Source organism: Halichoeres trimaculatus, unplaced genomic scaffold (assembly GCF_033239565.1).
Source record: "Halichoeres trimaculatus isolate MK-OKI-2021-1 unplaced genomic scaffold, fHalTri1.1 fHalTri1_scaffold_5, whole genome shotgun sequence".
Lineage (NCBI taxonomy): Eukaryota > Metazoa > Chordata > Actinopteri > Labriformes > Labridae > Halichoeres > Halichoeres trimaculatus.
The window spans coordinates 24,642,984-24,703,931 of NW_027437183.1; the positions used below are offsets into that span (position 1 = coordinate 24,642,984).

A 60,948-nucleotide genomic window follows, 5' to 3' on the forward strand; every position below is an offset into this window, starting at 1 on the left:
ACTAATCAAAATAGTCTGTTCTAAAAATAGCACAAGATCTTAATCAGATCTCTATGAGACCTGTTGAAATGATGAGGTCATCCAAGACGATCTCATTGGATGAGTGCGCCTGAAACACTAAGGTCTGTCTATAGTGCTGACCCCTGACCTGCCTCCAGGGGGCTGGCCAATCAGAGTAGAGAGGATGGCAGCTAAATTAACCTTTTTCAGACTGAGGTTTGTTTGAGCCCGAAATGTAACAACAGCTCAAAATGTAATTAAAAAAAAATGTCATAAAGCCCAAAATGTGTCAAGTTGTTACATTACGGGCTGTAACAAGGCTGAAATAGGGGTTTCCAGTGTGAGGGGAAAAAAGTTGTTTTAAGCTGTAAATCATGTAAAGCCTCTATGTTTCCCTCTGTAAGACAACAGACTCATTTTAAGAGCAAACACAATACCAGCCTATTGTATTCTAAAATATCATTGTTATTATTATGAAATAATAAATCATATCATTCATTTTAAGAAAAATGCCTCCTGAGATCTGAGACAAAACGTTTTTGATGAGTTTTTATTTTGGCACAGCACCTGGTTTACAAAAGTCAGCACGCTCAAAAAGTTCAAGCCAGGATGTGTTTTCTGGAAAATATACGAAGAACAGAAATAAGAGAAGAAGAAATTTTATTTTGAGGAATCTAGCTTAACCAAGCTGTCCGCAAAGAGTTCAAAGTTGAGCTCTCTGTTTGGTTCAGAGGTATCACTTAAGAAGAAATGTTCCGGAAAGTGATGATGTTTCTTCATTCTAGCAAAGGACTTAAGCTCTTACCTACTTATCCCTTTCACATCTGGATAACTTGTAACATGTCACTGAGCAGAGGCACACTGTAGTCTGTAGTGTGCGTGTGTGTGTGTGTGTGTGTGTGTGTGTGTGTGTGTGTGTGTGTGTGTGTGTGTGTGTGTGTGTGTGTGTGTGTGTGTGTGTGTGTGTGTGTGTGTGTCTAAGATATGCAGCCTGATGTATTGTGATACTTCCTGTCTCACGTCTCCCCGGGAGCCCAGCTCTCTGGTTTTCCAGGAAGGTGGTGATGCGGTGTCGGATTGTCGCTTCCTCTGATCTGCAGTCACACAATGGATTCCCAGGGAGCGTGTCACCGAGGGCGGGGGGAGAGGGGGCTCAAATGCTCTGCTCGTTACTCTAAACGCTGCCTAATTAATAATGTATCAGAGAGGACGCGCTGAGACACAGCAGGGCTCCTCTGCTTGTCACACACACACACACACACACACCGACAGGCACTCAGACACGCACACACACACACATTTGGGAAGAGACTGATCAAGCCTCCCTCTTATACTAAAGCCCCACCCTGCTCCTCTATATGTTCAGATAAAGCAGCAGGAGGATGAGGAACATACCAGTCTCTGAAAACATGTGTATACGCATCGTTGATGAATCCACCATCCTACTGTATGTACATGCATGTACATACTTTACACACACACACACACACACACACACACACACACACACACACACACACACACACACACACACACACACACACACACACACACACACACACACACACACACACACAAACACAATGTGATTCTTTGGGGCTTTGTTTCTGCCGCATGAATTTTCATAAGTGATATTTTATGGTAAACTGAGCTTGTTTATGGAGCAGTATGAGAGCAGGGGTTTACACTCACAAACACACACAAACACTCACAAACACACATGCACACGCACACACACACACACACACACACACACACACACACACACACACACACACACACACACACACACACACACACACACACACACACACATCCAAGCACATACTCACACATATATGTATATTTGTAACCTGGATGTAGCTTGGTCTCAGGAAAGGTAGGTCAGAAGAGCTGGTTCAAGGTGGAGTCTCCACTTGCTCTGTTGAAAAATGAGACCCAGAAATTTGACAAAACAAATTTATTTTGGATAAAATGAGTAAAAGAAAGAAAAAAAAAACTTGTAAAGTTTTGGTGAATTACCAGGAGCTTAAAAATATTATTCTGTGTCTGTGAATTTAATGACACTTAAAACCCTGAGGTGTCAGCAACATTAAAGTTAGGAGAAAAAGTATTTTTAGAAAGTGTTGGTTATATCTTTAACATTTTTTGTTCAGCTCTACTTGTATGAAGTTTTACTCTGAGATTTATTTGTATTTGTTTAAGCATGCATTTCACAAGTTTTTTTTTTTTTTTCATATTTATGTTACCTTGTTGTTGTTTTTTTCTGTTTCTGGTATTTGCAAGTTTTACACCCTCCAGAGTGATCATTTTAATTTTTGTTGATTGACAAATATTCAAACTTATATAACTTGTTTTTTGTCAAATTACATTTAGGTGTCATTTTTTTATTTATTCATTTTTTCCCCAAAAGCTGTTACCTGGTCATTGCGTGTCTTCAGGTATTTAAACGGACACAAATTATAAGTTGGTTATTTATTATATTATTATTATTAGTTATTTTAGAGGCCCTTTTAATCATTACAGGATTCCTCCAGTCATGTAAGTTATCAATATTGCAATGCTATAATGTACATATATACATTCTGGGACGGATAAATATCCGCTCACTGCCTCTTCCTCCTCCTTTTTCTTCTCTCTGCCTCACATTTGATTTATTTGCTTCTTTGTTTGTGTTTGTCATATGGAGAGATGTAAATTTAGCCACCCCAAGGGAGAGCATCCTCACTAGTGACACAAAAAAGACTGGAAAAAAAATCAGAATAACATAAGCCACAAAAAGTGAAAGGGGGGTGGGAGGAAAAAGTAAAGGAGGGATTGTGGTTTGAGAGGAGATGGTGGGGAGGGGAGGAGGGAGGGGAAGGGGGGGATGCAGAGAACAAGAGACGGAGGTTTGAGATGCGCAGGACTCTGTAAACAGTCGACGCGTGGGCTGGAAAATTAACGCTGCATAAATTGTGCGAAACATGTCCTATTTTCTCTCCCTTTTTTCCTCTGCACCCTCTTTTAAAAGGGTTCAGGATGCAGGGCTGTCAGATGAACGCCAGACAGGCATTTTCCGACTTCGTTTGATCCCAGCTCCTTTTAAAAAACACTTCCCAATGACAGAGGGGAGGCAAAAAGCAGGTCGCAGATTGGTGTGTGTGTTAGTGTTTGTGTGTTTATGTGTGTGTGAGGTGCTGGTGGTGAGCAAGGAGGGAGCAGTGATGTGCAGACAGGAGACACATGTAGACAGACTTTAACAGTTATCACACCCTCATTGACACTGCCTCTAAAGTCCCTACAACCAGTATCTCTCTGTGGGAGAGCAGAGGGGATTTTCTGTCTGATAACTGTGTCAGCACCTCAGCACATCTGATCTGAGGTGTTACGGACAGTGACACAGTGTACAGTACAGGTCATGTTTCTTTTTCTTTCATTTTTTTTTTATTCTTAAGGGCCAGCGCAGAGAAACAGGACAATCACAGCAGCAAAACTACACAGACTGGAGAAGTGTGCCAGGCCTGGTTTGTAGGTTAAATGTGCTTGAGGGAGAAAAATGTTATATTTGAAGCAAGGCATGCTGTGAATGAAGTTTAAAACCACACATCTTTTATTTTTGCCCCTTGTTAAATTTATGTATTTTTGGGGCCAAACTGTTTAAAACATGTAGTCACGCATGCAGGGCCATTTTCCTCTGGATGAAAGCAGAGGGAGACTGAAAGGCTGCTCCTGCGATGTTTCAGGTTATTGGGTTTGGGTTTCTGAGAATCATTTACTTTTAAGACTGTTTAGCAACTTGAAAAAAATTACAACCTATGAATCTGAAGGTCATACCTCTAAAGGCAGAGTCTTCAGGATTTCACCAAAAAAAGGAATAAAATTTCAACTTTTACGTGATGATCCTGCTCAGTCAACACTTCTGGGCCTCATGTGTGTCAGTGTCTGTGTCTGCCTCAGCCCCCTTCTCAGCCTGTCACAGAGCGCCCAGTGCGCAAGTGACATTGTGTGTTGATGATCATGAGTGGAAGAAGCTATCCAGAGCAGCTATGATAGTGGATGTAGTACAGAAGTAGAAAGACACAACCAGAGTGAAAACGAAACACCAAACATAAAGTTTTTTCCTAAATGAGGATGAAGCTGGACTTGGCTTTCACTCGCTTTCAGGAACTTGGAGAGCAGCACGTGACGAAGAGTGACGCAAGTTAGCTCTCTGCTAACCAGGTATGTGTCATACTAGTGATTAGCTTGTGCTAACATGCTAAGTCAGGTGCACAGCTCTCAAGTCTCTCCAGCGTAGAAACGCGATGCTACAGGTGGTTGCTGGGCTAGTGAAATGAATGATAGATTAAATTTAGTTGTCTAAATTCAGTGTATTTCTAGACGTTGAAATGAAGTAGAGATTTAGACGTCTAAATCTTGTCTATATTTATACTATAATGTATAACGCTCAATGGCTATCATAATTAATGTAGATTAGATTTTGGAGTTCAGTTCTGCAACATGCAGTTGTTGTTTTCAATAAACAGCTTTTGAATGATGGACTAAATTTAGTTGTCTAGATTCAGTCTGTATCTAGACGTTGAAATGCAGTAGAGAATTAGAGGTCTAATTCTCGTCTATATTTATACTATACTGTATATCGCTCAACGGCTATCATAATTAATTTAGTTCAGTATTTGTAGATCAGTTATGCCCCTTAAAGTTTTTTTTTTTTAAAGGGTTGTAAAATAATTGATTTAAGTGCAAGGTGTAAATTCTGTCTAAAAACAGACAAAATCTAGATGGTTGAAATTAGGTCTAAAATATAACTAGACGTCTAATAGATGTCTATTGCTCAGTGGGTACCCTCCACTAGAATTGTCCACATTTGAGTGTTTTTCCTCATGTCAAAGTAAAGTTTTTCCTGTCTTATGTGCTCTTAAGTGACAGGCCATGACATAGAAAGGACCCAGCGGTAGTCACGGTTTCATTTTTACTAGGTATCTGAGACAAAATCTTTTGATCCTGCTTATTGAACACTTCCATTTGTTTTAGCTTTTTTTCCTTATTGTCTTGATTTTTTTTTTTCTTTCTCAACCCCTGGCTTATGTGCATGTTTGTAAATTCACAGCTGTGTTATTGTCACAGTTCACGGATGAAGCAATGGCACACATCACACCTGTAAAACAACACATGAGTTTCATCTCTAATCTCAATCTGCAATGACCTCATCATTTCAACATTCACATTCATTTCACATCTTAGTAGTTTGGCTATTAAGCATTAATACTTTTATTAAGAAAAGGGGAAGCTTAACGAACCCTCTTTAAACCACTGGTTGGTATTGGAACAGCAAATTCTGAAGATTTTAATCCCAATTTACAGAAAGTCTCCTTGGAATAAGCTCTAATCTTTGGCATTATTTGTGCTAAAACTTTTTTAAAGAACAAACTTGAACACTAGCAGAGGCTGCTTTTATAATGTGGTTAATGGGTCATCAAATATATTGTTTCACTTTAAATAATGGCCACATTCCTCTCAATAATTACTCTCACAAACAAATGTCACTTCATTTATTTAAAGTGAAGTGATGAAATGATAATTATCATCAGGTAGGTTACCCATCATTTATGCAACCTGGAATGCAGCAGACCAATTACAGCATTATCATTTAACCTTCCTAGCCTGATTAAGAGTAAAATGGCTGTTGTGTGAATACATTTAATACTTTGCAACTTCTCAGTACTGTTTCTGCTATTGACTTCACCCTTTGTGTCAAACTACATCTGCCTCTGCCTGCTTCACCGGCTAATGAATTCCAAATAGCGAGAAGAAAATGAAGAAAAAAAAAAAAAGCAGGGCATCTCTGTCTTATTCTCCCTCCATCACAACAACACCATTTCCATTTATAATTTCGATTGTTAATTTGCATGAGAAAAAATTAGTTGGGTGACATGCATGATGTTTTTCCCCCTCCTTTTCTTTTCTGCTTAATTTTCCCGCTAATTATAAGCAGCAATGGCACATTATTTACATAAATAATTGTTGTTCCTTCTGTTCCCTCATATTTTCCTCCTTTCTTTCTTTGTCAGAGTTGTTTTGGCATTTGTCGTCCGCAGGGGCAATTCTCCTCTGAGAACATTTTCACATCTCTCCCGACTGAAATATCTTGGATCTTGGAGTGTATGTTTTTTTCGCCTGATGTTTGTTGTGGTGTTTTGCTGTCCTTTGTTCAATAAATAGATTCATCCTACATTTTTACTTCCCCTCAAAACTTTTGAACTCTCATAAATAAATATGTCAGTTGTGAACACTTTTTCTACTATTTTTACTTCAAGACGGATCACTGCTCTGCTCCTCTATGACTTTACAACGATAGTGGTATGGTGGATCAAACGCAGATCTCAGATTCAAGCAGCAGTGAGGATGTTTTTTGTTTATTGCTACCATTATGTTTTTCTTCCTGTGAGCGTATCAAGGGTGTGTTATATAGGGAGTAGGATAATAATGCATGTGCATGTGTATCACACTTGGATCTGTACACTTACCCCATTGCTGCTCAGACAGCTTTCACAATTCATTAAGAACATAACCGACTAATCAGGCTTCTTATGCATTATATGTTTCACTCATAATGCACCCTGTCATAACATTAAGCCTATACTACGAAGCGGGATTGACACATCCTGGATTTCTCTTTGTTACTTGGGTTGACTTAGCCAAACATTCACAATCCTGATAAGCCGTACTACAAAGCTGGGTATCAACTCAGTAAGTGAACCCAGGGTTTCCCAGTCTTGATCATAGACTGTAAAAAAAAATTGACGTCCACTTGCTTGGCTTGAAATGAGGTCTCCACAAAAACTGCTCCCCCTGGTGGCTGACTGCAGTATAGGTTAAAAAATCCAGCTCCCCAGCCATTCCAGATGGGCTGTGGTCAAACTTTAAAAAATTAATACTCCTTGTAGAAATGTTTCTCACGTCCGATTGTTGTGGTGATTTGAATATTATTTTGTTGCCTTGTATTAAAGTCCTCTTTTTTCAGAAAATTTTCGTTTTCCTAAGTTATACAAGGTTAAAAACGAGGCTTTACGTAAGGTTTAACGATGATTGACAGCTGCCGTTCTCGTGTATTTTTTTCGGAGATTGTAAAATACGTCGGGAGGTGGAGTCAAATAGTGATTAGACTCTCGAAAGAAAAAAATATGTATTATTTTTGTCACCCGGCTCCACTCAGATTCCCCCAGAATCCCTCATCGTCTCTACTGCGCAGACTTTGCCTGCAATTGCTGCCAGTGACTGCGCCTGTGACGGGGGTATTTTGGCTCAAAACCGTTTGACAAATGGCGGAGCCACGCTGTTCACTCTATATACAGTCTATGGTCTTGATTAGTGTGCCCTCACATAAAAGGGGTGGAGTCTGCAGTGTCTGACCAATCAAAGAATTCAAACATCTTCCAGGACAAAAGCAACTGTTGCTGAAGCAAAATCCAGGAAGGAATGCTGGCAAAAAAAATTATCAACTCCATTAATAAGAAAATAAATGAGATTATACGATATTAATTCATGGGACAGTTTAAAAGGACAGTGCTCTGATCCCTCAATTTCACTTTATCATCACAGACTTTTTGGGCAGGGCGCTTCCTCATTGCCCATCCTTTGGTTTATATTTTCCATTGGAGTGAGTGTGTTGAGGAACATTGTTATTAATTCTTTGCCGTGACGGTATGAGTACTTGCAAATAAAGTACACAAATTCATGTTTCTGTAGCTCTATCATATTTGACCGTTATTATTAACCTCATTATTTCAGATGCGCCCGATTACGACGCGTAGCATATATAACTTATGACTCCATCAGTTTACAAATGTATATCTGTATCTTTCATACAGAATTTCATCTGGGACATCAAAAAGTATAACATCTATCCCTCAAAGCACTTTATCTCCTAAGTGCTCTGCTCACAATCTGCGCACCAACCTGGGCAGGTCATTTCCCTTGAGAGCTGATTGGTCAGGAGGTGGTGCCCCGTAGGATGGAAAATCCAAGGTTAACCCTGAATTTACCTTGCTAAGAGAAAATCCAGCTTCATAGTACAGGGGTCTGTTTCTCAAAGCAGTTTTAACAAACTCTGAGTCTAATTCTGAACTGTGAGTTGATCTACTTTGAGATAGAAAACTGACTTTTCGGTTTCAGAACAGCCGGTTTGAGGTAGTTAAATAAACTCAGAGCAGTTTCACTTGGGAGTTAAGCGTGTGCAGACCAACCATAAAAAGTCATCATCAATGGAGCCCTGATTCAATGATATACCATAACAGATAGGAGAAGTGATGCATTTTTCAACCCAATTCAACTACAAATTTTGATATGCCCATGTGAAGAGTCCGAGCATGTTATTAGAAAAAAAGAGCAACACAGCTGCAGCTGCAAGAGAGAGAGAGAGACAGCATGGGGAACGTTGCTGCTTGGGTTGATGCGTTAGTATAAATGTAGTCCTTTGCGATCACAATAACATTACAGCTATTTGAATTGTTGCATATTAGTTTAATTTATTTAACGTAGGTGCAATCCTACAGGGGTGAAGTACACAGGGCAGAGACAGAGAAAAACTCGAAGGTCATTGAGAAAAACCTGCTCCCGACCAGGTTAGATCCAGAGACTCAGTTGCCAGAGTAACAGACACAGAGTTTTAGTTACACCTCTTTGTGAAACAGGCTTGAGTTAACCCTCTTTGTCAGGTTTGATTAACCTCCCTTTCTGAAAAAGAAAACCCAGAGTTTCCCATGTTTCAGAGTTAGCAGACTCAGAGTTTTCATCAAACCTGCTTTGTGAAACAGACCCCAGGTCTCTGGTCTCTGATATGAATGAAAACAGTTACTCACAAAAGTGGCTGGTCAGCTTTTTTGCCCCCAAAAAGTACATTTATTAATTTGGATTTAAGGACACAATGGCTTAGTCAGTCTAACAGTATCATCACAAGACCCTCTATTGTGGTCGACCTGTTGCAGTATGAAACTCTTGGTTTTCTGGTCATAAAATTTAGTTTCAGTGCAGAGGGAAGTGGGAACTACAGAGACCATCATCCTTTTTTGCTCCTCTTGCTGCTTTAGTTCTTGTATTGAGCATCCTGAGCATCTTGGCAGGGCTGTGAACATGAACAGGTCCTCTCCAGCTACGAGTCTAGTTTCTAGCCTAGCTCTGTAATGTGAAAGGAAACCCCCACCGACAGCTACTGTTACTGTAAACACATCATCCTAATAGAGTCTCTCAATAACAGGGATCATTTGTCTTTATTAGCTTTGGGACAGCAGTGAAGCTCTGATCACAGAGAGATCAGACAGCTGATATCAGTCCATCAAAAGGATGTTATCAGTTGACAGCAGGTGTCTCACTGTACCTCCTTGTTATCTAAAACCGTTGATTAGGTCGTTATCATCTACTTTTAGTTGCATCAACCCTCATCTAGATAAAGATCGTGGTACCTAATGTCTGGTGTGATTATGGGAACAACTGGTTTCAGCTTTATCTGGGTGGCGTTTCATTTTGGTTGTGTTTTTGTTTTTCCGTGCTACGTCCGCTACCATAGCTGCTCTAATTAACTTCCACTTGTACTGGGTGCTCTGTGATTGGTTGAGGTAATCACACTTACTCTCTGCCCAAAAACACCTTGAAATGACCAAAATATCAACACACAGGCTGAGGAGAGGGTTGAGGCAGACACAGACACTGACACACATGTAAAGAGACCTGTAGGAGATGACTGAGCAGGTTTATTCCTGCATAAGTTGATGTTTCATTATTTGACGAAAGTCCTGCAGACTGTACCTTTAACTTCACCGAATGACATGAACATTGAACAAAACAGTTTTTCTTAGGTTCAATATCTGACACATTGAGATGACTGGAAAAGCTGATAAAAGGTATTTAACAAGGCAGGGTGTTTGAAGGTGCTTTTATTGTTCATGGACTGCAATGCAGCACTGTTTTAAAGAGGGAAAAATTGTATCTTGGGTGGCAAAGCCAGAAAAATCAATTCACCATTGGCTTTGGTCTTTTCATTGGATTTCTTTGCAACAAGAAAATGTTAAATGAAGGCAGCCTCCTTTAAGTGCAATTAATGACAATCACTGCACACTCGGACTGATGGATTGTATAATTCGTCTTGCCTTAATTGTTCGTTTACCCCACAGCCCTGCAGAGCTCTGATGTGTGGGCCCAGTTTGTTCTCAGTAACAAGGGGAGGGAGAAGCCATTGGGGGAGAGGGCTGCGTGTGGGGTACACACTTTTAATTGAGGGGAGGAAAATGTGCATCAGTAGTGTTGTGAGGGGTGGAGGGCGATCTTCAGAGGCCAATTAATTTGGAATACAAAGCAGCGGTGCAATCTGCTCAGGTTTCTGTCCGGGTGCATGGCTTGCTCACATCGGCCATGTCTCTGAGGCATCCCTGATCAAATTAATTTAAACACTTCTCTGACGCCCCCACACACTCCCCCAGTGCTACTACCACTTCTCCACAGTCTTCACGCTGTCTCTGCTGCTTTTATTGCAACTTTGAACTCTCCGGAGGAGAAAACGCTCACAATATTAACTCCCACAAACCCACAGACATTTTTTAAAACCCCCATTCCTACTTTTGACAGAGAAACCCACAAAAAGAAGTCTCTCTGCTCAGTCAAAAATAGTCTCCTCAGACTGCAGTGTGTGTTTCCTGCTAAAAGGTGCGTTCAAATTGGTCCAAGCTCAGCTATCCAGCCCTGTCATCTAACTCTGCAGAGACACATAAAAAAGAGACACAGGCCCATTTATCGTTTCACCTGCTAACACTAAAACTACAGATGCCCCTAAACCGCTTTTCCTTTCCTCTACCAATCTCTGTCTCCAAGTGTCAGTATCAGCTGATACCAAGTACCAACAGTGAGACACTGAAAGAAACAGAAACTTAACCACTGACCTCTGGTAGTGATATCATTGTCTTCTGTTTTGTGCTGCTTGGCTGAAACAGTGAATGGTAGATGCCTTTCTGTCATCATGTAGCTTCACAGTCAGCAATAACCAAGAAATACCATAATAAACAAGTACATCTGAGAATTAAAAACAAAGATTTATAGGAAAGGTTTGTTTGGTGCATTTCTCTAACTTGAGTCTACCCAGGAGTTTGACAAGTTAAAGAAACACATATGGATCTCACTGAACCAGTCTCAATAACCAGATCCTGATGTCCTACACAGCTAAGATTTTATTTTTTATTTCGTTTTTGAAACTGTATTAGTGTGTAGTTTTAAAAATCTGATCATAGGAAAGTATGAAATATTTCCCAACGGCCAAATGCAAGAGACTGTGTGCACATCTTTGTCTTTGAAAGTTATTTTTTGCTTAGTTTCTGGCTGTATTGTTGGTTGTGTTACTTGGCATGGATTTTGTCAAAAGTTTTTTTTGGCATGAAAAATCTCAAAAGTCAAATTCAACATTTTTTTCAAAGGTCAACAATATACTAGTGGTAAATTTACAACCATATGAGGTAAACAGAGGACAAAAATGTCCTTTACCAAAACGTCTAAAGGGTTACACATTAGTGTTTTTGTTTTTGTTGTTTTTCTACTTTTTATGTTCAAATCTTTCAGTCAACTTCATTCCCAACCGAATATACCAAATATTTAATTTTTTATGTGTTTAATTGTTTTTACTGTTTATTATTTTAACCATTTAAATTCCCATTTGCTTACCTGATGTCACTGTTTAATGAAAAAAAAAAACATGAAATGAGATATTTTTCATAAAATAAATATTGGAGGGCTATTTTTGTTTGTTTGTTTTTTTGATCAAGCTTAAACATATTGATCGTAATACACTGCATTTTTTTGCAGTGTCAGATTCTTAATTGACAACCTTTTCAGGACATTAGAGGCCAAAAATGTCCCATCAATTCCCGTTAATACCACAATTTGTTCACACAGTCGTACATTCTCTAATTTCAGGGTTACATTTAAGAGAAAAATTGATTTTTTTTTTCTTTTTTACTGTTAACCATGAGATGGGACAATTTTCCCCATTGTGTCCCCGATTTCCCCATCACACTCAACTGAAGAAAATACAAATGGACATTTAAAGGGTTAAAACAATAAATATATATATATATATATATATATATATATATATATATATATATATATACATATATATTTGCTATTATTTGATTAGGAATGAAGGTAATTGAAAAAACTAAGGAAATTAAAGTAGAAAAAAAAACAATCTGTTATGTTATGATAGCACTTTTTGGTCGTGGACATTTTTGTCCTCTAATGTCCTCAAAGGGGTAAAAAGCAGCCCATCAGGGTTAAGGAAGTTAAAATGAACGTTAAAACCTGGTGAAAGTCTGAGGCTTTCACTCTCCTTTTTGTTGTCTCCCTGGGACCCAACGGCAGGACAGACGATGTCCTTGTTTAATCCAGGATCTCCTGAGTACTTGTGGATCAAATCAGGCTCTGTTACGGCCCACAAACAGAAACGAGGACAGGCTTTCGTCGGACAGTCTGTTGCTTGGTTAGGCTTGGCTGTTCCTGTGTCTGTAGAGTTTACTCTGGAGCCGCCATGCATCAGAATCAGAAACTTTCTAACTTCCATGACTGACGTCCAGCCAAACTTTGCACTCTTTCCAATCATCCCCCTGCTTCACTGCCCAACCAGCTGGCACGTTGCTCATGGGAGCAGCTGCCGAATTTAGAGAAAAAAACAACAAAATAATTCCATTATTAGCCAATATTTTATCAGACGGGATCATTTTTGCATCCTTTTTAGAAAAAAAAAAGGTAGCCAAGGAATCCTCACCTAAGGTGAATTTCCTCTAAACAAGCTGAGCTAACATTAGCAGAAACTAAGCAGCAGCTCTTGATCATGTATTTTGTCTGTTAAAGCGTCTTTATCTGAGCCTTTATCCTCTACACTGTTATCATTATACAAACACCTCTTAGTCAAACATTTTTATTCTTTTATGGTCTGACTCCAGGGTCGACATGACAGGTCAAGATGAACTGAAGTAAAGTCTACATTTTCCTTACCCACAACTCAAAGATGCAGTTTTGAGATTTTTTTTTTTTTTCTCCAAATTTATGTTTCTGGAGGTTTTCCCATCAAACAAGTGTAGCCAAAGTCCGTACCAGAATCTTAACAATCCTTCTCAAACTCATGATGAATGCTGTGCACTCCTGAAGACGAGGGTCTGAATAAGAATGGGGAGAAAATCGTGATATATGTCTACGCTGATGAAGGCTGGAGTAAAAGCAAAGAGATAAGGAAGGCTTACAAAGCAGAGAAACCTAATTGTGGAGCAGAGAGAGGGGTTGCAGGATTGAGCTGCTCTGTGAGATGGTTAATTTATAAGAGCGGTGGCGGAGGTAACGTGACAGGCCGAGTAATGGTTAGGAATAGTTTGAAAGATTCCTTTGTCTCTCAGGTCAGGCATCCATTCACATCACTCAATTCCCTCTTCTGTCTTCCTTTTTCCTCTTTCTTGTGTATTTGTGAGTCTCTCTTCCTTAGTGGACACTCTTGTGCTCACATCACCAGCAGAAGTAATCAATCTTAATCACAGTAATGATATTTGCCTTGGCTTGGCCCTGAAAAAGCATCTCTGGCCTGAGTCGAGTTGTGTTTGGACTCTTTCACCTTAAAAACCAGGGTGGGATGATTTTTAGAAAATGAAACTCTTTATGGTTTTGTAATATTTTAGACCTTTATTTTGTTTTTACCCTGCATTTTTATCCCTGGTAAATCAAACAACAAATCGTCTGTCTCCTCATGAGCTCAGTCACCCTGCTCCTCTCTCTCTCTCTGCCATGCTGTTCCTCTCCCACCCTCCGTCTTCCTCCATCTCTATCTATCTGTACCTCATTGCCAATGCAGGGAGCATAGCCGCAGCCATAGACCTCTGCGTGGAAACACCCAGCAGACAAGAAAAATGACGGCCGGCGCAATCTCATTTTCTGAGGGGCTGCAAGTCAGGCAGGAAATGGCTATTATTCCATCGACACTGTCGGTATTAAGTTATTTCCTTCTCTAAATACGAGAATGTTCATGAATATCTATTGAGTTCCAGGTGCGAGCGCTGGAGGTTTTGTCGCCACACACTCTGATGATTGCGGCCCTATATTCTGCCCGCTGCACCCTCACTTTGGAGATTGAAGTGAAAGACAATGGTAGTGGAAATTGGCTAATAAATCCAGAGGAGGCAAAGGGCTGTTTGAGCAATACTGCCAGCTCATGCATGCTTTTTAAGAAGAATAAACCCCCCCGCGCTCCTCAACCCCATGCTTTTGTGAAAGGAGGTGGCCAGACCAAATGGGAAAATTTCCCTCACAAGGCCAAAGCAGTTTTTCTGAAATGCTGTGTTTATGTTGTTACGAACACAATTTTGCAGGGTGGTCGAAGGGATGTCCCGTCATAACTACACACACAGAGCATAGAGGGGCCCGACAGTGGCACTGACTTATGAAGGGGTGACATCAAATCAGTTAAACATCTGATATTTCTGAACAGCATTTACCAAGACCTTTAATCACTCTAACCAAGGTCCCATTAAATTATTAAATTCTTTTTTAAAATTTGAACACAATAGATCAGAAACAGAAAGAGAAGGTACCAAAACAGAAAACTATTCAATCACAGCCATGAAATGGGAATTCAAGGCCCCGTTAACGTGACATTTCACCCAGAATGCCGGGCCTGTAGTCAGTGATATAACCGTAGAGACACATCCTGCCACTGACCAGAAGAAGTCCAGCTGGTGACTAATAAACTGAACAGGAGAAGTGCAGAAGTGGTGCAACAGATGCACATTTTGTTGAAGGACGATCAGCAGATTCTGCTGATTCAGGAGCACAAACACAACACTGTAGTCTGCCATTGTTACTGCTGTTGCAGTGTTGCCAACTTCTCAGCATCGGAAGTAGCTATAGGCCCGCCCAAAAGTTGCTAAAGGTCACTGGGGTGTTACTCTGTCCCTACACAGTACAGCTGGGGGGGAACTGAGCCTGCGGCTGCCTACCTGTCAACTGAGCCGTAGTGTACAGCTGGCCATGCATGAACGGGGAAAGACAGAAAACAGCCCTTTTTTTTTTACTTTTCTCCCGATCTTGGAGCCACCGACCACCAAAAAAGTCGCTAGATTTGTCACTAGTCACTGTTCTCTAGTTTTGTCGCTGGGGGGTCCAGAAAGTCAATAAAAATAGTGTCAAACAAAGATAAGTTGGCAACACTGTACTGTTGTTGTCGTCCGATTTGTGCATGGCAATTTATGCTGCCACAATGAAAGTGTAATGGGCAAATGGGTGTGATGTCAGCATTTCTACTAAAAACTTCAGCTTCCTGTTTACACAGTTCAGGGGGCGTCACAGAAAAATTCTACTCTGGAGGCCATTTTTAAAAAAAAATTTACTCTGTAGGTTGGCAAAGGGCGCGGTCACAGTCCCCCGCTGGAGAGTATGGCCAGCAGTCACAGTACTCCATTGTGAACCAGACTTTTTAATGATTGTCAAGAGGTGCGCTCAAGGTAATCATATGCCATGGATTACACATGCTGTTAGCGTATTTTTGCTCGTGCATGAAGTAAACCTTTCCAAAGCGTGCCAAAGCAGAGAAGTGGATTGTGCTCAAGCACCTTTGCGGTCACACTGGTCATTTGAAAGGTGCTTTAGGACTGAAGCATGGCACGGTTTGCCAGTGTGACTGCGTCCTAAGTTTTAGGCGTAGAAAAGCTGTTTCTGCATCAGCAAGAGGCTGCAACGCAACAATCCTTTCATTTCATCCCAAAACTGTTGTTGTGTAAACAGCCTCTCAAACTTAAGTCCCACTTCAGAATGGACTGAAGTCCCAGTCATAGCTAATGTGAGAACAGCTGGGGTGTGAATTTAGTTGAGGAGGTATCATGTTAGCCCCTAAAATACTAAGCATCTGTATGTCACAACAACTTGAGACTGTGTGGAGAATGAGATGACTGGACAGCTCCAAAAAGTTGATCCAAGAATAAGCTCTCTGTTCTGACTAGCTTAAGAAAGGGTGTGAAGTTCACTGAACAGATGGAAAATAGGTCAAATTATGCAGTGAAGATATACATTTAGTTATCTTTTCATTTTTCTCATGCTCATTTGAGTTTTATTGCTAAGTTGTTAGTTTACTTCATTTGTATTCAACATTATACAATTAAGTGTTATTTTAACGAGTTACAGGGCTGAGGCTCATGCACAACAGTGTGTGCTAAATTAGCTCAGCACAGGAGGAACAATAAAAGATATATGTATTATATGTAATAAGGCTCATTCGAATAGAAAAGGGTCTGTTTTGCCTAAAATGAATGCGTAATGACTCATTCTAATGTTTGTGTAAAAAAAGTTAAAAAAAACACTGATGCACAAGGACAATATTTGCTCTTTAATTCAGATTGAGAGTATTTAACCCATTTCCCATGCTTTATGTATTCAGTGGTGTCTTTTTGTCTTATTTGCTCAGGCTTTGCAAAAAACTATGCAGTAAATTCAGATGTGATGGAAATTCTGTCTGAAAAACAACATCACCACTACGCTGTCATGGGGGTATTTTGGCTTCACTTTTGTACAATAAGAGAAGCTGGTGATGTCCCATCTATGTTAACAGTAGGGTCTACAAGATTTTACTAAAAAATAAAATGTCAACCTTTACAGGAATAATCCTGCTCAATCATCTCCTACAGGCCTCGATGCATGTGTGTCAGTGTGTGTGTCTGCCTCAACCCCCTCCTCTGTCCGTATGTTGAAGTTTTGGTTGTGCTGTGATGTTTCTGGGCGGAGAGTAAGCGTGGTTACCTCAACTTATCACAGCGTGCCCAGTGAGCAAGTGACTCTGCGTGTTGATTAGCTAGTGGAAGACATAGCACGGAGGAAGAAAAACACAACCAAAGTGAAACAAAACGCCAAACAGATAAAGCTTTTATTTATCATTTATCTTTGGAAGCTTTTCATTTTCACTTGCTTTCAGAACCTGAAGAGCAGCACAGGACGAAGAGCAATGTGAGTTGGTGTGTCGAATACCCATGATGAACACCCAAATTTAGGTGCATGGCTCTTAGCTTCGGTTGGAGGTTGTGGGTGTGGGCTGCAGCTGGCCCTGAGCCAAGGGAGAGGATTCCAGTGTGAATGTTGTGTTTACTAACAACTAATGAAAACTCCTGCAGACCCTACCTTTGATGTACAATGATCAGAACTAGAAAATACCTTTTTTAAAGATAAGTATTCAAGAAAGTTCAGAGAGAAGAAGAAGCTCATGACAGAGCTTGGGACCATATGCATTAGTTTTGAATGTGCATCTCCTTCTCTGCTTTTGGCTGTGTTCTTTGTTTTTTATGAATCACAGCCATGTAGCCGCCAGTCATAAGCTGAGCGAGGAGGTGAAAGCCAGAGGAGGATGCCAAGAAAGACGGGCAGGAGAGCAGAAAGGTGAAGAAAGCTGTAGGATGATGACCCGCAGCCAATCCAGCATTTGAGTGACCAGTTACCTCCCACTGCACAGCGACACAGAAGGCGTGTGCATGTCTGTGTGTGTGTGTGTGTGTGTGTGTGTGTGTGTGTGTGTGTGTGTGTGTGTGTGTGTGTGTGTGTGTGTGTGTGTGTGTGTGTGTGTGTGTGTGTGTGTGTGAGGGGAGAGAGAGAGACATATGGAGCTCTGCTTACATGTGTCCGGTCTGAGGCAGTCCATCGTGCAGAGGAGACGGGGGCAGAATTGATTGAAGGTGCTGGACCATAAATGAAGGTATTGATTTCAGGGTCAGAGTCGCAGGATGAGGTCCTGAAATAAATTGAAATAAACATATCAATACATCAAGTATATTACACCCCAAGCACACACATACACTTTCACAGATATATTATGATCCTTGTTTAGCCTAATAGATGCTTGATTAATGCACAAGCAATGACTTTTATGGATGAAATAAGCAAACGAAGCCATCATTTTGTTTAAAGCAATAAGGAATATTACATGCTACTGATTCAGGTGGATTAGAGATGATTGCTGGTAAGACAGAGATGATTTCTTTAATGTTTTGTCAATGTGTGCAGTAACCCAGAGTGTACTTTTATTAAGTCCTATTGTTTTTTACTTAACAGAGATATATCTTTATTTAAGGAGGTGATAGAAATTGATTTACAGCTTTTCTTTTAATGTCCTTTGTGCTAAATGTGGCTTCAAACACAAATTTTAGGACAAAAGAATCTGATAGAAAGCAAACAGTGATACAGCTCACTTTTTCAAATTTGAAAAATCAACCTCATCTGCATAATAAAAGAATAAAGAGAAAGAGCTTTAAAGTGAGCACTCAGGAAAGGTTAAAGCACTTCCAATTTATGGGTCAGAGGGAGACGCTTTAGCTGGAAGAGGAGGAGAAATTACTTGGCTGGGAGACCAACAGAATCTCAGTGTAAAGACATGGCAGCCAATTAAAAGAAAGGTCAGACCATAAAAGAGGAAGCAGCACAGGAAAAGCTCTGCACACACAGCATCTCCTCCTTTTTCAACAGTGTCCCACTCCACAGCCCTCTGCTGCTCGCAGAAAGCCCTTATGTGGTTTATAACGACAATTTGTTTTATGAACCACGATTCATAGATGATTATTCAGATGAATAAAAGTTTATGTCCAGCTGTTGGAGAATTGGCAGCATGGTCCTGTTCGAACATTGCTGTATATTGAATTAAGATGAAACTTTGTGAGATGGAATTAAATCAACATGTTGAGCACAAAAGGCCCGTTAATCCCGGTGATGATCTAAGCGGAATAACCAAACCAACATGGCTGCAGATCCTCTGAATAATCAATAATCAGCAACAACGATGGAAGAAATGGGTAAAACATGTTTGCTCATCTAAAATCAATGTAATGCTTTTAGGTCTGCCAAGTAAAACTCAGACAATCTCTCTTTGTTTGAGTGAAAAAAATGTAATGGAAAAAAAGATCTCTTGGTTCTAAAGCTCCTCATCAGAGCCAGTTTCTGCTTTATAACCTCAGTGTGATTTTTTTCAGCCTTTTATTTAATACTGTCCACCTCTTAAGAAAATATCTAACTCACTTAAACACGGAGAGGCCTTTGTTAGCTTAGCATGTTACCACAGCGTGTGAGGAAGCCAGTAAAACTCAAATAGTGCAAAACACAGAGAATACAAAGGTCATATCTTAAAGCAAAAGATACACACTGATTAATTCTTTACATAAATAATTCATTTTCATTGAGAAAGGTAGTTTGTCACCTGTCCTCTGTACTTTCAAACAGATCAGCAGCCTACTATAGTGTGCTAAGTGGAAGACATCATGTGTGAATTGGGCCACGTTTCCACCAAGTAGACCGGTTCGGTTCGTCTCGGTACAGTGTGCATCATGTGGCGTTTTCACCGGCTTATCCCAGGACAGATCCTCAAATAGCCAAGACAAGTTGTCCCACTTTTTGAGACCCTTTTGTATGGATGCCAGACTGAACCGATCTGATCTCGGAAGGTGGAGCTACAACACTGCAGACAGTTCATTGGTTGAAAGAATTGTCACTTACCCCGACAGCTGCTGCATTTCTCCTGGCGGCACTCAGACTTCTCTGAACAAAGCTTGATTGCACTTTGTATCAAAGTGCCACATGCCAATCACAGACAGGACGAAATGCTGCATGTCTTCCATCGTTACTTACTTGTTTGTTTACTGTGTCGCGTTTTTCTTCTTCATTGGATTTATTAGCAGGGCACACTGTGTCGCACTGCTATTGCATCACGCTATTATTTAACAGCTGCGGCTTATGGCAACTGACTTACACGTCGCCTACTACAAGAGGGCACAGTTTTGCTGTGGTAATGCATCAGGATCAGGCTTAACTGTACCAAACCGTACTGAACAGAACCAGACTACTGGTGGGAACGCAGCTTTAGAGTGAGGGACAATTTCACAAATTAGATTTGAACATAAACTTTATGTAAACATATCTTGATAAAGATTTTCGAACCACAATACATTTCTTTAGTGCATTTGCTGACCAGATAAGAGTTAAGCTTGGTTTAAGCCTGAAGCGTCTGCGAGGCTTCATGCAGGCGAATGATGTCATTTTAGTAGCTTTACTCCTCCCGTGGTCCTATTCAGTTGGAGAATCTAAATGTCACACACTTATCAAATCTTCTATTTTCTGTGGGGATGAACTGGAGCTCCCTGTGTCTGAACCACAAATAATATTGTCATTTATATGATTCATCACTCAGAGATCACCATGATAACCATGTGATGAACAATTGTGGCCAAACTTGGCAGAGAAGAGTAACTGGCAATACAAAAGGGTAGTAAACAGTATGAACTTGAACTTCATCTCTAGTTTAGTTCTGTTGTAGACGTGCATTTGAGATACACCACCCCCTGCAGGCTGGGAACGCACGCTGCGTGGAGTGTTAAAAAGTACCAGAGCCACATGTTTTCTGTTGTACTAATGCCACGCGTCTCATTTCCTTGCGCAATGCTAGTGAAGAAAGCATAATAGTCTTTATAGGTAAGTTAACAAACTATGAATCCCTCACTCATGGTAGGAGCCAGCAGCTATGTAAAAGGAGGCTGGACGTTTTTGGTGTTGGTGATAGGAAGTTAAACTCAAAACAGTTTTTGGGGTTTGTTGTAATCCGAGCGTAATGAGCTGCAAGGTTCAACACGTCTGTTTGGCGTTTTGATCATTTTTTAATCATTTTGCCTTTTTTTCCTTCAAGTATTTTTCAAAACTATTTTCCGCTTGACTCCCAGGCCTGCTTAAAGCTGTACATGAGGTTTTCCTTAATAAGGAAAAAACACTCGATCTGCACTTGAGATTTTTGCCTCCTTTTTGTGCCACCTTTACAAGGTCAGTCCTACAATGTCTGTCGATCATTTTGTACAAGGAAAAATATCAACAGCAAGTTTTACAGCTTATTTTGTGTAAATAAGAGCAGTAAGCATAAAAAAGAGCATGTTGCTTGTTCAAAGAAATTTTTAAAAGAAAAAACAAAACAAAAGAAAACTAGTTAATCAAGTAAAAGGCAGACAATTCCTTGTTCATCGGCTCGTATCACAGACTCTGTTTGCATACAAATAGACTTTACACACTTTATTATGATTTTGAGATAAACTTAATTTGTGTAACTGTTTAACTGGAAACTGGAGGTAAATTTTACTGAAAGCCAGAATGAAACACTACATGACAAATGAGCAGTTTGCTCCAGCCCATTGTGCTCTGCAGCCACAGAAAGCCAGTACATCCTAATGATGACAGAGGAATGATGTTTTTCATTCAGCGCTAATGAACAGGTCGGGAATTAAACGCTCGTTGTAATAATTGCAACTGCAGCAGTTAATCTGTCTCGCTGGTCTCCAAGCCACCGGAAAACTGTTATCTAACCTGTGTGTGCTGCACACACACACACACACACACACACACACACACACACACACACACACACACACACACACACACACACACACACACACACACACACACACACACACACTAAAATGTCTTTGGGGACTATACACTGCCAGTGCACACTTAGAGAGCTGGAAGGTTGGTGAGGTTATATATAGTTTGATATTACTGATATGTAATGTGAACATTTCTATGACTGTATCTGTTTTTTGTTTTATCAGAGCACTGACCTTTTCTTCTGGGAGGAAGCGTCTTCTCAGCTTCAACAGCAAAATTACAGGTCTCTTTAAAGACCTCTCCATCAGGGAGTGAGATCTTTGTTGCAGTGAAGAAGTGTCTTTCTGAGGAGCTCCTGGTTCCTCCTCCAGCTCCCTTGGATGCAGCCTTTGCCTTCAGCTTAGGAGCAGCCAACCATGGCTACCTTTTCTTGCCTCATTTGCCAAATACAGTTTCTGTTTTGTCCAAGTGGTGGCAGGTAGGGGTGGAGGAGTTGTCAGGCAGTGGCGTCTACGGACTTTTTGGAGGTCAGGGGTGAAGGCACTTTGGCGGCTCCCAAGCAGACACCTGTAGCATGTGTTTTTTAACAATTGGTCCACGAAGGGGGGCGGGCAGAGACTTCCTCCTCCCTCCTGTGGTTCACACCTCTGTTGTCAGGTCCAGATATTCTCAGACACAGAAGTGTAAAGGAGGAACACTATCACACAGAGCATATGGGCACAAAAGGATGGGAGTCCTAGATTACATTTGCCAAGGTAATGAGATAGAACAAAAGCCGTCTAATATCAAGCTGTTCAAATTTATTCCTCATGTACTTAACACTGCTTTTTCTCCCAGAGGCAGAGAGTGACACTGATTATATCTCTGCACAGCTAGAAACCTGGAGAAAATGAGATTCTTTGGAAGTTCTTCTCAGAACTAGAACTCCAACACCAAAAGAAAAAAATCAAAAGAATCTTTAAAAACATTGTAAAGTTTTTGAAGAGATGTTTGGCAGGATAAAGGAAATTTAACAAGCTGTACAGACTGAGTATTCACATTGATCATTAATGGACAGCTAAATTTCTGACTGTGGCATTAATGTTTGTAAAACACACTTTTCTTTACTGATCCAATTAGGTTGCACATTCTTCGGTACAATACCTGTCCACATACAATGACGCAGTATCCAACAGTATAAACATCAACAGATTTGAATTAGACACCTTTAAGAAATACCAAATGAGACGAGGGAAGCTGTATTTTACTGCACACACTGGTTCCTGGACAGTGAGGGCTCTGTCAGCATGGCCAAGGACAGTAAACAAATATGGACCACTACACCACACAACATTGCTGCATGTATTCTTTGGACCACAATATGCCCAAAATTGCATCTACAAATAGATGGTTTAAAAAAGATGGACGACATAATTGCTCTCCAAGAGTGAAGCCAAAACATCCCATTGCGACTTGCTACAACTATAGACTATATGATCAATGGAAGTAGTCCTCTCGTTGTCACCTGTCTGTTTCTGAAACAGATTTTTGGAGCAAATTAGCTATGGCCACCATATTTAAGGTGAGGCTGGCTATATAAGGATTTTTTTATCTTTAGGTGTGTATGTGACTTCTGGTACTTCGCAACACACGGTAACACATGTATGACTTTAAATGTTGGCTGAAAATTTCACTGAAGATTAATCTTTTACATCCAGCTTTACAGGGAAAATCTGCTTCAATGAAAAAAACAAAAGAAAAGAAAAAATCTGGGTTTTCACATCCTCTTAATCAAAGGGAAAAGGACAAAGAGAAACTGGACAAACACAATTCTGAGTTGATTTCTTAAATCTTTCATACTAGCCAGCTTCACGAGTGCCACAAACTACATCTGATTGTTAGCCACATTAGCCATACTGAATGCCTGCAATGTGCCGTAAATTCTACTTTGGTGTCATAAAACACAGTGCTCTCAGAAGCTCTTGGTCAGTCTGTCACCCTCCTATAATTTGAGTGTTTAATTGCTGTCTTTGAAATGAACAAAACTCTAGTCCTCGCTAATGAATCACAAGCTCAATCAGTTCAACTTTCACCGTAGTATGAGCGTGGTTGTTTTTCACGCTTCCCACTGAATTCCAGGTGTTGTTACGATATGTTTGTGAACCATCATTTAATTTTATACGTAAAGCTCTGAATGGGTTTTTGTTCATCAAACACCAAAGTTCATGTGACATCCGTAACTAGCGTCAGTGACACCTTGCCCCACTCCTGCTTTCCAGCTCCTTGTGAGCAGCTGGTCAGGCACACGGGCACGGGAGCGTGGCATGAGGAACGACGTGTGTAATGGGAAGTGGCGTAACAATTTGGGTGCTTATGTGCTACTGACGGTGGGCTGGGTGGTGAAGGGCAGCCAGGATCTCTGCTGGACCCAAAACTGGGATGAAAGGTGCCAAAATACAACAAAATGTGGAACATACCCCCTTTGGTTTAGCAGGACTCTGGGAAAGGCTGGCATGTTACGAGAGCTTAGAGTGACAAGAGGAGAAAGTAGCCCACTCAAAGCTATAAAAAAATATATCAATAAAAGTACATTTCATCAAGATAAAAAGTTCAGTACAGTTATTTTAAACCTGAAATAGGTTCCATTTAATTAGTTTCCAGGAAAGAATCTTGACATCGGGGTCCAAACACGATCCATATCATCTTCACACTGAGGCCTCTTGCCAATTACACTGACAGACTTTTTGCCAAAAAGAACAAGAGAATGATGAATCATGAGAACAATAACGGGAAAGGATGGTATCATCAGTGAGAAAAAGCTCACAATAGCTGAGACTAAAACTCTGAGCATATATTTTCTTTCCTCGGAGCTATGACAGCTAGCAGTGGCTCTTTGACCTCAGCAAACCACTTTCCTTTCTCCCCTGCAAAGAACCGTGATCCTGGGTAGTGACAGCACCCTGACACCCTGTCACCTCTCTGCTCGCTCTCAGAGGAGCTCCTTCGATGTGTGTTCCTCTTTGACTCCACAGCTGATGGGAGGACGACCGGCACTGTCCTGTATGCTGCTTATTTTATTATCAGCAGTAGTTTTTTTTTCTCTCCCTCTTACAGTTAACTCTTTTTTCACCTATGCCTCACATACGCAATCCTTCACAACACAAAATAAATAGGACATAAACTCCTGTGGGAATCAAAATAATTAATATCCTGCCTGTTTGTGAGGGTACAGAGTCTCTATAAGATGAAAGATGAAATGCTATTTAACATTTATATAAGCACGAACACAAAGAAACAGGAAAAGCAATGCCTGAGTGTGCACACATGGAAGAATAATGACAGATGATAACCAAAGGCTGTTCTGCATTTGTGTACGCGCACCACAATCAACTACATCCATATCTCTCATTTATACTCATAACACAACAACATGCACATTCACATTGACATTAAACTGTTGACAACGTGGATTCTAAAATTTCAGAATTTAGAAAGTGGATAAATGGGGTAAATGTTTTACACGCATTTCATTTTAGGTTATTTCTTAGAACACGTATTTTGATTGCTGGAGCTTCCATTGCTTCATCATATTTTGAAGCCCTTTTAAGTGATATACCTTTTACCAAAAATGCAACTGTTTCGAGAGTTGTTTTACATTTGAGGTTATTTAATGGGGGTTTCATGTACATTGATTGGTCAATGTTGTTTTCTGTAACAGCAGTGCGAGTGCAGCGCTGCAATTTGTACTGCATGCGTCTCTGTGGAACAGGAGAACCACATGTTTCATAAGTCCCACCCATGACAACATACTTGCATGGTAATTGATTGGCATGTTAAAGTCACCTGGCCATCCCAAAACTTCACCGATTTCAGTCCATGCCTTCTCCTTGCTGTTGGTGTCCTTATAGAAAGAGTGTGTTGTGTCATAGAATCATAAAGTTTTCCACCTCCTAGATGAACTTGTCCTCATCCATAATGTCGGCTTTCCTCAGGATCTGATCTGCTGATGACTTCTGGCAATGTGCTAGTGATGTAGTTTTGATAAACAAGGATGACATTTTTGATCAGGAGTCAGGACATGGAGCTGAATTTTGAAATGACCAGGTACTCTGATCGTTTTTGTGTCTGTTTTCCTTTAAAGTAAAATTTGCACGCAATGATTGACTAGAGTAGTTTATTAGTACAGCTAGTGTGTGGCGCTCACACTTTATGTAAGTTATGTGGTAAGGGGGTAAAGTGCTAGTAACTGAGTATAAAGGTCTTTATGAGGTCTAACCATTAATATGGTTACCTGTTGATGATGTAACATTTTTTTTTATCTTCATGTTTAACACTTTGCAGACTTGGCATAACAGGTGCAGCATACCCTTTTTGCAAAGGCTGCATGTCAGCACCTAAAGTTTTTTACATTGGATATTTTGTGCACCAGACCTCTTTTGGCTCTTATCTAATTACCTGTTTGCTTGTAGCTACTGACCACAATATCACTAGCTGCCATAAGGATTGCACGACAGAACCATAGATCAAACTGTCAGTGAATCAGATGGACTATGGACTGTTTTGTGTTCAAAACATGATGATACATGTAAGCTAGCATTTTTTTATCTTCCTTAAGACTGTGCCATTATTTGTTTTACATTTTTCTATCAGTTGAAGTACTTTGTTTGGCATTATTTGATGACTTTTTGTCATATGTATGCTGCACTTGGTTGGTTAACTGTCCTTTAATGGTAATTCACTGAACAGAAGTTTAACCTTTGACAGGACTGTACAGTATGGGATCCATGCTGCTCTTTACACAGCAGAGCAGAATGGGAGGCTGCGGTACAGAGGCCTCACTCTGGGGGTCTCAGGTTTTGGCAGCAGAATGTGTTTACATTGTAATTAGGGCTTAATTGTTCTAATTAGAATCCCCAAACCCTGATTACTCAAAGCCTGGGAACCCGCTGAGCCAAACAACCTGACTGTGCTGCAGTCATCAACCCAGACATCCCGTGTAATGATTGGTCCAAAACCATGGCGTAATACACACATTACTCTCTAAAAAGCACTGATGACTATAGAGGGAATGCTTACAGTGCCCAGGGAGCTCGGAGAAAAATGGATTTCCTGGAAGTACTTTCCTGGCCTAAGGGGAGTATATGGAAGTGTGGAATTATATGCAAGAGCCTGAACACAGCCCACGTGAGAAACTGAACCCTGCTCAAACCCTCTATTGATTTCTATTGAGCTGATTTCTTGAGATCAATTTTCATTCCATCACATCACACTTTCCTTTCCCTCCCTCCATCATTTGTCCCCTTTGTTTTCCTTTGTCTGGTTTTCTTTCTCTGTCTCCTCCAAAATCAATGTCACAGGCATCTGGGGGGAGCTGAGGGGGGCAACAAGTGGAACATAAACACACCTGTCCCTCTCTCCCTCTCTACCTGCCCTCATGGGGCTGCTGGGCAGAAGGCTCCATCAGCAGGTCCATCTGAGTCTCGTAACCAGCTCTGCCAAGCCGCGCTCCCAGTAGAGCTCACTGGGCTGACACTCCAAACGGTGTGTGTGGGGATGTCGGACAGACTGGCTGGTTGGTCGGGCGGCTGGCTGCTGCTGCTGCTGCTGTGCTGGAGGGAAGCACGGAGCATGTCAAACCACAGCCAGGCTCTCCTGGGGTCCCACACGGCTGGAGGGGCCTGACGCTCTCAGGCTCGGGGGGCTGAATCGATCCACAGCCAAAGTCATGAGAGGCCACCACACATCAATGATAGCAGGGAGGAGCGTGGCTCTGTGTGCTCAGTGACTTTAAACTGGGATTTGACATCTTGTACTTCCATGTCAGACATCCACTTTGTACTTTTCTTTGTCTCGGCTTTTGTTAAACAATTCTCTATATATCACAGATTGTAAATGCCTCCTGAAGCTGCAAACACCTGCAAATACGTCAGACTTCTACATACAACTGTACTTTTAGGCAGCTGAAAATAAATGAACAGTTCTTTTTCTCCAGATAAGATGTAAATGGAGGAGATTTTTTAAAAAGAGCTGGGGTTATGAGATCTGTTGCTGTGGTCACTTTCTCCCAGATATGTAGCGTTTTGAGAACCTGCACAGGTTTAGCATAAACAATCAGCTTTTTTTACTTTTTATCCATGTTCAAAATATAGGAGCATAATACCACCTCTTTAAAAAAGCTCAAGGCTCAATCGACTCCTGAGGACCACTAAACTTGTGTGTCAGTGTCTGTGTGTGCTACAACCAGAGGGGAAAAGTAACAAATTACATTTACTCGCGTTACTGTAATTGAGTAGCTTTTTTGTTCACTTGATATGTTTTAAGTAGTTTTTAAAATCTGTACTTTTATATTTGCTTAAGTGGCTTTTTCGTTTAGCAATATAATTTGCTACATTTTAAAAAATATATCAGTTACTGAGTAAAAGAACATAGGCTAAATTGAAAAAAAAAAAAAAAAACATTGCGCAAGAGATAGCAGCTGTGTCCACCACAAATAAACACCACAGAAGAAGAATAATAAAAAATGGGAATGAAAGATGAGCAGAACAACAATCTGGTGCTAAATCACAAGAAAGATGGTGACGAAGAAGACAGACAACACTGGTGCAGACCTAACTGGAGGCAAAACGTTCATTCTGTGACAGAAAATGAAGCAAACTTCTGGCCACATTTGAGGGAACACTTCGACTTCAGGTGCAAGAAAGGCAACAGTTTGATTATGCACTGTAAGCTGTGTTTGCCCAGAGTGATCGAAGTGGCGGCTTGTTAAAACTCTACATCAAACTTGCACAAACACGCAGCGGTACGATAAATCTTAATATTTCTGCCATTGCAATGGAAATTAATTATGTTTCATAGTTTAGTATGACGAGGTAAGGCAAAGGTGTGCTCCAGCAGGTAACAGGGGAATACTCTGTCGTGTTGACATGCTTCATGTTGTTTATACAGTTTGTTTGTAAAGATTTCCCTTAACTTAACAACTCTGAAATTAAAATCATTGTTTCCTTATTGCACTTCCAAGGAGAGATCTGCTGTTAGAATAAAAGTAACTAAGTAACCTTTACTTAAATTACATTTTAAACCAGCTACTTTTTACTTTTACTTTGAGTACATTTTTTAATGTGTACTTTTACTTTTCCTTAAGTCAAATTTCATCAAAGTAACTGTAATTGTACTTGAGTAAATTATTTCAGTACTCTTTACACCTCTGGCTACAACCCTCTCCTCAGCCTGTATGTTGATGTTTTGTCATTTCTGGGTGGAGAGTAAGTGTGGTTGGAGTGAAAGAAGCTGTCCTGAGTGGCTACAATAGTGGACGTAGCATGGAGACAGACAAACAGCCAAGGAGAAGTGAAACACCAAACAGATAAAGCTTTTTCCTAAAAGAGGGTGAAGCTTGGTTCACTTGTTTTCAGGAACTTGGAGAGCAGCTCAGGATGAAGAGCAACGCAAGTTGGCTTTCTGCTAACCAGGTACGTGTCAAATACCTGTGATTAGCTTGTGCTAACATGCTAAGTCTGGTGCACTGGCTCTTGAGTCTCTCCCACGAAGAAATGTGATGCTACAGTCACCGTCGGAGGCTGTGAGCGTGCGCTGAAGGAGGATCCCAGTTTGATGTTGTGTTCACAACAAGTTTCAAAAATCCTGCAGACCCTACCTTTAAGGTATAAAATGGAGAGGAAATGTGTCTTTTTTTCATTTGATAGTTTTGATCATCGTTACTAAGTTTGATTCTTTAAGTCTCCAAAACCTTGAGGAAATAAAAGCTGGATCAACCAAGTAGCTTAAGGATAAATCTACATTTGAAAAAAAAAACGTTTTTTCATGGATCCATTGGTCAGGTTTACATGTACCTTGATTTCTGGTACAAGCTTAATTTGCCAACATTCCTTTTTTTTTTTTTTTTTTTGGAGGGGGGATGTAAAACTCTAAATCACCAGAAGAAAAACCCAGCGACAGCCTCTCAGTGTGTGATCTGAGCCCACACCGCTCGCTCTCATCATTTAATGAACCAAGTCCTCTCACTAATGAGGCTAGCAAAGGACTCAAGGGTCAAGTTCTCTCTCTGTCTCACACACGCCCCAACACACACACACACGCACACACGCACACACGCACACACACACACACACACACACACACACACACACACACACACACACACACACACACACACACACACTTTGCCTCCTCTCCACAGTATCATTTTTGAACCTCTGCGTTAAAAAGACACAGCAGTGAAATTTAGAGGCTCTTGGTTAATGAGTGGGACAGGTCAGAGCCTCTTCATTAAACTTAAGTTCATTAACCTTCAGCTGAGCACCTCTTTCATAGCTCATCATCACACCTTTATGACATCAGCAGGTGCCACCTGCCAGTTAAGCATTACGATGATAAATAACAAAATTAGCTGAGTCATGTTTCAGGCCTAACATTTCAAATAATGCTTCAACCAGAGATTATCGCTCACAACTTCAGTTTCTTACAACAAAATACAAGCACTTAGTGAGCACTCTTAGCTGTCGATATAAATATAAGATGGTGAGAGTATCTACACGGATTCAGACAACCAATCAGTGTTGGAGGGATTCTGTCCTGGCAGGAGAATCACTTTGTAATTTTCAAGGAGATTATAAGGCAAATAAATTCTGCTGTTATCCCTCGGTGTGAGGCAGACTGTGTGGTGATGCATCTCGTATCTGTGCATCTGAAGGCATCCTTCTCTGTGAGGCACAAACAATCACAAGAAAATAATGCTGACATGCCGCACACACTAACACACACACACACACACACACACACACACACACACACACACACACACACACACAATCAGATTCTCCATCTCTGCAGGTGCTGTCATGGGCCCACTCTTCAGCCTCCCATCTTTTCCCAGCTCTCCTCTCCTTCCTTTGTTCCCAGACTGCACACCGACATGTCCAGGTCTCGCCTCTGGGGAGCTTCTCCTGGCAGGAGGCTTGTTTTCAAAAGCTTTGCTCTTTTTTTCCCCCCTCTTCCTCCTCTTCTCCTTTCTCCTTCCTGGGCTTTTTTCGTCTGCACCGGCACTGGCTAATTACCGGCACATTCTCCTCCTGCCAACAGCGTGCTGCTGCTGCTGCTGCTGCTGTCGAGCGCCTACCCACCTCCCAACCCTCCCCTCCTCTGTTTCTCTCTTCCTCATCACTAGGAGAGGCCGAGGGGAGGAGGGGAGGGGGGTACAGATGTGTATTAATGAAGCAGTGAAGGGCAGGGGGTGACTCATAGAGAAGAAAAGAGAGGAAGGGGGAGAGGAGCAAGAGGCTATTTGCATGCAGAGACAACGAGATTCACCACTTCTCCTCTACCTCTCTCCCCCATCATCCTGCATTCTCTCACTTCCTGACTGTCTCCCCCACCCTCTCTTGCTCTCCCCCCTCTACCTCCTTGCCTCTCTCCTTTGCTCTCCGGCTTGCTGCCACTGCTGATTTGAATAATTCAGCACAAGCCGGTATTCTCCAGGGCCCCATTGTCTGTGCGTGGCAGGAGAATGAGAAGGAGAGAGATACGGAAAGAGGAGAAAGAGGGAGACAGGGAGAGAGATAGGAGGTGCAGGATGGTGTGTGTGTGAGTGTGTGTGTATGTGCATGCGTGTGTGGGGGGAGGTGGGAGGTCCATCCTGCCTGCTTTCACCTAGCTGTGGCGTAAATCAGCGCTAATGAGGTAGAGGAGGGATACCTAGACCTCGCAATGGACTAGCAAAGCATGCTAGAAGTGCTAATTCACACACACACACACACAGAGGTACAGACACAATTAGCAGTCCGCGTGCATACAACACCTCCATAACCTTCTCTGCTCGGCTGTGTTTCGGTTATTGACTTGTTGCTAACCCACACTCCCCTGTGTGCTCAGCCCAGCGCACGTTCAATGTCATCCTGCAGTAGGAGGAATATTGGCAAAGAGAGAAATGGTCCCAACAAACTCAAGAAAAACAATCAGCGTAACAGATCAATAGCAGTGTCGTTGAGGTCAAATGTTTGGAAGTGATCGGACAGTGTTTTGATGTGTTTGCATCATATGCAGGAAATAAATCATACAAACAAACATTAAGGAAATTTGAGATGGCATGCATGTAGGGCTGACTTATTGCTCACACTTGCAGCTCTTATTGTCCTTGTCCCTGAACTTTTGTAGAATTCAAGTGGAAAAAGTGCAACCTGCACACAAAGATTGGCCCTGTAATCTGAAAAGCTGTCAGAGAGCTTGAGAAATCTGTGTCCCGTCTCCTGAGACTTTCTGATGTAATGTTTTCTTGGTGAAGTTCTGACCAATAAGTTGGAAGTGCATGTTGAAGAAACCACAAAAGCCTCTTCAGAAATAGATCATCAGTTTAGACTGAACCCTGAGAGACTGGAGGCCAAACCCAGAACTGCTGACACCACACAACACAACAGATGCTCCCTCTTTTCTTTCCCTCCCTGTTTAACCTCCTGAAACTTAACAAAAAATCTAATCTTTTCCCAACCTTTAATCCTATCTCAGCCGATCTCTTTAACCATACCATCATCCATATCCAAAGATTGATGACAAGGCGCTGGCTGGGCTACAGCCCTCATCTCACTGGGCACAAGGTTGACTCCTGAATCTGATGCTAAAAGTTGCATCTGTTAACGATTGTAATTCCTTGTTACATTAATAAAATATAGACAACATGACACAGGAGTTGTGTTGTTTAAAGCAGTGGGTTTTTGCTGCAAATCAATGCAAGAATCTGTGTTGTCTGGGTGCTGGTGTGTCCTAGCTTTGAGGTCATGTGAGGTTAGCCCTCAAGTTGGTTTGAATCCAATCTGCCACCACTTTCCTGCACGCTACTCCCCACTTACTGTCTTCCTCTATTCATTGTCCCGTCCTCTCTTAAAAAGTATGAAAAGCCTGAAAATTAATTGAGACAAAATAGTTTGTTTTGTTGTAGATTTTAACTTATCTTTAGTTTTCGTTCTGTTTTCTTGGTTAGTTAACCCTGTATTTCTCAATGTATTATATTTGATACATGAAAGTAAAAAAAAATGTATCTCATCAACATGATAAATGGTTTCCTTAAAAACCTGTTTAAAAAAAGTTTTCTACCCCCAAGAAGATAGTCATTGCACTAACAGCAGCTGAATTTGTATTTTGGCCCATTTCAAAATGGCTACTCTCAAGAAATTATCCACACTTTTTTTTCCTCCATGAAAATCAATGTTAATTTTCAAAAAGTTCCATTAAGAATAACATCTTAATTGTTCATTTTTTAAAACAAGTTTTTTTTTTTTGTTTGTTTGTTTTTTTTTTTTTTTTTGCATTGAAAAAAAAAGAACATTTACCAAAATGTTCCTAAATAAAACAGATGGAAAACCAATGCACTGTGTCGAATGTAACACAGAAAAAGAAAATCATAAACAAAATGATATGGCATTGTATTTTTGTGGTCTTAATTGATAGGGTTAATAAAGATCTCAGCTCCCAAAAAAAGAGAATTTCATGGTTATTTTTGAGCGGCTCTGGCTTTATGAGGTTAAACATGTTGAGACAGGGACGTCAAGGGTGTGATCCCGAAGAGTCACCTCTGCCTCCAAGATGTAATTGTGCTCACTGACTTCATTTTGGCTTCACTTTTGTTTAGGCGAAACCGAGATAGAGCTGTGTCGTCCACCTATATATATAAAAAAGTCACTGAACCATACACTGACTCACATCAGGGAGGAGGACTAAAAACTGTCCCGCCCATGGGAACTTCCTGGAGACGACAGGCCCAGAGACTGGACTCAGATCAGCTGGATGTGACAAAGCTCCAGAGACTCTACTGCAGCTCCTCCACACCCTGCTGGTGATTTGTTCCCATAAGAAAATATGTCAGTAATAGCTGCACCTTCATGAATATGGACCAATGTGGAAGCTTTGTACTGTCTGCACAGTGACTTCAGTCAAGTACCTCTCTCTTAGGAGATGACATACTAGCCCGTCAGATGTAAGGTTTTTGTTTCTGGAAAAAAAAGAGAAGCATATAATGTCTAGACATCAAAGGAATGACGCAAATGTTGTGAAAGGGCTTTCTTTTGTAAGTCTTGTGAACTGGCTGTCAGGCGTGCGTAAAATGTGCATTTTAAAGCGTTTGGGTAGAATCAAGAGTAGATTCAAAACTAAGTATTGCATATTATTTCTATCAGCCAGTCTTTGGTTCTATATTTGGCTTCTGTGGGTGAGGAACTCAATAAAAAAACAATGTGGGAGACATGAGCTCCAGTTTTTATATAGAGGATCTGATTCCCTGGGTGCATTTTACAACTGTAATAATGTAATCTGGGGAACATTTATTGGGTTATTTATCTGAAATAACAAGCTAACAACGTGTTAGATAGGCTCAATTAAGCAGCAAAATGTCGCTGTCTTCCTCTCATTTTCCTTCTTTTCTCAATTCCTGCTTCTTTGCTGCTCTCCACCCACATCTAGTTAGAAAATCTAAACCATGAGGTGTTTTTAACATCCCAAAAAAAAGGAAAAGACTTAACCTCACATCATCAAGCTTCACATGATAAATGAACCCACATGAGTTTAATGGTCAAATAATCAGCTTCAGGAATTCGCTCAATGAATCAAACTCTATCCTCGGGATAATTTTACTCCTCAGTGAGAGGAAAGAGCCGAGGAACTTTTCACTGTTTGCACTCTCTCTTAACTCTGTCTGCGGCCCCCCATCACTCGCCCTGCCAACTGTACTGACCGGAGGAGGGTGGAAGTCCTCCAGGCGAAAACTGCATTTGAGAGAGAGATGGAGTGAAATAAAGAGTGGAGGAAAGGCCAGCACAGGGGGAGAAAAAGGCTGGTTAAATACATTAAATAAAAAAAATGTTACAACATGTGTTTTAATCGCAGTTTAGCTGTTGTCTCTGTGTTTTAGTCCTGTGGTCAGATTTAAGAACTCAGTCATCGTTTGTCCAAAATGGATTGTTTAAGAAAAAAATGAAAGGGAAGAAAGGGGAAAAAGAGAAAGACAGAAAGATATTTGACATCTGTTATGCAGCTGGGAGGATTTCTTAGGGACGCCAGGAGAAAAAAGGAATTAAACACACGGGGGAGGAGCTCAGAGGAGGCTGGGAGAGAGGGAAACATGGGATCCAAAATGGCTGCACTGGATTAAAATGGCAGGATTAAAAGAACACCTTTTCATTTTACATATTCATGGTCGCATATCCACATTGGACAAGTCACTCTCATTAACCTCTGAGGTCAGCAAGTTTCATTACTGCATTACAGACCCACAAATGTCTCTGTTTTCAACATGGTAACGAGTGAAACCTCTCAAACGGTGCATGCTGGTTACTTCAAGCCTAAAGAGTTTATCCTGCAGGAGGGTTTGAGAAAATTTTGCCTAAAGTTTCAGTATCTGTTTCTTGAATCTGACTCTCCTCAATCCGCTTTTATTAAACAGTTTGGTGCTTTAATCATGCATGCAGAAAGTTCAGATTTGGCTACAGGTGTTGATGTAAACAGTCATGATTTTTAGGGATGCACGATATTATCGGCACAATATCGGTATCAGCTGATAAAAGCTTAAAACCAGTTTATCGGTATCGGCAGATATGAAATTTCTGCCGATATGCACAGCCGATAAGGTGCTATTCAGTTAGGATTATTATTATTTTCCATCTGAAAAATAAGCTCCTTAAATAAAATGTAGCACTTCATTTATTTGCACTGCAGAGCTCTGTGTCTGTCACCAGGTTGTTACAGTAGCTCTAAAATAATCAAATGCAACTTGGTTATGTTTAAAAATGCATTGTACATTTAAAGTTCATGTGATCTAAAGAAATTATTTTTCTGTATTTCAACACTGAATGTCTTGAGTTTGAAAAAATAATACATTTCTTATTTATGGTAAAATCAAATGTTTTTTGTCTTGTTTTATGTGCGTTTCTTAAACAAATAAGACCGTCACAATTAGAGTAACGTATAAATTCCAGTACAGGATAGACTTAGCTTTCTCTACAGTGAAAAAAACAAACAAACTTGTGATTATCGGTATCGGCCAAAAGGGGTTTGGATATATCGGTATATCGGATATCGCAAAAATCCAATATAGTGCATCCCTAATGATTTTCACCCCAGCTTTATCCAGAAGTTTTCCTACAAGTCCCTTTGTGATGTTTCCAGTCTGAATGTGTCAATGCCAGAGGAAATGTAAACAGGATTTTTATGTCATACCCTGACTCCCAAGATGCATTTCTTCCCTAGCCAACCACTTGATCCACCAGAGTAGACTCCAGAGGTCTAGAGAAAATCAGGAGTGTTTATAAAAAGAGAATGGAGTCAAACTTTTTCACACGTCTCAACAACAGACAAAACTAATCAATTGGCTCCACGAGATCCTGTATATTGATGCTTCAATAATCCATCACTGCATTTACAAATTAATATACATAAGCTCTAAATGGATCCTTTAATACTGGATTAAAAAGAAAATGTCTCCTCACTCAAAAGATTTTTTTTTTCTGTCTGTCTTATTGTGAAGTGAAGGACTAGACCGAGGGTGTTAAAGAGCCTGATTCAGCCCCAGAGCTGTGTGTTGAAATGGTCTGTATAATTTACAGCATATGAGGGTTCATGTGACACCAATCTGTAGTCGCAGAAAACAAATTCAAAGTCCTCTGCTGCTTCCTGATTACTGCTTCCAAACAGCTGTAAAGTGGCAGCGAAAATGGGCACACACACACGAACACACACGAACACACAGACACAGAGAGTGTGTGGTGAAGCTGAGGCGGGCCGGGCTGCGTCACTCCTGCAGGCCCTGACAGTAATCAGCAGGAGAAGTGAATGCTGAGGAAGTGTCAACAGAAACAAACCCTGTGCTTGGTTTAGGCCAGATTGAACTGATAGCTCATTGCCAGTGACATAATTTAGATGAATGGTGGGTGCAATCCATCAGAGGAGTATCGCCACTCTGAGTGTGAGAGTGAGGAAGAGGAGGGGTGCGACCCTCTCTGTGCCTGGCTGCCAGTAAGGATCCCATTACCCTACACCTGTTAACAACACCAATCCCCTTGTATAAACAGTAAAGTGATCCTTTTATCGAAGGCAGGGGGACACCGAGAGACAGACGGGGAGAGAATGTGGAGAATGTGTGAGGAAGGAGACGAGAGGAGAGATGAAGAGGACGAATAAAGAAATGTTTGCTTGTTTGGTTTTAGAGAGACTCAAACCCCCGGACATGATGGATGAACCTGGGGTCTGCAGAGACAAGTCATGGACAGATGGCTCAGGAACACTCTCCAATCACAGCTCAGCAGCCTGCACACTGAACCAAGAGGGACATCTAGTGGTGGAGTGATGAACTACAGCGCAACTATTTAAACTCTTCCTGCCTGAAGTGGAGGAGTTTAATCAAGAAAATGATCTAAATGTCAATTCAACGTTGAAAAATCAGAAAAAATGTGATGAATTCACCTCATTAACAACATTTAAATGATAATGGACGATGTCTCTGATCTCTATTGATTTAAAAGCCAAAACAATAGTTGTGGAGTCAGAGAAACTAAAGTTGTTGCTTTTAATGTATTTAATGTGATATAGCTCATTGGAAATGGGCTCGTATTGTTAAGCATTAATGAGCGAACACTGATAATAAAAGAGCAAAATATGTGTCACAGACCCGCTGCACAGTGGCTGTCATCAGCAGGTATTAGTCCTCAGTCCATATCTAGGAAAGGAGAAAGTAAAAAGGAGAAAAATCAAAAAATGATGTGTTTAAAAAAAACAGAAAGCATTGTGTTAACAGGCCTCACTCGTTGATTTCAGTGAATGACTTATCCAGTGGGATATAAAGGCTTTTTTAAGGAGTGGGTGTGTGGTTGGAGGTGCGTTATTATTCCTCTTTGAATGGCTCTCGCTAAAAAAAGAAAAGAATGACTATTGTGTGAAAGCAATTGCGTCAAGCAGTAGGCTAATTGCCATTTTTCAAGTGAACATAATAAGGAAAAGCTCAAAATTGCACTAAATGATCCTCCTATGGCTGGAGAGAGGTGTAATCTCCATCACTGAATAACAAGTCAGAAAATCACAGAGCAGTGACCTGGCAGGTCTTGAGGTAACCATTACCTGTTTGAGAGCTTCGGGGAACTTCCTCTCCTGCATGTTTTTGCCATTATTCAGTTTTCACTGACAGCTTGATTTATTTTACAGGAAGCTGATAGGACTGGGGTTTTTTTTATGGGAGGATGGGTGTTTTAGTTCACTTTATTCTGTATTTTTCACAACACTGGCTGTGTGTAAGGATTATTAACTAGTCAGTTAAGGCTAATTAAGTTTTGTTTTGGAGCAGATTTTAGTAGACAGCCTCTTTGTTGGCGAAGAATTGAACACAATTGGAAATAGAATTGCTGAAGATCTAAAAAGAAAAAAAAACATTTGCATGAAATGATCTCTTTGGTTTATAATAATCACAAATCTGACTGTAAAAGCAACAAGAGGCTCCATGTGGTCATATTGATGTTGGAAAAGAGCAGGAACTCAGCGCTTTCAGTCGGAACATGACTTTTGGTTTTGATGGACTTAAATGAGAAGGATGAGACAAAACATGTTGGTGAACTTTGGATTTGCTACTTGGCAGATTCCATGGTGTCAGGTGGCTTTTCCCTGTGGCTTCTGGTCTTTGTTCTAAGCTAAAAGTCCATTTCCGCCAAGCCAGTTTGGAACGGGTTGGATCGGTAAAGCCTAATCATGTTTACGTTTCCACAGCTAACTGTGGCGCTGGGTGCTGCGTAAGTCGGAGGCTGATAGCTGCGTCAGTTACATAATAGGCTAACACCACGGCAGCGCGACACAGTGCACCCCAATAATAGATCCAATGAAGAAGAAAAACGTGATGCAGTAAACAAAGACCAACAATGGAAGACATCCAGTAATTTGTCTTCTGTGTGATTTCCATGTGACTTTTTTGTTACAAAGGACAATCAAACTTTGTTTCAGAGAAGACTGTGTGCCGCAAAGAGAAATACAGTTTCTGCTGTCGCACAGAAAGTGACGATTCTTTTGACCAATCAACAAGCTGCAGTGGTGTAGCTCCACCCTCTGGGATTGGATCAGTGTAGTTTGGCAACCCACTTGAAGGGTCCCAAAAAGGGGGACCTGTCCCAGGATTAGTTGGTGGAAACGCCACAAAATGTGTAGCATACAGAGACAAACCAAACTGAACTTGGTGAAAACAAGGCTTAAGCTAACTGGGTGCTGATACTAATGTTACGTTTTGCTCAAAGAGTGGTGGCATATGGGAGGCCCCTTGAGAAATAAATCATACTTTCTTTTATATTCACCATCAAACTCTCACTTTCCTTGTATAGTCTCTTACATTCACTCTCGAACTCTTTTACATATACAATTAAACCGGAACTGGAAGCCAACGGGGCGAACCCATGGGGAAGGCGAATTCGGACTTCCTGTTTAATCAAACTAACTTCCTTTACTAAGTGAGATTGATAGTAAATGTAAATGAGAATACTGGTGTATATGTATGTGTATGATAGTCATATATAAAAGACTTTGATAGTAAATGTAAGAGAGTTTGATAGTAAATGTAAGAGTATACTAGGATATGTGTGAGAGTTTGATGGTGAATGTAAAAGAAAGTATGATTTATTTCTCAAGGGGCCTCCCATAGGGGCATGCTGCTTCAAATAAAACGTGTAGAGTCCTTTGGTGAGGTGTGTGAATGAACTGCTCGATGTTGAAGAAGCAATAAAATTAATAGTTCTTGTTGCTCATGGCCGACATTAAACTAGCTTCACCCTATCCAGTGTAAGTTAATAAAGTCCGTGTTAGCTAATCTAGCTCCTCTTACTATCAAAACAATGCTAAATATGGGTTTGGCATGCTTCAAGACACATTTATCAGCCTTTTTTGGGGGATGCATTTGGATGAAAGTATTTTTAAAAACAAATGAGGGAGGATATTCATTTTTGAAAATACCTGCTATGTGTGTGCAATGCCGAAGAGCTAAAGGGCACCTGCCTGTCAATCAGCTGAGCTGTGCCTCTGACTGGGCAAACTGGTGGTCTTGATTTCTTCTAAACTGCTGCATTAGAAAAAAAAAAATCACCCTCTGTACGGTGAGTGCCAAAGAAGACATTAGCGATTCAGACAGGGGGTGTTATTTGTAACAGGCTGTAAACATGTTCATTTCTGCTGTAAAAATGCCTTTCCCTTATGTGTATGTAGTTTCTGTGTGTAGTTTCATGAACTGGAGTCAAACCAACCAACCACCAAACTTGCCACCTTTGTGTTTGTATGTAGGAGTATTTCCCGAAATGTAAAATCCATCAAAATGTGTAAACATGACCTGGGAAATCAAACACCTCATTCATCAGTGAAGCTATCAGCAGTTGTGGATGCTCTGATTTGATGCATGTTTAACAGCCTTTAGGATCAAATAAAAACCTGTGGGAGCTATAACGGTGTTGGTGAACCATTCAGGAGAATTTAAGTAGCCTATTTCATATTTCCACAGTGTTAATGACAGAGCAGCTAATTCTCTCCACATCCAGCTCATCAGTCCACAGTTTCACTTACCAATGAGTTTGTGCAAATTGCAGCATGTGGGAGCATGAATAGTGCAGCCCAGCTAACAGCGTTCATCCTCAGAAGAGTCTCTCCTCTTCCCCTCACCACCTCCTCCCCCACCCTCTCCTCTCCCTCTCATATTGTGTCTCTAACGAGTCACGTCCATCCAGCAATTATTATGAAATTAAAGCTATTTTCCATGGCCGATGTTTGCCCCAGTAATAACCACACCGAGATAGGCTTCATTCATTTAGCGCTTTAGTTCAGCTCAATTCCTGTCGCATTAGCGTGAGGAGCAAAATCAGAGTGTCACTCAGATATTCTGCTTAATGGTTTGGCGATGGCCTGGCCTTTTTTTCTCCTTTTCCTTCCCGCGATCCTCCTAACCCTATCTCCCTGCCAATTACGCTGTTTAATCTATATGTAGATAATGGTGTCCAGGACCTCCCTGTTGAAATGTCAGGTGTGAAGAGGTTATTAGCTAACTTTTAATTACTGTCCATCATTCAGCAGCCAGCAGGACAGATTGGTCCTCGCTGACTGTCCACTTATCTGCTCGGTGAATGTTGGCTGCAGGCAGGAGAAAGAAAGACATTCAGGAAGCACCAGGTTTTCACCTTAATATCACCATTTCCGCACTATTAACAGGAGTCTGTGTTTGGAGGAGGACACAATGTGAGCCAGCAGATCATGTGTCAGACGGTTAAAAATAAGTAGATCAAGTTTTAAACAGCCTAGAGGATGATTTAACAGTTTAGGGGAGGAAGGCAGGAAGCAAAAACTGACAAAGAACTAAGTGTTTGTGGTCAGATGAAGGTGATGAAGCTCTGATAGTGCACAGGACAGCACTTTGGTAGAGTTTTTGGCTAAAACTCTTCTTTTACTCCCCATTTAACACAAACATCTATTTTCAACATGTTAGGTGAACAGATTTGTCTTGTATTTTGGGTTGTTTATTGCTTGACTTCTATGAAAATGTGAGATGAAGGTCACAACTTTAGTATCTGTAGATTAAGGTCAATCTAAAGACTTTTAATTTATCTTAGTTTAGTATAAATACAGGAGACAAGAAAACTGGATGCCAGCTGTGAGAGAAACATAAAGTAAAATCATAAGGTGTTGTGAGGTCTCCACAAAAAAATGCTCCCCCTGGTGCCTGCCTGCAGTATAGGTTAAAAAACCCAGCTTTCCAGCCATTCCAGATGGGCTGTTGTCAAACTTAAATGATTAATACACCTCGTAGAAATGTTTCTCTAGTCCGATTGTTGTGGTGATTTGAAGATATTATTTGGCTGTCTTGTATTCAAGTCTCCTTTTTTCTGGAAAGTTTCATTTTCATTAGTTATACGAGTTTAAAAAAGAGGCCTTACATAACGTTTAAAGATGATTGACAGCTGTGGTTCTCGTTTATTTTTTTCGGGGATTGTAAAATATGTCGGGAGGCAGAGTCAAGAAGTGATTAAACTCTCAAAAGAAAAAAAATAATTATTTTTGTCACCCAGCTCCACTCAGATTCTCCCAGAATCCCTCATCGTCTCTACTGTGCAGACTCTGGCTGCACAACTACTACCAATGGCTGCGCCTGTGACGTGGGTATTTTGGCTTCAAAACCGTACAATGGTAAATGGCGGAGCCACACTGTCCACTCTATATACAGTCTATGGTTGGAATGAGATATTTCCTACCTCTTTTTACGAAATGATTGTGACAAAGTGATTTATTCTTTTTAGATGTTTTTCTTCTCAGAACTTTATTGATCATTTTCTGTTGAACATATCTCAGTGAAATTAAAACACAGTTAACCTTTTGTAATTCACAATCATTTCATGAGAATAAGCATAAATATTGCATTATATTTAAATTATTGTGTCAAATCTTGTGTAAAATCAAATCTTGTGTCTTTAAGTCTTTAATCTAATTATTCATTTATTCTATTGTTATAATTATTTTTTATGTAATTTTTTTATTTTTTTGTTTTATTTTTATTTTCATTTATTTATTTATTTATTATTTTATTTATATATATATATATATATATATATATATATATATATATATATATATATATATATATATATATATATATATATATATATATATATATATATATATATATATTTTTTTTTTTTTTTTTTTTTTTTTTGGGGGGGGGGGGGGGGGGGTGAGCTCAATTAGATACCATGTTATGTCAAAGTAGCCTATTTATACAACTTTGTTTTTGTAAATTTATGACTCAGTTCCAGTAAATGATGGGCTTTATTATGTTACATCTTTGTTAGTGAAGTTTATATTTTGTCCTTAATGTAGCTCTTGTCCTCTGCTGTACCCAAACTTTTCAAACCTTCAGTAAAAACTCCTTCTTTCAGGTGTGTTTTGTCAGTAAAGCTGTGTTTCTTTTTCCAGTCTGTATGTAAAATAACCTCTGTTTTTTTATACTGAAGTCAAATGTTACAAGTTATTTCTGTGCTCAGTTTAACAAAAACCAGTTATCTGCTCTGTCAGACTTTTAAAAACGTTGTGGTTCCACCAACATGGAGTCATGTAATTTAGACGTTCTGTTGGTCTGAAGAACCTGCAGTCAGGTTAGAACACAGATTGCCCTGTTTGCTCAGATTAGCTGGATTTTCCTCTTCTTCAAATGGTTTAAAAGTCTGCAAACCATTTTCATGAACTCCCCCTGCCCCTGCGTTAAAGCCCCTATTGTACATTTAAGACCCGCAACCCCTGACCCAAATTCTGCTGCTCTGCACTTCCATTCCTGCTCTCTGGTACTTGTACTGGGGCCCAAAATAATAAGAGGCCCAGCTAGGAGCCCTGAGGTCTGTCTGTATCTGCTGAGGTGCTGGTTGCATGGGTGAACTTTATGATGCACAAAAAAAAAATGTGGGGACAGACACAAAAGAGGAACCATTGATTTTGCTTTTAAACGCAACTTGGTTATGAGCTGGTATAATGTGAGGATGATGTTTCATTTAATTTTTTATTTTGGAAAGACAAAGATTACAAACGCTGTAAAGCTCATCTATCAACTGTGAAAATCATCAGGCCTGAGCAACTCCTCCAAAAATAGAAAACCTCAACTTTAAACCCAGATTTTCACATCTTCATTCAGGCAGAGACATACAAGCACACATATCTACAGGGAGACTACTCTAAATTAAGCCCTTGAACTGCGTTTGAGCAGATTTACTATTTTAAACTCTGCAGGGCCAAGCACTGCTGATTACAGCGCCACAGAGAGAAAAACTTCCCCAAGCTCACTTCTTCTCCTTCTTTGCTCACCATCTTTTACGGCTTACAGACAAATTCCGTTGCAGGCAGCGCGCTGTTATTTCAGCAGACATCCTCCCTGTAATAGAGGCTCTGGTTACAGAGAGCTGCCTCTGGATCACACACATAAACAAAGACACACACATCAGACATTCCTCTTTTTGTGCTCAGGGAAAGACTCAGACAGAAATGAAATCAGTAAAACTTCTGAAATTCTGAAACAATGAAATAAGAAATGTGAAATAATGAAATATTTCTTGCCTGTCCAAACTGAGTGAACACTCTGTAGGCCTCACATGCCCTTGCTGCATCCAAGGCCCTGCAGACACGAGCACTCAGGGTTTTTAAGTCAGGCAAAAATAACCATTCACCAGAGAACATCATTAGACCGACTGATGTTTTTCATCCCAACATACCTGCCTTTGAACTGCAGTTTGTGTGATATTTAAGACTTTAAGTGGAGCCATCGTGTTCTGTGAGGGGTTTTGTGTGTGTTGAGACCCTGCTCTCTGGGCTCTGCGCTGAATTACAGCTGACCCATGAAGACCCTGGGCCCCGCTGCTCCTACCTTTTGGAAACCCCCGTCATCTGGATCACATCCCGCTCAAATGGGAGGCAAAGCAGAGCCTCCTCTGTCTGACAGAAGAAGAGGAGGAGGAGGATGGTGATGGAATGGAGGTCTACTGAGGTTTCTGTGAGTTTAGTCAAAGTAGCCATTTAGGATTTTTTTTAATGTCATTTAATCTCAGTGAATTAGAGTTTTCATAAACAGTGCACGCAGAGGTAGTTTGGGGATCTGATATTCCCAGACACTGGTCAGCTCTACAAGTTATTTTCATAAGTGGGTGACCTTTGACCTTTGAATTTGACTTCCACAACATAAAAAAGAGGATTAAAAAACAATGTGCAGGGAAATGTGAAAATGTAACTCATATTGTTCCCTAATGTTATTCACTGATGTTATCTCTAATCTGATTTCTTTTTTAAATATTTAAAAGTTTTTAAAAAATTAAAACTGTATGAAATTGCACGTTTTCCATAATATCTGAAACACAAGTAAAAAATAGCTATTCTTTATCGAAGTGAAGAACTCAATAATTAAGAGGTATAGACTGAATCTTTTACAGGTAAACACACTGTTTTAACTTTAATTGAAATTCAACAAACAGAACACAAAAACTCCAGACTGAGAGGCTAACTGGGGGAAAAAAACAAAAACAAAACAGAAATCTGAGTAGGTTTTTATGTCTTAATTTTTGTATATATATATAAATAAATCAAAACAAAAAACAAACAAAAAATAATAATAATTTTAGTTTAAAAGTGAGTCACATTTAAGATAACAAAGGACAAAAATGACACCTAATTTACTTATAATGAGTTAAAAATAAATCTGCCAGTGAAGTGAGAAAACTTGATCGTTGAGTTTCTTAATATAATAAAGTATACAAAATCTTCTTCTATTTATTTTTTCTTTACTTATTTATTTTAAGAAAATGATTAATGCTTTATGGATACTTTTGAAACTGTGTTGCAAAAGAGTAACATAGCTCCTTTTTAAAGAAAATCTTTATTTTTTTCTCAAACTTTATCATCAAAGTGTTTTAATCAAGCACACCAAAACAGCTGTGTAGATGTTTCTCATCATTGACAGGAATTCATGTGGCAACATGGATCCAACCCTAATAATCAGCAGAAACCCCAATAAATCTGTAAAAGAGCTGAGACTGCACCAAACAACCAATCCTCTCACCTGAGGAGTTGCTGCCCCCTGCTGTAACACTGCATGCATGAAATATTCAGCTCTTTGCAGAGACAGATGAACATAAAGAATTCAGAATCGAACTGTGGGACTTCAACTTGTATAACAGTTTTTCATATAATAATACTATTTTAATAATGTCTTTTTACTATTTTGAATTAAATGTCAGGTCAAACCATCAGAAAAGTATCCAAACTTTTATTTTTAAATTGTGGTTTTACATATAAACTGAGAGTTGACACGGGGTGGTATTATTGTTTTACCTTTAATAATAAAAGGTCTTACATGCGGGATTCATTTCAGAAAATCTTAAAAATTACATTAATAGATTTTGAAGGAAGAAGTTCTGTTGGACTCTGCATGAGTTTAACCTCTTGCTGCAGTAATCATGCGTCTGTATGATTACTGCAATCAGGAGAGCAGAGATGTTATTTCACAGAGTGACGCTCCTGGAGCTGGCACTCCACATCACCATAGAAATAAAACAGCTTGTTATTTAGTGGCAGGTTGCAGAAAACAGGTTCTATGTTAGTGCTCTGCTGTGCTGTGGGGTTTTAACGTGGACCATCAGTCTGGGATGTGATAGACTCAGTGAATTAAAAAAAGTGTCTGGGAAATAGTTAAGAAAGGAGAAAATAAATTGTTATTACATATTTATTACAAAAGTTGTTACAAAACTACTTTTTAAGACAACTTGTGGATTAGAAATAATGTTGTAAACAGTTCAGTTAGATTTCTTCACATGCAACATGATTCAGAGATGCTAAACCAGAAACCTGGATCCCAGCCGGGCTGGGAGAGTCGTCTGATGACGATAAGTGTTTATATGGTGGAGATAGCCACATAACATGGTCATGCATACTGTCTGAACTTTGTCTTTTATATTTGCATTCATTCACACACACATACAAACACACATACACAGGCACACACTTTGTTGTACTCTCAGACACACACACACACACACACACACACACACACACACACACACACACGAGTATTGATACACAACCAGGCAGTTCGATCATGTCCTCGTAAAGTTATCATGTTAGTACATTCAAGAAGTGACGCAGCTCCACACAATCAGGGAGCTTTGCAAATGTTTCCGCTCAGCACACAGTTAGTGTTTTTAGTTAGTTGTTGTTAGATGATTAGTTTATTAGTGGGTTAGTTGGTTAGTTTGCAAAGAGCTGATAAAAGCTTCTGTGTTAGTCTCAGTTTAGACTGATGTTAGTAGGTTATTAAAGGAAAAAACTAGTCTGTTTAGCACAGCACCAACATGACAAGAGCTGTACAATTTCAGCAGCAGTGTAACATGGTTTACATCTAAGCTTTCATATGAAGTCATTTACTGTACATTATTAATACCACGTGGCATGCTTTAGTTTGTAAAGGGGTGAGAAAAGTCTGGTTTAAAAAATAAGAAAAGGCAGAGGTGTTAGTGAAAGCACAGGGAGACTCTTTCTTGTTAGTATCAACCCCAAGATAATACTTTAAGTTGGTTAACTTGTGCTTTATTTGATTTTAATGTGGGGACATCAGGCGCACATCTGCAAAGGTTGACCACACAGAGCACAAACAGAGAGAGAAACATGCCTCCAAAGATGTGAATTTAGCCCATCATGAGTCACCAATACCATTTGAAACCAATTTGTCTCTTTTTTAAGTATGTGGTCAACCCAGAGTGATCTTAGCAGCTGTATCTACTCCTCTTTTTCATCTCCAGGTTAAAAATGGCCTCCCCAATTCCTGAAACCCTTCTTAACCTTTTTTTTTTTGTTTGTTATTGATTAATCTAGGTTGGCGGTTTTCAAGCAGAAGGATTGCAGGATGATGAGAGAGGACCATGTGTGTCACACTGTGGGCGTAAAGCAGAGGGTTAGTGTGTTAGAGAGAAACAAGGCCAGCCATCAGCATTCAGGTTTCAGGTTAGTAATCATTGTCTGTTAGCACAAATTAGTATTGTTAGATATTAGTGAGGTACTGTTAGTAGAAGCCAGACCTGGATTGAAAGAAAGCTATTTTCACATGATTATTAGCGTTTGTTGTGTTTAGGTATCAGATGATGGGGGTGTGGGCGTCGGGACAGTTTAATTAGAGCCAGCAGGCATCATTATAAAACTACACACCATTAATTTCTCAAACATTTACGTGATTATCTGACTCCCCAGAATCCCCACCTTACTGTCACCTCTACAAGGTCCAAACTGATGCTAATAATCATCTGTAAATATTGTTTCTCCCCATGTCTGGTATATTTAGAGGCTAAAAGAAGAGCAAACTATGCTTCTTAACTCCATAGATCACTGATAAGCAGCTACTAGCTCCAAGACCGTTGCAAATTTCTGATTATTAAAAAGAGAAGAAAAACATGCACACACACAAAAAGACTCAACGCACATGCACACAAACACTCCCACAGAAACATACGCACCCACGCAAAACAGTATAAATACACAGGCTGAGTATTGTTTCAAGACAAACAAAAAGCATACTGTGAGGATAACACGTCGTCAAAATGTGAGAAAACTGGTCATATCTCACAGCAGATCTTTTTTTTTTTTTTAACATTACTGGCTCAAAATATCAGAGCTTTCTGGATCTGGCAGCCAAACACACGAGTTTTTGTGAGAAGCTAAGACAGCATTGGTGAAAGCTTTCTTACACAGGGAGAAGGCGTTAGACAGTAACCACAGAAACAGAGACGTGAGGTCACTGCACACAGCAGTGAAAGAAAAATGCTGCACACCATAATAACTAACTAACTATATCAGGATTGGTCACAAAACAGGGATGGACAGTTAAATCTGAACACCCTGACATGGATTTTAGAGCATTTTTAACAGCTTAAAACTTATATGAGTGACACAAAGAAGCAGCAGACAACATCTCTCTGCTGGGGGATCAATGATCATCCTCTCCTGAAGGTACAGGACCGCAAGAATGGCACCATGCATCAAACACAGCAGGAGGAACGACACAACAGCTGTTCAAGAAACAAAAGGGGAAAAAAACAGAGGTAAACTGTGATGTGATTGTTAAGATTTCTCTCCTTCCTTCCTCCTGAAACACCCTCATACAGGAATATTATCTCCTTAGTGTACTAAACATGCAAACATTTCTCAGATAATCCTGCATAATGTTGAATAATGAATCAGAAGAGCTGATTATGCTAATCTGATTTCGTCATATGGTCTTCACTTCCAGGTTGCTTTATCTCCTCTCTTTGCTCTAATCCTGCACAGTGTTGCACATAGCAGAAAATATGGCAGTGATTTAACACACAACTAATCCAGCACTGAGGCTTAGTGTGCACACACACTGACACACCAAGAGCAACGCCTACTGTAAGTGGGCAAAAAGCAGTTTATATTCATCCAGACCTCTTTAACAAGTCTCAGTGTGGAGCGTAAAGCGGGTATGAGGGAAATAAAAGTCACCGTGGTGTAAATCTACTGACGAGTCCTCTCTTTCTCTCTCTGTGAAGCAGTGCAGCAGGGGGCGATGGAGAGGTGATGCAGCTGCCGGGGTCCGGTGTGGGCCCTGATCTGCTTTTCCATCGATGTAGCTAGAGGGAAACACAACACAGAAAAAGCAGCAGGAAAAGTGGGACACAATCTAACTGTCCTCAGGACACCTTGGGGATTTTCGCCCTCCTTTTTTGAGACAAATGCAACTAAAATACACCCTCAGATATAAGTCACAGCATATAGGCTACACTGAAGTCATAAATGATTGAGTGATGCCGTTAAGACCCCATCTGTTACTGTGTAGCATTGAAACTGAGCCTCCTCAGCTTGTACACATAACCTGTCCTGCTGCTGGGTCCTCCTCGGGTCCTGGATATGTCAGCAGCTTTGGGGATGAATCCACATCGTCCACTCCACACTGAACACAAGGTCACCTGTAAAGTAAAGAAAACTGATTAAGAGTGTTACAAAACTATGTTTGGCATTGCAACATGCTTTTGCAGTATTTTCACCTACTTGAACAAGATTAAAGGCTAAGGTGTTTGACATTTTCACAGTGAGGGAGCTTAACTAAAGCAACATCCAAATATAAATGAAGTGTAATATATCTTTGTTCCTATCTTTGTAAGAAAAAATAGGCTTTTAAAATTAAAAGTACATCGAATTTGTCACAAACAGGACGTCTGAATGTGTAAATGCTACACCAGACCTTCTTTTGTGTGGAACTATGTTGAAAACAAACCGTGTGATGAACGAAGGAGAGACACTTCATGAGAACAGAAGTGGAAGCATAAGGCCATTTTTCCTACCTGTCCACAGCAGCAAACGGTGAGCGACGACCGTATCTTTATCCTCGTCTTCTTCATGTTTCGTCCATACTGAGTATCGCTCTTCGACCTGCACGTCCGCACCGTGTGTGTGTGTGTGAGCCGTGTTGGCCGCCCGCAGTGAACGGCTGCTCGCCCTCTGGACTACACGCTACGCACTAACATGAGCCGCGGAGCAGCGTCGTGTGTCTGTATGGCTGCCGAGCAAAGACCAGCAGATGTGGGAGTGCCAACCACAGCTGCGCACTGCCTGGTCCGGTCCGGGGAGAATACAGGATAAAGTGGGAGCCGGAAGCCCGGGACAAAGAGAATGGATGGGAAGTATTAAAGAGAACAGCGACGTCTTTGACGAAGCAGGAGAGCACAGAGCTGAATTAATGAGCGGCTCGGTCTCCAGCTGCTGCCACAGGTTTATACTCCTTTGTATGCGCACCCTTCATCCACCATCTGTGTTTCCCGGGCAACAGAGGACTGCCTGCAGGCTCCACCAGCAGCTGAAGCGACCACCGCCAACCATACACACACGTACCGCCACTCTCTGAGGCTATAACTTCACTCACAGGGACACACTACTCGTATTGTATAAAAATGTTAAACTACGATTACAAGCTCCAAAACATTCATTCATGCAGCAAATCTTAGTTAATGTCACTGAATACAACTCTAACTTCATCTTGTTTTTCAGTCGTGATGTTTGGTGTCTTGGCCTTTTATACGGGATGTTTTAGTTTTACAATTCATTGTGACTTTTATGAGAGATTCTGAGATGTTGAAATAACAGTGTTGTCTTGTCTGTTTTTGGGAGGGGCTCTGTAAATTTTGAATCCTGTTTGTGTGAGAAAACTATAAGAGTTTAGTAAGTGCAGTTGTTGGCCTCAGGGTGGTGACAGAGACTCCAATGGTAAAACCAGGCAGTTCAATGATTGGACCATGTTGGACACATAAATAAAGAAAAAAATAAAATAAAATAAAATAAAAACAAATAAATAAATAAGAAGTGAATACTATTTGTACCATATGCAGAAAAAGTGTTTTACTTCAAGTCTGCAAAAATCTAAGTTTATGAGATTACAGCAGTCAAACATGTTGTGATGTGTATAGTGATGTGCTGGAAATTTCAGAAATGCACAACTGTTAATTGTGATAATTTTAAAAGCAGTAGAAAAAAAATGCAGTCCTAGTTATGATTGAAGCATATTAAAAAATACTATAAATATATTTATGTACTTGTCATACTTTTTAAGGTTGTACCCCTTGATTATGTTTTACTGTTGTACTGTTTAATTGCTGTTGTTGTTGTTGTTGTTTTTGTTGTTTTAAGTTATAAAGTAGTTATTTTAAAATATTCATTATATTTGAAGTCATTTCATTAATCACATTTGACCTTAGTAAGGGGAAGATCTGAAAATTTGGGAACTAAATCGTTACCAAGAAATTTCTTTACCAATGTGTTTTTAAAGGTGTCTTATAACATGTACTAAAAGTTTGAAGTTTAACTCCTGTGGGAAACCTCTCAAAAAACTTCTCAAAATTGGGGTACTGATAACCGATTTTCAAAAAGTCAAAAGTGCTTAAATTGGACTTAAGTAACTTGTGAAGGGTCAAACTAGTGGTTTTTCATTATTCTGAGTTGATTGCTATCATTTACTTTTCACCACAACCATTCCTTAGTGGAAAGAATGACACACCCACCTTTGCATTTACATATAGAGTTGCATTTATTTCAATTAGTTGCACAATAATTACAGCAAATACTAATCCATGCTCTGAAATGCTTTAGGTGTCGATGTCTAAATCATCAAAACCATCATGAATGGCATTCTTGCAGACAATGCCTTTACAGACTCCACAAGCTAAGATGCACTTGACGCCTTCTTGCAGCTGCATCACCGGTTACTGCAAGAAGAATTGCAATTGCAGCTTGTAAACTGGAGTAGCTCTTCAGGAGCTATGGGGTCTAGAGTTGGAACTGGCTCATAACCATGAACACCTAGGGCTCTAATTTCTTGGACCAGGCGGAGACGGTCAGAGCCGCTGTCCCTGCAGCAGGAGAATGGACAGTGGGGCGCATCGGAGGACACAAAGCGCGTCACCGTGTGGGCCAGCTCTGTTCCTTTGTCATTAATAGAAGTACAAAAATAAGAGACAGTTACACAGCTGGCTTCAAATCTGCAAAAGACAGCACTTCAGGTTTGTTTCAGTGTGTTTATGTGTGAGTGTGGGTTATTGGGAGTTTTTTCACTAGGGAGTTGCCTTGCTGAAAAATAATTGTTTGCAATCAGCTCAGAATCATGAAAAATCCCTAGTTTGACCCTTCACAAGTTACTTAAGTCCAATTTCAGCACTTTTGAATTTTTGAAAATCGGTTATCAGTACCCCAACTTTGAGAAGTTTTTTGAGAGGTTTCCCACAGGAGTTAAACTTCAAACTTTTAGTACATTTTATAAGACACCTTTAAAAACACATTGGTGAAGAAATTTCTTGGTAACGATTTAGTTCCCAGATTTGTCAAATATCGGATAAAATGCCCTTACTACCTGTCATTTTAGTTTGGAAAAATACTTAATGACCGCCCCACCCGGCAGGGGGCGGCAGAGCGTGCGCTCACATAAAATTGTCCCTCATGAGTTGCCCTACAGAACATACTATGTTGTCCCGCGCTGACTGAAAGCAGCCAAACTTTACCTTAGCCTCCCTGACAGTTTCTCAGTTGTATTATTATTTTTTTTTTCACTCTTAATGCTCCAGTCGGGACTTTCGGGTCTGTCAGGCCTGTGCCGAATCACTGACCATCTTTATCTCTGTAACAGCAGAGCCGCCAGCGATTCCTCTCAGGTGTCTCGGTGCAACATTACCTGCATAGTGAACGTCACTGAAACCAGGAGCAACTGTCCTCTTCCTCCAGGAGTGGATGAGTACATCCACATCCCGTTATCTGACTCCCCCGTGTCTCCTCTCTGTGAGCACTTTGACAGGGTGGCAGATAAAATCAAGCAGACAGAGGAGCTCGGAGGCCGGACACTGGTGCACTGTAACGCCGGTGTGAGCCGCTCGGCCACCCTCTGCATGGCCTATCTACTGAAGCACCGTGGCGTGACTCTCCTTGAGGCCCACAGGTGGGTGAAGTCCTGCCGACCCATAGTGAGGCCTAATAATGGCTTCTGGAAGCAGCTCCTGAGATATGAGATGGAGCTGCGTGGGTGTAACTCTGTCCGTATGGTCCACACCCCGATAGGAGAAATACCAGACATTTATGAGGAGGAGGCCAGAAATATGATGCCACTGTGAAGACGTCTGTGCTAATCTACGGGGACAAAACTCACCAGAGGAACAGACTGTTTTTGTAACATCCCTGCTGTGATTTATGGTGTTTACTCAAAGAAAGCAACATCATGATTTGATTTGCTTCCAGGAAAGAAGTAATTACGAGCATCTATCCAGTCACGCAGTGTGCTGGTAACTTGTAAACAATGATACAGGCTTCAAATACACTGTGTTGGAGGATTGCACCAACCATTCCTCATCATTATCTGTCTGTTGTTGAGTCCAAAAGTCAGTTTAAGTTCCTTCAAATTAGTCTTAGACTAATTTTGTCTAACTAATTTAAATTAACGAACTTATTTAAACTAATTTGTAATTTCCAAAAATGTTTCTAAGTTTTACAAAAGAGAAGCTTGAAACCTAACCTAACCCTTGCCCTTATAGATTATCATGGCTCTATACCACCAGTTTGAAGTAGATAAACTGGCTCAACCTGTAACAACTAATGTAATGCTTCTCACATTGTTCATTGGGGTGAGCCATTATTATATGCACTGTCATGAAATGACTGTTTGTAAAATGAAGCAGAGGTTGTTGTTTCCAGCATCATAACTATGTTTCGTTCTCTGTCAAATAAAGGAAACAAGTGTCTGTCACAGCAACTCACAGACTTTTATGGAAAGTGTGTAATGTAACTTTTCAGTGAGTTAAAAAAGAAGCCAATCCAAGTCACCTGAAACTAAAATATACAAAAAAAGCTTTAATTTTCAAATCTCCTCCATACAGATTCAGCATCCACACATGTATTTGTGCACTCATTGATTTGTAGGACAGTGGTAGAGACAGCCATTCCTGACAAAGTCAAATGCTTATGTAGCCTTATTAAACATTTTGAACACATGCACATTCATGCTGAATTTATCCAGAAAGTATGAAAGTATAACTAGGTTCTTAAGTTCCGAAAATGTCAATTTGTTGTAAACAAAATAGAAAAATGCCAGACTTTTGTTAACATTTCACAGGAAAAATATAATTTTTAATTGATATTTTTCTGCTAGGAAACAGTTTTTGATGCAAGATCTCCCATTCTTCCTACAGAGAAGGCTCTTTACGCTTTGACTGCTACATAGTCTTAAATGAGCAAACAGGCACAAAATAAGAAACACAAATTAACTCACAGTTAAAATGTTCACAATTTGGCACAAGTCATATCTTAACACAAACACATCAACTCTACATTTAAATTATAAGTGGTAAGCCTATCCCCAGAAACACATTTTTATCTAATAGTGCACTCCCAGCAGTAAACACAGAAGCTGTGGGCTCATTTCCTCCAACAAACAGTTACTAGGTTTAAACCTGAAACATTTCAGATCAGAGTTTCAAAGCTACGTGTTGCACAGGTTGAATATGTTTATCCATCAAGAGGAGAAACTAGCCACAGAAGTGTTTGGCAGGTAAACCGTAAGGTAATCTGAACACCATTTCTACCACAGTCTTGTAGTTGGACAGTAATGCTTTAACATGTGTACCCAACACCCTAGTGAAAGTTAAAAACCCTTGAAAAAAGTTCTATCTTAATTGGACTGCTTCATCATTCATGAACTTAATGCCATCTGCTTTTTTGTTAGAGGAGTAGATAATCTGTTTACCAAGTATGAAGCTACAGGCATCAGGCAGTTAGTTTAGCTCAGCATACAAGTTCTTGATAAATAGTCACATACCTTCAAAAGCAACATGTCCTAGTCCTAACTTATTTCCTCACTTTCAGGATTCACGCTGGCAATACATACAGATATCCTATCAGCCAAACTCTTACATTTAATGAGTAAAATGGGAGTGACATAAATCTTTTCAACCAACTCCCCACAAAAGCAAATCTCTTTCATAAAAAAAACATCAAAGAAGGAAAGCATTGTGCTAAGTTGTCATTTGGAAATCAAAGGTTGTCTTTACATTCATTTTACCCACACCACATGGTTAGGAACATGAGTTGAAATCTCATTGTGATACTTCCATACACCTCGAAGGACTCTTGATCAATTTTAACATAACCAGAAAGAAATTATACAGTCAGTATTCCACAAATATTCCGATGGCTTATTAAAGTACACAGTGCAATGACTGATGTACTGCACAAACAAGTCTTATCTGCTACTGAAATATCCTGAGTCAAAACCTTTACCAGGTTTAATTGCAAGATTGCCTTCATAGTGGAAAAGAGACAAGTGCAAAACAGCATGCTTATAACAACCTCCACCGCATGTCAGTAAATCTTTCAATAAGGCAATGGTGTCATGTGCATAGTCACACAATAAGCATCTAAAGGTAAGAACTGCTATTGAATACAAGGTGGAAGCAACGCAGAGTACTCCAGAGGGGGAAGAGCAACAGCCAATATGCATTCGCTCACTTCAGTCATCAGCCCCAGTGTATCCAGCTGTTCGAGGCAATCACTTTACACGATCACATCTGGAAGAGGAAGAAAGACACACAGGAATTTAACACTTGCTGTATTTTATTTTTAAAAAGGTGGCAGTCCTTCACATCAGCAACTCACATGTTGATCAAGCATCTGATAATCTGAGGATTTTGGGCGACGTGCTGATCTGGATCGCTTTCCCTCCAACATGAAGGCAAAGATCTGGAAGAAACAGAGGGCACTGTATTTTAAGGTTGTTATTCTTAATCAGAAATCATCACATAAACCTGTTCTAGTAAAGTAATATCAGTTACAAAAAAGTGCAATGAAGATTAATACACAGACTAATTTGTAACATCTAATATCTATTTTAGCTTGCTGGATATTCTAGCATCACCTTCTTTTCTTTGCAACTTGATCCCACAAACTAAAATGGTCAACAAAAACACATTTGCAACTCAAATCTAGGACATGAAGTGGGACGAGCTGCCAAAATACACCTCATGAGTCACAAGCTCTGGTCTGATAGGTTTCGATCCAAGTTGGATAAAATGGATAAAAGCCAACTGATGGTAAAGTACCTTTCTCTTGTTGTGGTAGGTGATGTAGAGTACTGCCACCAATGCAGCCCCAGTCACAAGGTAGGCAAAGAAATGACTGCTCTCCGCATCATCTTTTATACCAGACTGGTTAAAGTTAAGCTGGCCCCCTGGTTTTCTTATGCTTGAGTCACCATTCAAGTCGTCTTCATCATCTTCCTTCTGTTCATTGATTCCTGGCTTTTCATCCAATCCTTCCTCGGCTGCTGACTCTTTGTTGGTTCCTTGGCTGATTTCTGGCTCTTCATTGTTTACTTTCGTGGTTGCTGGCTTTTCATTAATTATTTTCGTAGTTTTTGGCTTTTCATTGGCTACTTTCATAGTTTTTGGCTTTTCATTGGGTGCTTTCGTGGTTGCTGGCTTTTCATTGGGTGCTTTCGTGGTTGCTGGCTTTTCAATGGTAGCTTTCGTGGTTGCTGGCTTTTCATTGGGTGCTTTCGTGGTTGCTAGCTTTTCATTGGGTGCTTTTGTGGTTGCTGGCTTTTCAGTGGTTGCTGGCTTTTTGTCTCCTGCCTCCTTAGTTGCTGACTCACTAGTTTTTGCTGACTTTTCATGGTTTACCACCCCAGCAGCTGGCGCTTGTTTGACTCCTTGATTGGTTTCTGACTCTTTGTTTCCGTCCTCAGTTGCTCCCTTTTTTGAATCTACACTCTCACTTATTGGCAGCTGTTTGACCACTTTTGATGTCTCTTGAGGGTTTTCCTGTGCTGCTTTTCCATCTTTTTCTCCCCCTGATGGTGTCTGGACAGCCTCTTCTGCTTTATTTTTAATCTTATCGTCCACTTCTTTTTTTGGTGGCTCTACACCATCAGCTGCTGGTTTTGCATTTACACTGGTTTCGGCTGGACTCCCATTGCCCTGTGATTCACCTGGTTGGCCTTGAACCTCATTGGCTAAGCGATCCCCAGCTGGAAATCCTATAGTTCAGAAAATAAAACATAAGTGGTGGCATTCCAACAGCAGAACAAATGGAAAAGTGACATAAACAGAACAACACAGATGATACATTACCCAATATGGAACCCACAACCTATTGTCTAAATAAAAAGTGCGCACCAGGGAACAGTTTCCAAAATTTGGGGGAATCTTGCAGCCAGTGGTCAGCAATGGATGACTTATGGCCAAGGCCTTGTTTTCCATGCCCCACACACAGACTGTTTAATAAATGGACTACCGCAGCCACATTGGACTGGGGCTTAGGGTACAGCTATAGGGTGCCCGTCAGTCACGTGAGCGGAGCTATGCCACTGATTGATCCTCTAAACTGCCGAGTTAGACAGACACCCTACTGTCTGTATAATGTGTGCTAATAGTTAAATTAGTCATTCAGGCAGGAGACATTTTTTGAACCAGGCTGTACATAGGTTTATTTCTTCTGTCAAAACAGCTTTTTTTGGCTTGGTGTGCATGTGACTTCTGGTACTTCCAGAGCCAGCCTCACGCAGACACTTGAGAAACAACAGGTGAAACAAAATTCAACCCTTGGGATTTTATGCCTGTAAATTGCTCTCCATCATTTCCTGATTGAAATCCTCATTTTTTGTGTCTGTTTAAATCTCAGTTTCATTTTTAACAGCAAGCTACAGAGAGGCTTTTTTATCCACTGCAGAGACTGCTACAGTGTAACTGCTGCATGCACATTTTCACAAACAGCTTTGCCCGTGTTTTAGCCTTTAGCCCATGCTCTATCACTCTTCCTTTTAACCTTCGCCTCTGTCCTTTTTTGCTCTGACAGTTCAGCTCCAGTTTCTGCAGTTACTGTAAAATTAATCCTTTTGAGCAGAGACCAACACAGACCTCTGCTTCTTAACTTTGTCAGCTTACATGGTGTTGCCATGGGGACTTCTATGTGCTGTCAATGGATATGGTTCTGGGCTGCCCAGCAGGAGATGCCCAGAAATAGCATTAAATAACCTCTTTTGGTGCTGGTAACCTCATTTTAAATTGTGGACTACAACTAGGGATGGGTACCGAATTAGGTACTTTTATAGGTACCGACCAAATTCTGTCAAAAGTACCAGGTACAGATTCCCGTAAAATCAAAAGGTACCATGTTTAGGTACCTAAATGCATCCTTGTGACTGTGAGAGAGTGGAAGAGAAGGCAATTTTCAATGCTGGACATAATCACAGCATTGCAAGGTTATATATTGAAGAATAACTGTGTCAAATCGAAAAAATATATATGTTTTATTTTTAAAGAAATTAATATTTTTACTACATGAACACAAAAAAGTGCTGAAAATTGGTACCATTGAGTACCCATACCAATTGCCAGGTACCAGGCATCGGTACCGTATCCATAAGGTTGTATATTGAAGAATGACTGTGTCAAATTGATAAAAAAAAAAACATGTTTCATTTTTAAAAGATATTGATATTTTTACTACATAAACACAAAAAAGTACCGAAAATCGGTACCATTGAGTATTGGTACCGATTGCCAAGTACCGGGCATCTGTACCGTATCGCTTCAAATGTGAAAGGTACCCATCCCTAACTACAACCAGGCATAAATCTAGAGGTGAGACTATTTAAATATATCTAGAAAGCCCTTACACAGGCCTACAGTAGCGCGTTTGGTGACTGAGGGTCTGATCAGTTTCTATCGATGCATTCTAGGTAGTCAAAAATCTGAATGCTGATTGTCTTTGGTAAGACAGCCAAAGCACATTTTATAGCACTGTTTGAACATTTTCATCTGAGGCAGACTGTTTGCTGCACTTACCATACCGGCATCTGTTTGGAGATAATCAAATTACAATATGATTACCTCTGATGAGAGCCAGGATGTTGGTACTGCAGATTGCTCTGTTGTGCCTGAACACACCAAAGCCTGCTGATGCATGATGGGTAAATACTGTCTAGACCACAGAGAGGAATCTGAACTGTTTCCTATTGTCCTAATATAGATGTTCCTGATTGAAGGCAGTGGTTTTCAAATTGGGGGTGGGGTGATGATCATCCTCTGTCATAAAGAAAAAATAAATTAGCTGTGCAGATGTTGTCCATTGTTTCTGTTCAGTGAGGTGTTTGACTCTTGGTTCTTGCAACTTAAGCGTGGCAGGGCTGCGCACACACTGACCCTCATGGCAGAGCAGTGAGTCACAAACAATTTAATATAAACCAGAGGGGACATAAACATCCCCCCAAAATACATTGGTAGGGGAAACACTGGTAGTGGAGAGCATGTAGATGGGTTGAGGTGGGAGTAGGAGTGGGTTAAATAATCTTATCTCTACAGAGGTGCAGTAAAAAAAGTTTGGGAAACACCGAGTTCAGTCCCTACACTTTAAAGTAGAGCCTGACAACCAAACTTAAACAGATTGCGACAATACAAAGCAAAATGTCATGGAAGTTGAATAACTTATAACCCAGCTTGCTTTTTTTTTTTGAAGATTTTCTTCTTTATCTTTTATGTTTTTTCACTAATCAAACCCATAAAAGGATTTAAAATCAAATTTTGAATGCTTAAGTGACAGACTGGTCCCACTTGGTCCATCATTAAAAAAAGAACTCTGTAGATACCAGATATTAAGACTGGGAAAGGTTTTTAGCCAAACAAATCATTTTGGCTGTTTGGAAGGGAATGATGATATACAGTAGGTGGTCAACTGATGAGTCCTCTTTTACAATCTAACGCAATTCCACTGTTCACAAACGAAATATCTTTTAAAGTAGAAACTGTTCACTTCAGTCACTCTGCTAAAATAATACACAAACTGTATTATTTTGAGGATACACTCCAGTATGTATGATATTGATTTTAAAATTGCTTTCATAGATTCAAACATGAGACAGAGACGAAACAACAGGAAATGGTGGTGCTGGTGGGCAAAGCCACAGAATGGAATCTTCAAGAAATGAGAACGTCAGTACAGGGTTTTAATGTCTACAAACAAGTCAACGTCAGTGTCCCCTTCTAAAATATGTCACAGCAATGTTTATAGCGGTAGGCCATAAAGTGGCCACATAGCATGTACCATTGTACATATTATGTGACGTGAGTTCCCTCGCATCAACAGAAAACCTCTACCAAGACTTGGGTTTCAAAAATTAAACTTGACAAAAACTGATCTTAGACACCAATTTTTTGAAAAACACTTCAGAGGAAGTATGTAGACCACATTAGTTCCAACATTAATGGCAAATCATCAGGACACATTTTATATCACAGACATGTTAACTTCTCGTTTCTTCTTTATCTTTTATGATAAGTCTGTTGTTCTCAAACTCAACATATCCCCGCCTTCTGCTGTGTTTGCTCCAGTTGCATCAAGTTGACTGACATTTGAAAGACTTGTAGTGTGCTAGGTGTGTAGACATATCATTATGCTGCTATACATATATATTCAGTCGGGTACCCTGCACTTGATGTAAGATTAGAGGTGACAGGAAGCCAAAGCTCATGAAGCCGATTGTTAACAGATGAAATCAGGTTCTGCCGCTTTCACAGGTATGACTGCCACATTGTTTCAGTATCTGTCTGGTGATTTAATCAGACACAATAGATCCAGGTTTGTGTGGATGATTTTGCGGCTTTACTAAAATAACCAAAGCACACCACACATTTTGATTCACACCAGTCAGTTCTTTTTCTTTAAATTTTCTCTTTCAACTAGTGCCTATATCTATCTTGGTATTTTAGGTTTACATGTAACAGAAAAGGCATCGTTTATTTCAGATAGGTGTCAAATGGAATGATTGTATTTTTATTGAACGTTTCAGTGACCTCTCTGTTAACATCCGCCTCTCTGACAACACTTCACTTCACATGAATTAGCTTCATTAGCTCCCAGGGATTAAAACGTGTCGTTGAATGAGAGGAAAACGCAGTTAAATCAGATCAAACTTAACTCACCTCTCACCGAGCAGCAACACAAAAACAGTGTCAGTAACAAGAAAGCTGTCCTCATTGTGTGTTCAGACCGCGACGTTAAAAGCAGAAAAGCTGTCAGTTTCAGCTGCCCCCTCTTTGTGTGGACGTAGGATCGGCGTTGTCACTCGCAGGTCGACAGGTTGGATGAGGTTTACTAAGGTTTACATCACGCTCTGTTCTGCTTCCGTGTACAAATCACACGTCAGAGGCTCTTCTTCTGTGAGAGGACACACGCGAGGAGAGAGGAGCTTACTGCCCCCTAACGGAAGAATCGGAAATAACAGGGCTATGTGACCAGTCCTGCCAAGTTTTCGCATTTGTAAAATAAATATATATATATATATATATATATATATATATATATATATATATATATATATATATATATATATATATATATATATATATATATATATATATATATATATATATATACTTTACAACATTTTGGTGACACCAATTCCCCAAATCTCAAGTTATGCTGCCATTAATTCCAGGATGTAGAAAACCCCAAAGAATT

The 60,948-nt window shown here is 40.2% G+C and overlaps 2 protein-coding genes and 1 long non-coding RNA gene across 3 annotated transcripts; 1 reads left to right on the forward strand and 2 right to left on the reverse strand.

The window, feature by feature from the left end:
* Positions 1 to 45,611: 45,611 nt before the first annotated feature.
* On the reverse strand, positions 45,612 to 49,745 carry LOC141791003 (uncharacterized). The gene is made up of 3 exons (XR_012598294.1): positions 49,251 to 49,745; positions 48,412 to 48,875; positions 45,612 to 47,957 (listed from the first exon to the last, which is right to left on the reverse strand). It is a non-coding gene; the product is annotated as an uncharacterized LOC141791003 (long non-coding RNA).
* Positions 49,746 to 51,879: 2,134 nt separating this feature from the next.
* Positions 51,880 to 53,294, forward strand: LOC141790546 (dual specificity protein phosphatase 18). Its single transcript, XM_074670502.1, has one exon. The coding sequence runs from the start codon at positions 52,008 to 52,010 to the stop codon at positions 52,554 to 52,556; it is 549 nt and encodes a 182-aa protein (XP_074526603.1). The 5' UTR covers positions 51,880 to 52,007; the 3' UTR covers positions 52,557 to 53,294.
* A 293-nt stretch (positions 53,295 to 53,587) lies between these two features.
* Positions 53,588 to 60,630, reverse strand: tgoln2 (trans-golgi network protein 2). Its single transcript, XM_074670501.1, has 4 exons — positions 60,411 to 60,630; positions 55,533 to 56,467; positions 55,090 to 55,173; positions 53,588 to 55,001 (listed from the first exon to the last, which is right to left on the reverse strand). The coding sequence occupies exons 1-4, from the start codon at positions 60,463 to 60,465 to the stop codon at positions 54,996 to 54,998; spliced, it is 1,080 nt and encodes a 359-aa protein (XP_074526602.1). The 5' UTR covers positions 60,466 to 60,630; the 3' UTR covers positions 53,588 to 54,995.
* Between the last annotated feature and the right edge of the window lie 318 nt (positions 60,631 to 60,948).

What these genes read in the sequence shown, in the direction of transcription:
- LOC141790546 (XM_074670502.1), top strand. Translation starts at nt 52,008, where the DNA reads ATGCTCCAGTCGGGACTTTCGGGTCTGTCAGGCCTGTGCCGAATCACT.
- tgoln2 (XM_074670501.1), bottom strand. Translation starts at nt 60,465, where the DNA reads ATGAGGACAGCTTTCTTGTTACTGACACTGTTTTTGTGTTGCTGCTCG. An exon ending in GTGTTGCTGCTCGGTGAGAG is followed by an intron (nt 56,468 to 60,410) that starts GTGAGTTAAGTT and finishes TCTGAACTATAG; the next exon opens with GATTTCCAGCTGGGGATCGC. An exon ending in CCTACCACAACAAGAGAAAG is followed by an intron (nt 55,174 to 55,532) that starts GTACTTTACCAT and finishes TGTTTCTTCCAG; the next exon opens with ATCTTTGCCTTCATGTTGGA.